Source organism: Carassius auratus, chromosome 5 (assembly GCF_003368295.1).
Source record: "Carassius auratus strain Wakin chromosome 5, ASM336829v1, whole genome shotgun sequence".
In the NCBI taxonomy this organism is placed as follows: domain Eukaryota; kingdom Metazoa; phylum Chordata; class Actinopteri; order Cypriniformes; family Cyprinidae; genus Carassius; species Carassius auratus.
In genome coordinates, this window is record NC_039247.1 from 17,401,471 (window position 1) to 17,462,816 (window position 61,346).

The following is a 61,346-nucleotide window of genomic DNA, read 5'->3' on the forward strand; positions in this document are numbered from 1 at the left end:
CCTCGTGTGGTTACATCATAAAACTACAGTTTTATCACACTTTTCCTTACACCAAAAAATCTACTAGTTACACAAACCTACACGTTAAACACTCTATTATAGGCTTTTCCCAGAAAATGCTTAAACAGTAAAAAGGAAATACAAAATAAATTAAAAAGAAACGTCCAAAAGAAACCATTTTGACCAACAAATATTAATTTCTTTTGAAACTTAGAAATGTATAAACATGGGAGATTAGTTTAATCATGAGAGATTCGTTTAGCCTTTTTGTTAAACAATCATTTCCCATATGTAATGCAAAAATATGGTCACATTGGAATAGTAGTCCTTCTAATTAAGAAGCTTTTGACGCTGAAAGTCAAGTAGGTATCGCTCTATGATTACGTGTGGGGTGGGCTTTAATATGATAAAACCAATCAGACACGGCCTCCCAAGTGTATGAACCAATCAGAAGCAGAAAAGTTTTTATTTCACGGGGAGTACATTTTCTGTCCAACAATTACTTAATTATTATTTTTTTTATTTAAAGTTCGAGTTACATTTTCATGTATCGCACTTGTTTTACAGAGCAAATAAAATGCATTGTTTAGCAAGCAACAACTCGCTTATGCAACCTAATGCAATGCATGGAGTCACTTTTTCAGTAGTAACAAAACTAAAAACTGTTCAAGTCGTCTCAGATAAATATGGGTGCTCACGGGCCGTGAATACAACACAGACAATCCTGTGAGTTTGTGGAAACGTGATCATTTTGGAGCTAGTGTCCCCAAACGCCCCAGCGGACAGGCGACGGTTCCAGCCATAGATGTCTGTAGTTCCAGCACCTTCGGTGCTCAGAAGCGAAAGTGTGCTTGAAAGGCCCGCCTCTAAACATACCACGAGGTGATCGATGTGTTCCCCAGCCAATCACACGACAGAGACGACTGTATTTCGTGCGCTCTCAACGAATCAGAAATGTCAAAACACTAAAAAACGCGAACTTCAACTTGTCAGCAAAACAGAGGGGGAGGGGACCAACATATGGCAGTCATATTTCTGAAGCTGAAATAATGTGCTAGACCTTTTATTGTGTTATTTACCTCGCAGAAGGTAATTGAGTTTAATACTCTTCGCTTGGACATTTATACAGATGTATATATGTCAGAGGGCAGCATTTTGTTTTAGCATGTTTGCTGATAAAATGTCGCGGGCTAGCATGCTAACATAACTGTACAGGCGGTTAGCGAGCTGCTGCTAAATTATAGGAGACGGGGGGGCTTTACCGCTTGCTTGATTTTTAACTTTGACAACGTAAATGCAGTAGGATAAACTGTTCCTCTTATAAAGCAAAACTGTTTGTAATGCTTGGAAAGTGATAGGATGTTATAAATGTGCATTAGTAGTGCGCTGTGGTGAAAAGGTCCCATAAAGTTTGAGATTTCAGGAAACAGTAATGGCGTGAGGAGACAGTCATGACAGCAGGTCGAGGAAGCCATGATCCGATCCGAGCAGCTCTCTCCTAATTACACCCCTGCGCCGAGCTATATGTGCATTTACTGATTCATTGCAATTATTCTATTTATTATTCTATTGCAATTATACTGGTGACGTTGACCACTCCTAATTATTGGTTGCTTTTTAAAGTTTTCATCATTCTTCTTTGGACAGTAAGCATAGGCCTGCCCGAGCGCATTTGTGCATTTCACAATGGATTAATTGTTTATTCCTAGTTTCTCCGTTTGGAGTTTTGTCTGAATTAACTTAAATCGATCATAGATATGAATAATTACTGTACTTTTTAATAGCGTGTGTAAGTAATTGTTAACATGCCTTCACATTATAAAAGCGTTCATCTTATTTATTTATTTATTTGTTTTTTACCCCTTACCATCATCGTTGGCGTCTTGTGATCATGCTGGTTTCCAGAAGCGCTGCTCTGGTGGGCGTGTCACAGATCAGCGCGGCTCATTGTTATGCAAATAACACTTGCGTGCATTTTAATCAACTCTATTTCAGGCCTCTCTGTTTCTTCTAGCAGGCGAGTGTCCTTCTTTTTCTAAATACCAGCAATACCTGCAACAATAATAAACTAATTTAACAATAAAGTAATGTTAGAAAACGAATGTAAGTTGTTTAATTATGTATGATTATGTGTGCGGGCGAGTTTATTATTATTATTATTGTAACCATCGTCATCAGTGATAACAATAATAAAGTAAAATCAAGATATAAATATAACTTATTAAAAAAAAAAAATCCTCTTGGTACTACTTCATAATAACTATAAGGGTTCCCACAGACGTGGAAAACATGCAGAATTCAGGAAACGTTAAAATGCTGTTTGCCAGGGCAGGATAAAGATGTTCATTACTGAAAGATGTGGTTCCTGAAATATCGTAATACAGGATATATTTCCTTATTATGATATAGAATTATTTTAGAACTTGGTTTAAGGTTATTTATATATAATCATGCAATAAGACACAAGACTGTTATGCACGGCCTCTCTTGGCTTACTGCTTTTTTATTATAAAAGATAAATGTAAATAGTTAGCCTAACTATAGCTTTAAAAAACAATGTTTCAGTTTGCCACATTATTATATAATTTAATTATTTATATAATATAGAAATATATATTAATATAATATACAAACCCAATTCCAAAAAAGTGGGGACACTTTACAAATTGTGAGTAAAAAAGGAATGGAATAATTTACAAATCTTATAAACTTATATTTTATTCACAACAGAATAAAGATAACATAACAAATGTTGAAAGTGAGACATTTAGATATCATGCCAAATATTGGCTCATTTTGGATTTCATTTTCATCAGAGCTACACATTGCAAAAAAGTTGGGACAGGTAGCAATAAGAGGCTGAAAAAGTTAAATGTACATATAAGGAACAGCTGGAGGACCAATTCGCAACTTATTAGGTCAATTGGCAACATGATTGGGTACAAAAAGAGCCTCCCAGAGTGGCAGTGTCTCTCAGAAGTCAGGATGGGCAGAGGATTTCCAATTCCCCCGGAATTCGCTGCGGCGAAAAATAGTGGAGCAATATCAGAAAGGAGTTTCTTAGAGAAAAATTGCAAAGAGTTTGAAGTTATCATCATCTACAGTGCATAATATCATCCAAAGATCCAGAGAATCTGGAACAATCTCTGTGCGTAAGGGTCAAGGGCAGAAAACCATACTGGATGCCTGTGATCTTCGGGCCCTTAGATGGCACCACATCACATGAATGCTACTGTAATGGAAATCACAACATGGGTTCTGGAATACTTCCAGAAAACATTGTTATTGAACACAATCCACTGTGCCATTTGCCGTTGCCGGCTTAAACTCTATAGTTCAAAAAAGAAGCCATATCTAAACATGATCCAGAAGCGCAGCCATTTTCTGTGGACCAAGGCTCATTTAAAATGGACTGTGGCAAAGTGTAAAACTGTTCTGTGGTCAGACAAATCAAAATTTGAAGTACTTTTTGGAAAACTGGGACGCCATGTCATTCAGACTAAAGAGGACAAAGATAACCCAAGTTGTTATCAGCGCTCAGTTCAGAAGCCCTCATCTCTGATGGTATGGGGTTGCATGAGTGCGTATGGCATGGGCAGCTTACACATCTGGAAAGGCACCATCAATGCTGAAAGATATATCCAAGTTCTAGAACAACATTTGCTCTCATCCAGACGTCGTCTCTTTCAGGGAAGACCTTGCATTATCCAACATGACAATACCAGACCACATACTGCATCAATTACAACATCATGGCTGCGTAGAAGAAGGATCCGGGTACTGAAATGGCCAGCCTTCAGTCCAGATCTTTCACCCATAGAAAACATTTTGCTCATCATAAAGAGGAAGATGCAACAAAGAAGACATAAGACAGTTGAGCAAATAGAAGCCTGTATTAGACAAGAATGAGACAACATTCCTATTCCTAAACTTGAGCAACAGACGTTTGCAGACTGTTATAAAAAGAAGAGGGGATGCCACACAGTGGTAAACATGGCCTTGTCCCAAGTTTTTTGATATGTGTTGATGCCATAAAATTTTAAATCAACATATTTTTTCCCCTTAAAATGATATGTTTTATCAGTCTATACATTTATGTCATCTATGTTGTATTCTGAATAAAATATTGACATTTGAAAGTTCCACATCATTACATTCTGATTTTATTCACAATTTTTACAGTGGCCAACATTTTTTGGAATCGGGTTTGTAATTTGTAGTGGCTTTTTCATAAAATATATCTGACTTTAGATATAATTAACTTTTATTATTTTGCTTTATATTTTATCTAGCAAATAGAAAACATAGTCGTTTGGGATGTCAAACAATGTTTGGTATTTTGCACAATAGTGAGACTCTTATCAGTAACAGTAGGTTGAAGCTTTTGTCCCTCCTTCCCACAGATTCTCAGTCGATAGATGTCCACCCCCAACGAACCACCGGTTGGGATACCCCATGCTGGTCCTTCACCAGGTGCTGGCCTGTCTCCGGGGCCCATCCTAGGGCCCAGCCCTGGACCCGGCCCATCTCCTGGCTCTGTACACAGCATGATGGGCCCCAGTCCAGGGCCCCCAAGTGTCCCACATGCTATGCAGGGACAAGGGGCTGCAGACTATTCACAGGACATGCACCCAATGCATAAGGTAGAGGATGGCTTTTGGGATTGATTATATTAAAATAGATAATAGTTGTCCAGTAGATGTGAACACTGAAAAAAAAATGCATATAAATAAATGAAAAAGCCCTGTTGAAGGTTCATTTTCAAACAGTTTGAAGTTGCAGTATGCTAAGAGCATATATGACTAATCTCCTGCCTCTGTTCAGCCTATGGAGGGAATGCATGAGAAGGGGATGGGAGATGATATGCACTATGGACAAATGAAGGGGGTGAGCATGAGATCCCTGCACAGTGGCATGGGTCCTCCACAGAGCCCTATGGATCAACACACTCAAGGTATAATTACATATAGGCTACAATATAATAACAAAGCACTCAGCGGTTATAATTTTAACAATAACTGAAGTTCAGTTCACCAAAAGAGGCTCTTGTTCTTCTTCCATTGAAGGAGGTAAGTCTACAATGGCCTCAGAGGTATGATAATGAAGGCGATTATCTCACAGTGTTTATTTATTTATTTATGTTTTGTGCACTTATCTTTGGGGCTGTCTTTATTACACTAATTATCCTCACATGCGAATAGCTAAGATAATTTGTACTCTACTCTCATCACTCAGCCTATTCTCTGATCTGTACCTTTTGCAGTCGTAAATGTATCTTTTAATGTTCATAATTAAAGGTTTGTGACAAAAGAGAAGAGAACCCGTTATAATCAGTGACGCTGTCTACACTGGATCTGGTGCGACACGGCAAATGCACAACAGTAAACTGATGTTCTACTTATCACTTACTTACACAAAGTACAAATTGTTTTGAAACGGTCGTGTCTAGTTTAGACAGCCTTAAACTGTTGACACAAGGCACAGCTTTCACATCCTGTGTAAAGATGAGGTCAATGGTTAATTAAATTTCAGCAAAATTAAGTGGGGAAAAAAGCAAAGAAACCATTGTCAATCACGTAGAGATGCATGAAGAATAGCTCACACAGAAGTGACTCTCAAACCAAGCAGCTTTCTGTTGATAGATGTGGTAAATGTGCATGGCCAACTTGAACCTGAGTGAAATCTTTTTCATCCTTACGCAGAACTCCCAAGCATGCGGATTCCTACTGAAACTGATTTATTCTACAAAAAGAAAAAAAAGACAAAAGACAGACAGAATAATAATAATAATGAATAACAATAGATAAATAAAATAATTCTCTGTGTGGCAGTGATCAATAAAGGAGTGCACTTTTAAAAGACACCTTTGACATCAGTGAACTTTATGAATCTTTTCTGCTTGTGCTTCGTAGGCTACATGTCCCCCCATCCCTCGCCGATAGGCCAGGTGCCAGAGCATGTGCCTAGCCCTATGTCAGGAGGAGGGCCGACCCCACCGCAGATGTCTCAGGGTCAGTCACCCATGATGCCCATGGATCCACAGGGGATGGGACAGCAAGCCAGGGGTCAGTCTGCCTTCAGCCCAGTTCAGCTACAGCAACTCAGGGCTCAGATCCTGGCGTACAAGATCCTGGGCCGGGGTCAGCCTCTGCCTGAGAATCTGCAGTTAGCAGTGCAGGGCAAGAGGAGCCTCCCCACCATGCAGCAGCAGCAGCCCGTCAACACTGGCCCCTACAACAGACCTCTAGGTGATTATAGTCATGGTCAAGTCCTTGTGCAGTCCAAGTTACAGTTATGCCATTTTCTCTTGTATTTGTATTTTTATGATGCTTTAAGGCTGATTGCAGCTGATAATATTCCATACAAAATCTGTCACCATGTAAGGAATATTTTATGGCCATTTTCTTAATTATTATTCAATCTTGTGCTGTTTCGCTAGGTATGCCAATGACTCACGGAGGGCCTGCTACGGGCCCGTGTCCCTCTCCAGCAATGCAGACTCATACCCAAAGCTCTGGGCCAAAACCATGGCCTGAAGGTGAGTGTGGGATGTTTTATTCTTAAGCAGTTGCATCTCTACATTCCACCTAATGGCACAGTGAAGCAAAATGCATATTATCTCATTCAACTGAATAATTGTAGAATTATTTATATACTATTTTAGTACTTGGGAATATATTGAATTAGGTTTTATTTCAATATAGTTTGTTTTAATAATTGAGTTGTGTTCTTTTGCTATTTTTAATAGTTTTTTTTTAAATATTAAGTTTTATTTTTATTTCAGATTTAGTTTCAGTAATTGAAGTACTTCAGCTTTTCTATTTTTGTACTTTCAGTTAGCTGCCAAGGCAACATTTCTAATTTTAGTTTAGTTTTTGTTTTTTTCGCCCTCTATCTATCTATTCTCCAAACCTATGCTCTGTAGGGCCATGGAGATGCTGGAGCCTATCCCAGCGTGGCAGGCCAAACTGTCAATTTTACATTTTCATCTAATATTTATATTTTATTTCAGATTTATTTTAATTAATGAAAATGGTTTATGTTTACAATAACAACACTGGTGATTGCTGAGGGGCCTGTTAACATGTGCTGACTCAACCAACACAAGACATATTTCGGGTCGACAGAAACAAAATTTCAAACAATGTCTTCCAGTCACAGAAGTTTTTGTGCAGTGTGTCATCAAATTCAAGGGTACATATTCTGGTACAAGTCTGAAAAAGACATTTACATGCTATGGGAATATTTCTGTAAATGTACAATACATGTACATTTATTATTTATGTCGACCAGAATGTCTGAAAATGAGACTTTTGCATTGCTTTTTATCCATCTGTATACTGTATCTGTATAAAATGAATTTATATGTTTGTTTGTAATGCAGTGTTGTTTTCTGTTCGCTCCAGATACTGCTGAAGTTTGAGCAAATTCATATTTATATATAACATTTTTGTGCACATAAACATGGTCAAAATCCTCCGTATGAGTTAAACTTTGAAAATGAGTTTTAAACAAATGCCAAGAGGCAACCTTACAGAGGTTAAATCCCCTCGCTAATAAATATTGTTTCAAAATGACAGTACATTTTTTCACTGATTGTTAGATCTGCTTGTAAAAGCCACTGAAGTTAAAATTAAAGATCATTGTTCATTTTTATTTTCAGGTTTGGTTTAATTCTGATGTGCTGCTTATTGGCTGTACTTGTGGAAGATAATAGTATGCACCACCTCAGGTCAATTTACATTTTCACTGCATTATTTTCTAGGGACATTGAATGCCCTCGTCATGGCAGGTCAACTGATTGATTGGATCCAGCCAGTAATGAACTTGAATTTTCTTCTGAACATGCTCTTGTATAATTTCTTGTGTTTATGTTCTCGTTTAAGGACTGCATGCCCTTTATGAAGTTTCTTTAAAGGCATTGAACTTGGCTTGAAGCAGGTCATATGAGTCCTTGTAAAGATTTTTCAGTTCAGAGGTGACCATCAGTTCACACTGTGCTTTGAACAGCAGGTTTTGAGTATGATCTAAAATCCTAAAGATAATGGGCTTCTGAAATATAAATGAGATTACTTTTGTTTCATAATGGCACATTATGTGGTGTAAGGGAAACAGGTCAATTTAGCTCAAAGGGAATCATTTAAGATTTTAAAGGGAATTTGAACAGAATCACTGTTTCACGGCTGTTCACGGAGACGCGCCTGCGGTTCAGTGAACGAGCCGTTTAACATCAAATCTGCGCTGGATACTAATATCCAAACTATAGTGAAACACTATCAATTAGCACAGTAACAAGATCGACAGTTTAAGACATTAACTTGTAAGCACAAAACACAAGATACTTCTCTTTTCAATATGAATAAGGCTTTATTAGATAAATCTAAGACATATAAACTAATCTAACACATAAACGCACGCACACACACATTCACACAAGTTGCAGGAAGGTCGAAAGTTAGGGAAAGATGAGTTTAAGAGAATGGAAATATGGAATCCCAAGTTTACAGCAATACGTTAAATTGCATAGACATGAACAACCATCAATCACGTAATTAGCCCTCGCATTGAGTTCCTCAGTGAGGTTAAAATTATATTAGATACACCAGTAAAGGTCACAGTCTGGAGGTAAAGTTACTTGCATCTCCTGTGAAGAAGGAGCCTCGGTGAAAGGGCTATCCCGAGGTCGTTGATTGGCTGGAAGTTCAGTCTCTGAAGTGACGTCTTGGGAAGCCCGTGGTTGTTGGGCGTTGGCTGAAAGTGCAGGGTCGTGTTCGCTGGTTGAAGTTGAATGGACGTTACAAAACTTAACTCAGAACACGAAACTCTCAAACGGAAAAGAAAAGAAATAAAGTTTGACGAGACTAGGTTGTGTTCCTTCTCATAGTAGCAGCAGGCAGGCACGCTGGAACCGCGCTCAAAGAACAATGATGACTACCGCATGGCTAGATGCTACAAGCTAAAGCTAGGTAGCAAAGCTACAAGCTACAAGCTAAGAGCAGGCATGACTGATAGCACGAGCAATGCTAGAACTAAAAGCCGACATGGCTAATAGCAGCAGGCAGACTAGAACTAAAAGCAGACTAAAAGCAAGGCATGACTAAAAAAAATTACATCGTGTCCAAAGTATTTAAAACTTCCTGTTGGCCACCCCTCAAATGTTGCCTTGACCAATCAGATATGTTCTTGAGTCTTGGGTATCATAAATCATTTGTTTATCTTACCAAGCATGTGGTTCTTGCCTCACAGGGTCTAATTTTGGACATGATTCCTATAACATGATTATGATATATTTTACAAATAAATGATTGTCAGGACAATATCAAGCAAGAAAATGCGATTATTTCAATACTAGACATGACTAGGTATCCTATAGTTATCAAAAGACATACACAATAAGTGATTATACATGATAGTCAAATGTGTGGGTTACACGTAAATGAATATGGAGTTAAACAATGGAATGATTCATTCATAAGTCTTTTTTTTGAGTTCATTCTGGTCCATATATAATGTATAAAAAGGGTTTCTTTGCCATTCTCTGGCAAAGGACTTTTCTGTGAAGACAAAGGTTTAAAGCCCTTCCCCCTTAGGAATTTCTGTCTGGTTTCACTGGCTGGGGGGGGGAAGTCAATGCAAGTATTTAACTTGATCTCCTGGGTTTACATGTGATGTCCAGCGTTGCATTCCAATCACGAACAATAAATTTGACAATCTCTTCTTCGAATTAAAATTGTTAATAATTGTTCTATTGGTGTTAATGTTGAAAGCTGTTGTGTGAACAAGTTGGTTGGTTGGTTATCTTGCTTGGTTCTTGTGGCACTAGAACTGATTTATGACTTCCTGAGGAAATCAGCTCATGTTTCAATGCACACAGCTCTGATAGACTCTTTGATTTGTCTGATTTGACTCATTTCTGCTACATATATCCCCCTTTCGATCGGCGAGGTGTTTAGGTGAAGACATCGTCGATCGCTGGAGAAACAGAGGCAGAAGAAGCAGACAAACAGCAAACAGCAAGACAACACCTCCATGACAGTTACTGTACTGGTGCAGGCATCAGGCTATTTAGGTACACGTGGTTAAGTTCAATTAGTCAATGTAGTTTAGCACATTGAGGATAGTTTAGATCGTCTTGGAAATTGTTTTTATTTTGATTCATCAATCAAATTTGTGGTTAACTTTGTTTGGTTCTTCTAGGTTGTCTTACTTTACATGTTTACCATTAGTTTTCTAGTAATTTCATTTTCAATTCAATGAATTGACCTATCATGCATGGAGCTCTCTGGCTTCCATTCAGTTTAGAGTGGCTGGCGGATATTAGGTGTTGCGAGTCAATCCTAATATCAGACCTTCGACCCTCGCAGGGTGTCTAGGCGTTTCACCTACTCAGGAAAGAGGGGAAGGAGAAGGATAGGTAAAAGAAGAACAAAACAAAACAAGGCTGCTGTGGGTTTTCCTAGCATGTGTTACAACTACTATTGAGCTAGGATGTCAGGTGCAGCTAGTGTGTCGTGAACCTTAACTTAGTGTCAGGTGTTCTACCCATTGTGAGGATGGCTGCACGTTTCTTCATGGTGGGTATGTGTAACTTTGTTACGCTAAAAGTTGGATATTCTACCTGTGGGAAGAATATGTTTGTTGACTGTGTTATCAGTAGATGTGTTTACCTCTGGGTGTAGGTAATGTTGTGTATTACTGGTGTAGTGCATGTGTGGTCAGATCTGTTCAAGTCTGTGTTGTCTCCCCCTTTTTCTAGCATGTCACTTAAGACTGGCTCTCAGCATCCTTGGCTTGGATGAGGGCGTGTCCATGGTCTAATGAGGGGTCAGTCCAGCAAGGCAGGAAGTTCTTTAGCAGACAGTCGGAGGCAGTTTGGCATGGCTGTGTGAAGCTGAGTTGCAAAACTTGTCTCCTGTGTTGCATTCTTCTTGTGATGCCTTCTGGCTGTAGCAGACTTTCTGACCTTCTGTGCTCTGGTGGTTGCTGTTGCACAGACAGGGAATTTGGAACTTGGAGTTGGAGTTCATTTGACAGTTTGTTAGTGACTGAGGTGATGTCCTTTAGTACCTCAGATTTTTCATCAACAGTTGGCCGTGAAAGACTTGTTCATTCTGGGTTGTTGTTGAACAGGTGCTTGTCATCTCTGATGTGGTGCACCAGGTGATCACCGGCCTTCCGTTCTGTCGCTGGTCACAGCGAGCATGACTCAACTTTGTGGTCATATGCATGTAAATTGTCTTGAAGGAACTCTCTTAGTTGTTCCATGACTTGTTCCGTGTCTTCTAATGGTAAGCGGTCATGTTCTTGTGCATACTCAGCACTGTGCATGTCTGAGTGGTGCTGAGGTGGGATTTGTTGTCGCTTACCCACACGAGTTGCTCTTGGATGAGTCAGGTGATTACCTGTGGATCTCTGGTTAGGTTTCCAGATGTTATCCTTTTGGTTTCTTGAGAAGCGTGGCTGGTCCCATGGATTTTTCCAGCAGTTGGGCTGAAAGCGGTCGTGGATATGGGCGTCACGTTCTCTGTGCTCTTGATGGAAGACTCTGGTGTTGTGATGCCACTGGGTGTCGTCCAGTGCAAGGCTTGAGTCTTTGTTGACAGAGTTCAAGAGTGTGGATGTTTTGTTACCTTTCTTTGAGGCCAACTTCTGCTTGTTATAGGCCTTCTGTGTTAGGTCACGCAACTGTTGGATGGTCATGGAGTTCGGACAGGCCATGACACCTAGATGGTGACTGACTCCAGGGTGCAGATTCTTTAGGAACAGGGTTTTGAAGTTCACATCCTCTTCAAGGTCAGAGTTGTTGTGTGCACCAAAGTAGGATTGTCGGAGTCGGTTGTAGTAAATTTGTGGAGTCTCTTGACGACCTTGTTTGGTTTCCAAGGCAGTTAACAGTCCATGTTCAGACTCTGGGTCTGTAAACTCTTTAATCAGGACCTCACGAAGTCGCTGGTAGTTTGACTTGGTTTGACTGGGCTGTCGATCTAGAAAGTTTCGTACCTCGGAACTGGACGTAGCTCTAAGGAGGTATAACCAGTCTCTGTCAGTCACATGAGGTCTCACTTCCAGGTGAAATTCGATATCTCGCAGGTAAGCTTGGATGTCGGGGCTCTCTGTGGAGTTCGGGTTGAACCTGCTGATGTTTTCAGACAGCTTGTTGAGGTCTTTGATTGTCATCCCGTGTGCAGCTTCAAGGCCTTGGACGGGAGGTTTTCTTTCGTTGGCAGGAAAGGGTTGTGTGGCGAAGGCAGGTGAGGTTTTGGGTTGTGGCCCTTCGCTCCTTTCGTCATATGCCAGTTCTTGGACGTGGGACTCTGCTCTGCTCAGCAGTGATGAGGCTAAGAGATGTTTCTCTTTTCTTGGCTCTAGTTTGTGCTTGTAAGCATTTTGGAGTTCTTTTCTGACCATGTAGAGCTCATCGTTGGTATCATCTAGTTGTTGGGTCAGATTGTCCATTTCAGTTCTGTACCTTTCAAGGTGGTCTTTCAAAGCACTGATTTCAGAGTTCTTGTTTCTGATGTCTATCTTGGCTTTCTCTAGTAGCTGTTCAGCATACTGGAGTCTGTTTACCAGGTCTTTCTGAGCAGACGTTGCATGTTGCTGGTCGAGCTGAGCTGCTGCCAGGGCTGCTAGGAGCTTCATAACTTGTTCTGTTGTATCCTGCTCCCTCTCGCTGGGTGCTTTGAGTTGATTTTGAACTTTCACTTCCAGCTTGTCTATGCGATGTTGAGCACGTGCCAGCTCCTCTTGAAGGTGGGTGATGTGCTTGTCGCTCAGTTTCAGCTGGGTTGTGAAGGCATAGCTTAGTGAGCTCGTGATCTTGACTAGCTCCTCGTGGTTGTTGTTCTGGCTTGAATCTTGTGTCAGGAATCTTCTCAGGATTAGGATTATTATTAAAAATAATAACAGTTCAAATGTCTTTGGAGTGAGGCTGTCTGTTATGCCTGTCAGCCAAATGTTCACATCTTCCCCATGGGAAATGGGGTCTGCAGTCTGCGGCATGTTGGCACGCTGGGAAGAAGAGAGACTGACACAGATCTGTGTGGAGTAAAAGCCTATGTGTGGTGGGACAACTAAGTGTTGTATCAGTGATTGTGAACCACTAGTGAAATGTGGTGATGACTGTGTTGGTCTCAGGGTGTCTAAGTAGACTAGAGATGCGAAGACTTTGTCACTCTAATGAGGAAGAGGAAAAGAGAGACAGAGGTGAAAAACAAATTCAAATGACAAGCAAAATTTCTGTTTTTCAAATGAGGAAAATTATTTTTTCCAATTAAATGTTATCAAAAACGTAAACAATATTATTATATTTCTTGCTTTGGACAAAAGAATACAATAATAATTCTGATATCTCTTTTCTTAGTCTGACAGGATTGACACCGTACACCTTTCAGTTGGACCGCTCACCAGGGAGTCAGCGAGGGCGACAGTTGCTCAACACGTATCTCTATTAAATTGATCTCAACGTTGGATGAGATGCTAAAACTTGGATTGCGTTTCCAAATGTAGGGAGGTTAGGAAGAACAAATGAGAGGATGATTACAATCAAATTCATAAGAATGATTCGTCGTCTTTGGCACGATTGTGTATTTACTTCACTTAGAATTGATTGATGGTTCTTACATGTCCTACAAATGTAAAAAGAGAAGAGGAAAGTAAAGGAGAGAGAGGACGGAGATGGTAAGTCTCAGTAGCGGTTACCTCAACTACAAGGAGAGCGTTGTGTTAGTTGCTGCACAACTAATCAAACAAAATAAACTTTAAGTGAAAGAGAGTTGTCTTTCTAATTTATTTGAACTCGTAGTGAGGGATAACAATGTCTCCTTTTAGGGCTCAGGTTTGTCGTTCCCAGGCTAGGATACACAAAAGAAATGGTAAGAAATAGGAAAATTAAAAAAATTAATAAATGGGCAAAATATGCAAAAATGAAATTAAAAAGAGGAAATCAATACGTAAAACAATAGTGGTTAAGTGTATAACCAAAACAGGAAGAGGGGTAAAACGCATTCAAATAAGTAAAGGTCTGAATAGCATATATTTCGATGGGTAATAAATAAATTAGGAAGAATAAGTTTACTTTAACTTCCAAAGTTCAAGGCTTATTCATTCCTAAAATAATTAGACCCAAAAGAGAATACTAGAAATAAAAGATCATATGAAATGATCTGAGAGGGAAATTTTAAATGATTCAAAATAAATTTAATGTTTCAATTAAATTTCAATTTGACAATTAATAATTGTGAGTCAGTATTTCCCTTTCTAGTAAAATGAAAATAAGTGGTCTAGTGAGAAAACAGAGCGATAAAAAGAAAGAGACTAACAAGTGTTAGTTAAGATGTTTAAAATGGTTAAATCACGTCAGCGTTGCCCAAACACACATTATTCTACCACTGGATGGTAATGCTAACGGCTAACCTTTGAGGCTAGTGGCTTTAGTATAGACTTCAATGTAAATGCAATGGTTTCGTTAGCTTAGCGACACCGCAGAGTTTGTGCGCTGCGCGTGCACAGTTCAGAGTTGCTCCGGAAGTACGTTAGTCTTCCTGGTCACGGTCGTCACTATGGCAACCAAAACACATTCTAGTGGATTAGCACATGAATCGTTGCATTGTTGCAAATACAGTTAAGCATGTTACATGAAATGTCGGCTCATTTCAACACTGTACAAATAACAACACCGCCTTTCAGTTGGTTTTGCGATGTGGCACTTAAACTCTCAGTTTGTATAGAGTTAAATTTATCTTAATTCAAATAGCAGCTTCCTGCTGTAGTTATTATATCAATCTCAGCAATTTGATTCTCCGTGCCAGTTTTTCTGGACACAAACATAAAAGTTTTCCTTCGCTGTTGGTACACAGTTAAAATTTACTTGATCAAGCTTTTAAAACACTCCCATTCAAATTACTCTCGGACACACGCAGTGTTACGCGAGATTGCATTCACTTTGTGAACGGATACAAATGGGCAAACATTGTTCTCTAATGTTTAACGTTAACTTAGGGGAGTCGAATATCAAATTTGATTCGGCAGTGGAACACGCACTGGCAATCAAACTATATGAAATATGAATACGGGGACTTTGATAAATAGATTGAGGAACCCGCTCAAAACTATTCTTTATTCACCGATTTATATCCCTTTTGAAACACTAACAGTTTAGCTCCGTTCAGCAAACAGTGACTGAGATAGCGTTTGAGACACTGGAACACGCAGTGAAATCAAATCAGCTATAAAACAAGGCATTACACAAATGAGGAACACGCTCAATTTCTACCTTATTGTACGATCTCAGATGTTTACTTTTAAGTTCACTTACTGCTGTTAACAAAGGGGAGACGGACTCGAGTTAAAGTCTCCTCTAGCTCCTTTCATTCAAGCGGGAGGGCGCGCGCTGCTTACGTCACGCAAACACACACACATACTCAGGTCTCGGAAGCTTTTCATCCGTCATTCCTTTAGCAAAATCAAAGATTAAATAACTTGGTTTATGCTCACAATTTAGGTTAAACTGCCCGCAATCATTCTCCACCATAATAAATGTAAGGGAAACAGGTCAATTTAGCTCAAAGGGAATCATTTAAGATTTTAAAGGGAATTTGAACAGAATCACTGTTTCACGGCTGTTCACGGAGACGCGCCTGCGGTTCAGTGAACGAGCCGTTTAACATCAAATCTGCGCTGGATACTAATATCCAAACTATAGTGAAACACTATCAATTAGCACAGTAACAAGATCGACAGTTTAAGACATTAACTTGTAAGCACAAAACACAAGATACTTCTCTTTTCAATATGAATAAGGCTTTATTAGATAAATCTAAGACATATAAACTAATCTAACACATAAACGCACGCACACACACATTCACACAAGTTGCAGGAAGGTCGAAAGTTAGGGAAAGATGAGTTTAAGAGAATGGAAATATGGAATCCCAAGTTTACAGCAATACGTTAAATTGCATAGACATGAACAACCATCAATCACGTAATTAGCCCTCGCATTGAGTTCCTCAGTGAGGTTAAAATTATATTAGATACACCAGTAAAGGTCACAGTCTGGAGGTAAAGTTACTTGCATCTCCTGTGAAGAAGGAGCCTCGGTGAAAGGGCTATCCCGAGGTCGTTGATTGGCTGGAAGTTCAGTCTCTGAAGTGACGTCTTGGGAAGCCCGTGGTTGTTGGGCGTTGGCTGAAAGTGCAGGGTCGTGTTCGCTGGTTGAAGTTGAATGGACGTTACAAAACTTAACTCAGAACACGAAACTCTCAAACGGAAAAGAAAAGAAATAAAGTTTGACGAGACTAGGTTGTGTTCCTTCTCATAGTAGCAGCAGGCAGGCACGCTGGAACCGCGCTCAAAGAACAATGATGACTACCGCATGGCTAGATGCTACAAGCTAAAGCTAGGTAGCAAAGCTACAAGCTACAAGCTAAGAGCAGGCATGACTGATAGCACGAGCAATGCTAGAACTAAAAGCCGACATGGCTAATAGCAGCAGGCAGACTAGAACTAAAAGCAGACTAAAAGCAAGGCATGACTAAAAAAAATTACATCGTGTCCAAAGTATTTAAAACTTCCTGTTGGCCACCCCTCAAATGTTGCCTTGACCAATCAGATATGTTCTTGAGTCTTGGGTATCATAAATCATTTGTTTATCTTACCAAGCATGTGGTTCTTGCCTCACAGGGTCTAATTTTGGACATGATTCCTATAACATGATTATGATATATTTTACAAATAAATGATTGTCAGGACAATATCAAGCAAGAAAATGCGATTATTTCAATACTAGACATGACTAGGTATCCTATAGTTATCAAAAGACATACACAATAAGTGATTATACATGATAGTCAAATGTGTGGGTTACACGTAAATGAATATGGAGTTAAACAATGGAATGATTCATTCATAAGTCTTTTTTTTGAGTTCATTCTGGTCCATATATAATGTATAAAAAGGGTTTCTTTGCCATTCTCTGGCAAAGGACTTTTCTGTGAAGACAAAGGTTTAAAGCCCTTCCCCCTTAGGAATTTCTGTCTGGTTTCACTGGCTGGGGGGGGGAAGTCAATGCAAGTATTTAACTTGATCTCCTGGGTTTACATGTGATGTCCAGCGTTGCATTCCAATCACGAACAATAAATTTGACAATCTCTTCTTCGAATTAAAATTGTTAATAATTGTTCTATTGGTGTTAATGTTGAAAGCTGTTGTGTGAACAAGTTGGTTGGTTGGTTATCTTGCTTGGTTCTTGTGGCACTAGAACTGATTTATGACTTCCTGAGGAAATCAGCTCATGTTTCAATGCACACAGCTCTGATAGACTCTTTGATTTGTCTGATTTGACTCATTTCTGCTACAGTGGATTGTATTGACAACAGCATTATGGATGACTGAAAGCTTAATGCGTTCTATTTTTGCATTCAGAGACATTTCTTTGACGGACATGACATTCTGATAAATCTCACAAAATGTTCACAAAGAGCATCTCCTTCATTTTCAGGTCAAGGCTCAGAGACCCCCAGTGCTCAACAGAAGTTGTCGGTCCCAGCTCCCAGCGGCAGACCCTCTCCAGCCCCCCCGCTGGCCCCCACTGGCACACAAGCTGTGCCCAGCACCTCCCTCACCTCCCAACCCCAACCTCAGCCCCCAGCAGGACCAGGCCAGCCCTCCCTCATCATCCAGCTTCAGCAGAAACAGAATCGCATCACTCCAATTCAGAAGCCTCAGGGTCTGGACCCTGTCGAACTCTTGCAAGAGAGGGAATACCGGTATGTAACGAATAATTGTATTCAACTGAATCTACACTAATAAATCTGCACTGTCCTGAAGGTCATGATTTTTTTTAATTATTTTTATTTGTAATGTTTCCCGAGGTGCACTTACAATTTGTTTGTCCCCTGACTTTAACTCTCCAATTAAAAGGGCAAGTCTTCAGACTTCAGTGTTTATACATTATACAAGAGGCCTTCCAAATGTGGATGCATACCAAGGGAACCTAACCCGAAAATTAACTGCTTATATTTACTTTGCTGGAATATTTTGCCTTTAGCTTTGTAGCTGAAATACAAATGTAATAAATTCTCAGTAATTAACTATGATATTCAAGCACTGTTTCTTGGCAGAGGTGATGGGGAAAGAAGTTATTGTGATACTCAAGATGTATAGTATGTTGCGAACTGTGGTTCAGAACAACATTACATTGTAAGGAATCAGACTAGCTTTTGGGTGGTGAGACATTCAAATTTGGGTATGGATTTAAACAAAACAACCTACCTTCCAGTGCTCTTCTGTCTCTAAAATATCAGCAGAACTATTGTTATTAATTGGGGAGGGGGGAGTGCTTGTGAGCTGTAATGAATGTTCATTAGAGGAGGATGAGGAGGTTTCTGAACGTTCCTCAGAACTTGGTTGATTGCACTGGCTTGCATTGTCTGAAACTCAAGAAGTTGATTGTTTGATGTACCCTGAGGTCACAAAGACATACTTTTATTACCGTCTGTTTTTTACCAAATGAAAGGTCAGATCTTGCAAGTGATTTATAGAGAATTCTGAAGTTATTCAAAATTGTTATTGCCTAAAAAGTTTACCATCTCTATTCCAGCAATAATCTTGTGATCTGTGCTTGATCGACAGTTTTTGCTTTAATTTTTAAAACGTACTTTCTTGTTCTTAAAAAAAATAATAATAATAAAAAAAAACAACACATGTATTTCTCAATTGTGTTTAAAGTCTTCAGGCCAGGATTGCTCACAGAATTCAGGAGCTGGAGAATCTGCCAGGGTCACTGCCACCTGATCTGCGGACTAAAGCTACTGTGGAGCTGAAGGCCTTAAGACTGCTCAACTTCCAGCGGCAGGTGGGGTTAAGACGTTGTATTTTCTATTTATGAAAAAAGTGAGTACACCTTTTCAGTGTTGGTCATGTTTTATAATTTCTGTATTAAAATTTTTATGAAAAATAATTGTTGAAAAGTAAACCTCAAGTAATATTTATTTAGACTGAACTTTAATCTTCTCCCCTGCTTATTAATGTCATGTGTTGCAACTCTTAATAATATTTATGAAATGATTTTTTATGTAATTTGTTAAAGAAATCTTTTTTTAAACTTATTTTAATTGTGTATTCAAGAAAATATGTTATTACTTTTTACTGATGGTTACACCACATGACATTTTTAGATTAACTGAATTGGAACGTTCCTTGAAAACGGTATACAAGTGTTTAAAACCATTGACACTTTTATGCATCATTTAACCAAAAAGAAATTAATAATGAATTATTTTCATGTTTACTGGTGTACATAATTTATAAAGTTTTCATAAAAGCATATTTCCAGTCATTTATTACAGTCATAAATTGAGAGACACTTCTATTGAAAATCACTCATTGCCATTGCTTTAAAATAAACGAAATCATTTACAATGAGCCAAGTAAAAATTGCACATGCTTATTTTTGATATGCAGGTTACATTGAGCGTTGTCTTATTCACATAATGTGCCTTGTTGTGCTGTCCAAAGTTGATATGAATGTTTTATTCACGCCAGGTTCACACACATACTCCGTCTGCAGTGCGTATGCAGTCCATGTGTGGTTCATATGCGCTGCAGAAGCAGCACGGACTCATTGTGCTTTCACACGGGCATTTGCAGTCCGCTACTCATCCGTGGCCACAAACACAGGATTTTTTCTTTTTGAAATCCAACGTTTATTCAAATCCTAACATTGTTGCTAAAATGGCTTTATCAGCTTTGTGATTGTCTTTTTACACACTGCAGTTATACGATCTTTGAACGTATTCACGTTTACACAATATACGTGACACATTATTCAGGTTTTTATTCAAGCAAATGACAAAATATTTAAATTACTTTTCTTACGGTATCACTAACATTCTAAATTAAAACGTACCACCGATAGAAACAGCTTTCTTGGCTTTTCTTTTGCATTTAATCTTTATAAGAATGCAATCCACGATTCATAAAGAACTTTGTTTTCCAACCTCCACGAGTGCCATCTATTATTGCCTTGGTTCTGTCTAAAAGTGCTATTTTCTTTGCTTTAAATCTAGCCATAAAGCCATAGGTGTTACCTGTGATGCACAGTACACTTTAATTATATGCATTTATGGTGTAATTACAACATTTTCTTGTCAATCCATGTTCAATTTTATAGTGAACAATGTGCTGTCACTTTAATTCAGCAAATATAGACTCGGTGCGGAACAATGGCCGCACTGCTGTAGATGCATGGCTCCTTGGACACACTCAGACTGCAACCACATGAAGTGTGAAAGCTGTAACCTTATGCACTGCCAAATGTGTGACCCTTGTGTTACGCTGTGCGGTGGAACTCACCATTAGAGGGAGCCCTTGTTGTATTCATAGCATACGGTCTCCTCACCATTCACAGCCTTGTTCTGCTGTATTTACCAACAGTTATAAACAAAATGTGTGTGAAATGCATCAGAATATGATTATCATTTGATGAAGCTCATTAGCGTAATGTATTTTGCTACAGATGACTATGATTGATTTTTTTCTTATTCAGCTGAGGCTAGATGTCGTTGCCTGCATGCGCCGAGACACAACTCTAGAGACGGCCCTGAACTCCAAAGCCTACAAGCGCAGCAAGAGACAGACGCTGAGAGAGGCACGCATGACCGAGAAACTAGAGAAGCAGCAGAAGATCGAGCAGGAAAGGAAGCGCAGACAGAAACACCAGGTGATCAATGAATGATCAGTGTACGAAGTTTAATGTAATTGAATTCTTATTTATTTTTATTTTCTATAATTCAATGGAATGAACAAACTCACTATGCCGACAAAAATACTAGACAAACACCCACAGCAAAAATGCTCATATACACAATTCATGTGCTGTTATATTGACTGACTGATGTAGATGCGTTTTTAAATAGGGTCTTATCAACATCTACAGAGACTAAAAGCACAGGAACGTGCTCTTCCTGACTGTGTGTGATACTGCAGCACATTGTTTATTTGTTTTATGAATCTATATATAAAGGCAGAGTTTGAAAAAAATTAAAAATAAATATATATATATTACAATATTATCTATTTTTTTTTTTATTAAATACTGTAAATACAGTCTTGGTAAGCATAAGAGACTTTATTTAAAAACATTCAATCTTACTGACCCCAAACTCTTGACTTTGCTCTTTGATTCATTCTGTGTTGTCTGTGTCTTGTTGTAGGAGTATCTCAACAGCATTCTGCAGCATGCTAAAGATTTCAAGGAATATCACAGGTCCATCTCTGGAAAAATCCAAAAGCTGTCTAAAGCCATCGCCACATGGCACACCAACACCGAGAGAGAGCAGAAGAAGGAGACGGAAAGAATCGAGAAAGAGAGGATGAGGAGACTGATGGTAAGATCATATATAAAACTTTTATATATTTACTGACTAAACATTTACATATGGAGGAGACAAAAGCAGAATCCTTTTAAAGCTCTTAGAGAAGAGATGTTCCTTAAAGATTCTCACAGCCTCTCCATCTGTTTTCCCAAGGCTGAGGATGAAGAAGGTTACAGGAAGCTAATTGATCAAAAGAAGGACAAGCGTCTGGCCTACCTTCTTCAACAGACAGATGAATACGTGGCCAACCTGACTGAGCTTGTGTATGAGCACAAGGCTGCTCAGGCTGCCAAGGAGAAAAAGAGGAAGAGAAAGAAGAAAAAGGTGTGAGGCGACAAGACTATGGAAAATAAACCATAACATCACTCATGCTCAAGTTTGATAGTAAACTATACATGTACTTTAGACATGCTTTATTTAGTTCAGTTGCTAACAGTTTATCTCACTATGGTTTGCATAAATCTCAAATTCAATCGGTGAAGTCTACAATCGTCAAACACTCAATGCTTACTTCTTTCTTTCATGTTTAACCCTTAGAAGGAAGCTGGGGATGCTGAAGGAATGGGAGCCATCGGGCCTGATGGAGAGGTAAGTAAATTGCTTTGAATATGAAAGCAGGAATGTTGATAACTGACCAATGTTTGTCCCTCTGGTAAACTCACTCTGTCCAACCTAATCTAACACAGTCTGTCACAGCAAGCTTGCATTCATGTTTATTTATTCGTGCAGCTCATAGATGAGACCAGTCAGATGAGTGAGCTGCCAGTCAAAGTCATTCAGACAGAGACGGGGAAAGTGCTACAGGGGACAGATGCCCCCAAGTCCAGTCAGTTAGAGGCATGGCTCGAGATGAACCCTGGGTAAGCTGTTTTTACATCGCATCCTCTGTGCGTCTGTAAATTGAAAACATTTCTTGGTTATCGCTCGCATTGAGCTGTGAAGCTGTGTGAGCCATGTGTTTACAGCAGTGAGTGATGAGAACTGAAATGCACTGAAGGAAAGGGATGCACTGAAATTTTGGTAACTGAATGAAGATGCTATTCTGCTACTCACCAAATAAAAAAATACCGGGACATAAAATATCATTTTAAAATTCAAAAAAATTCAAATTACATACTACAAAACTGTCAACCTAGCAAAAACATATTCACTACATTAATATTAATTGCAAAAGAAATAATTTTATATATATATATATATATATATATATATATATATATATATATATATATATATATATTAGGGGTGTAACGATACGCGTATTCGTATTGAACCGTTCGGTACGAGGCTTTCGGTTCGGTACGCGGTACGCATTATGTACCGAACGGTTCGTTGGACTAATTAATTATATTTGCAAAATAAATAAAAAATTGTGAAATATAATGATATGCGTTCAACAAGGTAGCTCAATAACCCAAACGACGTAACAGGCAACGCCCCTGACAACCCCGAAGAAAAAAAAACACCAACTTTATATGTTATATAGGCTACTCAGTCAGGCGCTCGCTCACTCAGTACGCGCTGAAGGCTCGTTGCAAAATGGCCAATGCGTTTAACAGACCAGAAATATAAGATCCTCCAATAACCAACAGGTGTGGTGTTTGGGTGCACTTTACCAATCGATCGGGGCATCCGAGCAAGCACGGAAATCAAAATGGACTAGTACTGTACTGTATCGGAATTTCCTGAGCAGTACGATACAATTAACAGGCCTGCATGTTATTAGATAGAAGAACTGTTATAAATAGAACGTATGCACGGGCAGTTTTGAAAACTCCACCTACTTTGCTCTTGGCATAGTGCAGCACAAATCGCGTTGTATCTGAAGGGCAACGCTGAGCCCAGGGTCCAGCGCCGCGCGTACTGAGTGAGCGAGCGCGCTCTGTAGTGGAAAACGCAGGTTTTAAGAATATGCTTAATGTAATTGAGCCCCGTTACAATATTCCTTCACGAGCTCATTTCAGCCAGACCGTAATTCCTGCTTTGAGCCAAAAAACAAAAGCCCTATAGAGAACCAATTGAGTAAAAACACACTCAATATAAAGAGTTATAGAGTTCCATATAAAAAGTTACATCTTTGTATTTGTTCATAACTACTACAACAATAATATAAAAATTTCATTTTTTTTTTATAAGGAGCTGTTTTTGTTTTATACAGTATGTTACTAAGAAAACACCATAGAAGATGGGTAAAGAATAGCTCCATCATTGTTCAATGTAAAAAAACATACTTTGTTAGTTTTAATAAATATATATTTTTTTAAATCAAGGAAATGTATCTGCCAATTTTTTTCTTTTTGCTGTATCTAAAACGTACCGAACCGTACCGAACCGAACCGAGACACCAGTGAATCGTATCGAACCGAACCGTGAATTTTGTGAACCGTTACACCCCTAATATATATATATATATATATATATATATATATATATATATGTCTTCTTGAAATGAAAATGACCTATCCAACAGAGACTACAGCTTTGTATCCTTTAAAATATCCTAGCATATTTTAATTTAACTATAGGGGCAAAAGCTCTGATAACAAGCATCTTTTTAAGCTTGTGTTGTCAATAAATCCTTCCGAGGCTTCGAGTGTTTACTAGTGCATTATGCCCTTTAAAACAGATATGAAGTTGCTCCACGGTCAGACAGTGAAGAGAGCGGCTCGGAATTTGAAGAGGAGGTGAGTGTCCTCTTATTTCTGCTCATTAAGCATCGACGGCTCCTTGTTGTGGAGTGAGTCATACAGAAGTACAGAAACTCACATTATTATCCTTTTCTCTGCATCCATAAAACATCTCCCAGAAGCCTTTCAGTATCTACCTTAGTAACTCCATTTTGTTTTAATGTATGATCTTATATTGTGTAAGTCGGGCAATCACTGTGCATTAAATGAGCATAATCCTCTTATACTCCCTTTTAGGATGATGAAGATGTGGTCTCCAGAGCTGAATCAGAAGAAAAGAAAGTCATTGATCCCAACAGTGATGAAGTATCTGAAACTGCAGCCAAGCACATCATAGAGTATGTTGCCTGTTCTTACTTCAAAGCAAAAAATGCCCTGTTGAGCTGGAGTGCAGGAAAAGTGAGAAAGCATGATTTGGGTGTTGATAGCTGTTTGGTGTTCTTCTTTTTTTCATACATCTGTCAGCATCTGCCTCTGCTGGAGTTTGCACTATGCTAGACAACAGTGGGGTTCAAAAGACCACTTGTGAAAATGCTTCTATTTTGCAATTTTATAGATTTTTATTTTCTTTGCACTTTTTTATTATCAGTTTAACAATTTCAGCGAAACATGAAAATACAGTATATATTTCAGTATTTGCTATGTCCCTCTTTTACTTTAATGACAGCAGCACTTAGACTGAATTTTTTTGAATAAGCTGAAGTTTTCCTCTAAAATGCCCTCAATGGGCACTTCGTTAGCTACACATTTACTCTTAGACCGTGAAGTGATTGTGGGTGCCAGATGGTGTTACAGTGTCTCGGGAACTGCTGATCTCCTGGGACTTTCACACACAACAGAGTTGTGTGAAAACTAAAAAGCACCCAGTGAGTGGACAGTTCAGTGGGAGAAAAGTACTTGTCATCGAGAGAGGTCGGAGGAGAATGGGCAGACTGGTTCAAGCTTTCAGGAAGATGAAGGAACTGAAATAGCCACCCATTACCACATTGCTGTGCAGGAGAGAATGTCTGAATGCACAACACGTTCAGCCTTGAACTGAATGGTGATAGCAACACAACAACACATCAGGTTTCACAACATAAATCCATAGTTTCCTTCTGCACTGTGTCATTGGATCAGGCTGATGGACATGTCTTAATACAAACTGAGCCTACTTGTGTATTGTTACCTGTCAGCACAGCCTCTGATCTCCTAGTCTGCATGTATTTTCTGCTTTGTTTTGGTGTTTTCTGTAGAACCACAAGGCATGTGTCATTTCAAGCTGGCCCATTGGTGGAGTTGTAGATCATGTCTCCATTGCCAGTAATCGCTATGGATTGTTTCCAGTTCAGTCCTTTACATGAATGAATTCAGGAAGCACTAGAAATCCAATATTAAATTGCATTCTATGCATTTTATCAGCATTTTATTCATCATTTATTTTTACATATTAGACAAAACATTTTAGCTAAATGTTCGGTTTTACCTCACTTGTTGCAAGTATAATAGACAAAAATAAATAATTTTCATAAAATTCGCAATTCAGCTGCCGCTCGCCCGTGTAGTAATACAGTAAGTTAAAGTGAAAGTACACCACTCATGTCGTTTTTCACTCATTAGATTTCCTTTTTTTATCTTCAGAACACAAATGCTATTTTAATATTCTTTAATAATTTTTGTTGATCCCTTTAAAGTCCACGCAACCAAAACTTTTTGATGCTTCAAATAGTTATGTTAGATGCACATCAAATATGGTGCTGTGCTGTGTGAATATTTTTGGTGCTTGAACTATTAATGGACGGGCAAAAATTATGAGTGGATATTAAACAGCTTCAGTTTTTTAAGAGTTTCTTTAGGGTTTAGAACATCATGAGGGTGAGTAAATTATGATAGACTCTTCATTTTTGGGTGAACTGTCCCATTTAATTTTGCACCCTGTGTTGTAGGTCTGCTAAACAGGATGTGGATGATGAGTACAGTGTTCAGGCAGGAGAGACCAGCTCCCAGTCTTACTATGGAGTGGCCCACGCGGTCATAGAGAGGGTGGAGAAACAGTCCACCCTACTGGTCAATGGGACTCTCAAACATTACCAGGTAAAGCAACAGTTAAACCAGACTCTGAATAGAGACCTCCTAAGATACATTATACTCTGAATCCATTTTCTCTGAAGAGAGCTGTGTAGGTTTAAATCACACAGAGGGGAAATATCAAAAATTGAGTGGTTTGTATTGAATCTGTTATCCCCTTTGGGCAGGAATGGATTTCAAGGGGAGAAAACAGGCCTCTTCTGATTTTCTTTTCTTCTGCGCCTGATTGCTGAGGTGTTTTAAAGAAAACTTCAGGGAGACTGTTTATCCTTTGAAAGAAATAAGTTGGCACTAGGATTCATGCTTTGATCTCACTCTGTGCCCGTGAAACACCAGTTGGTTCTTTTGTCCCATGTTGTTCAATGAACAGAATCTGTGTGTCATGCGTCTACTTGATTGTTTGTACCTGATGATTGTATATTATATATACACACTGTATAACGCAAGTCTTTTTGTTCAGATCCAGGGTCTGGAATGGATGGTGTCTTTGTACAACAACAACCTGAATGGTATTCTGGCCGATGAGATGGGACTGGGGAAGACCATTCAGACTATTGCACTTATCACTTATCTGATGGAGCTCAAGAGGCTCAACGGGCCGTACCTCATCATCGTACCCCTCTCGTAAGTCCAGCAAACAAGCTGTGAATAATGTGATAAGAGGTGTAATGGGGTGAGCTGCCTAAGAGGATTTGCAACACAATGGCTTCATTAATAAGCTAAACACTGTTACACACACTACAATTAGTCTCTAATGACTGAAAATGCCATACTGGTTCATGATAGTGATTCGTGATGTTGCGTATATGGCCATATGGAGACTAAACAGTCATCATATTGATCATGCATGGTTGATTGGTTGGAGATTGAATTAAGTGGATTTTCTTATAGTAGAACATGTGTATCATTATTTGTATAGATAGAGGTGTCTTATTTTCTCACTAGCATGCATTTAGGCTGCTTTAGCACTGATGTCCCAGAGACAGAGATGTCTCAAGCCGCGGTGAAAATGGCTGTCAGCATTATTTTAGCTTAAGTTATTGTGATTTATTTGTGCCAGATATGTCCTCAAACCACCTCAGATCCATCATTATGAGATATGACCTTATTTTAGCGGTAAAACATGTATTCCATATCAGTGGCCTCTAGTATAAAAAATGACAGTATTGATTTTCATTCCTCTTTTTTTTACAGGACTTTGTCTAACTGGGTTTATGAGTTGGACAAGTGGGCACCAAGTATTGTGAAAATTGCCTACAAGGTAGTCATTGATTTTTTATGATCACTGTTTTGTTAATGTGGACAATATAATTTGATGATGTAATAAAGCATAGAAGTAATATAATCAGATCCAGAGGTAATAATGGTTTTGTGTTAATCTTTCTAAGGGCACACCATCAATGCGGAGGTCTTTTGTGCCGCAGCTCCGCAGTGGGAAGTTTAATGTCCTTATAACCACCTACGAGTACATCATCAAAGACAAGCACATTCTCGCCAAGGTAAAACACACACGCTTGCTTTTATCTAAAGTAGTGCACTCTAAATCTAAAGTTATGTTCAGAAATTTGGGGTTGGTAAGATATTTTAATGTTGTTGAAAAAAGTCTTTTTATAATGCAATTTATTCCTGTGATGGCAAAGCTGAGTTTTCAGCATCCATTACTCCAGTCTTCAGTGTCACATATAAACATTCCACTATGCTGATTAGCTGCTAGATTTCTTGTGTTGAAACCCCTGTGTTTTCTGCTTAATATTGAAGAGGGGTCTGTGATGCTTTTTTCAGGATCCTTTTATGACTAGAAAGTTCAAAAGAACAGCATTTATCACAAATACAAATATTGTGTGCAGTCACTGTCCCTTTTGATCAGTTAAGTGCTTGTTAAAAGTAATGCTAAAAGTATTTATTTATTTCTAAAAATAATCTTACAGACCCCAAACTTTTAAATAATAGTGTATATTTTGGGAATTGATTCATTCCCTGGGACTTAAGTCCATGATCTGCCAATGCAAAGCACCTTTACAGAAAAATCAGCTCCTTTATGCTCTAATTGTTGATTCCTTCGTAATTCCCAGATTCGCTGGAAATATATGATTGTGGATGAGGGCCACCGCATGAAGAACCATCACTGCAAGCTCACACAGGTGTTGAACACCCACTACGTCGCTCCCAGGAGGCTGTTACTCACTGGAACCCCTCTGCAGAACAAACTACCCGAGCTCTGGGCCCTGCTCAACTTCCTGTTGCCCACCATCTTCAAAAGCTGCAGCACCTTTGAGCAGTGGTTCAATGCTCCATTTGCAATGACAGGAGAGAGGGTATATAATTATATTTCACCCTTGTGGATTTACAGTATGCCTACCTGGCTATTTCATATACGTTACACTGTGGCTTAATGAGGTTTCTCTCTGTTATGGATTGCATTGATGTTTGTTAGGTGGATCTGAATGAAGAAGAGACCATCCTTATCATTCGTCGCTTGCATAAGGTGTTACGTCCTTTCCTTCTGCGCAGACTGAAGAAAGAGGTGGAGTCTCAGTTACCTGAGAAGGTAAGTAGCCACTCTGTCACCTTCTTAAAACAGCTTTTATTAGCCTTTGTTTATGAAAACTAGATATACATTGTAGAGAGAATGTACTATATAGTCACTAATGAGGGCTAAACAGTAAGAATATTTTCTGATGGTAGTTAAAATCTTTACTGATGTAGTACTCCGTATTTTTATTTTAAGAAATACATTTTTGTATTCTCTATAAATTATTCTCATTAAATTCTTTACTTGTTTTTTTTGTATTTTTGTATTTTTTTTATTTTTTTTTACAAGAAATACTTAACCAAATTTGTCTTTATGTACAAAAAAATGAACAAAAAAAAATATATAAATAAAACAAGAAGAAAAAAAAAAACAAGAAGAAAAGAACAGAATTGTCCAATTCCTCTAAAATTGCAAACACATCTTCAAAACAATGTTTGAGTGAAGTCTCTATGTGATGTGGTTCAGTTAATGTTGATGGATTGTTTCACAGGTTGAGTATGTCATCAAATGTGACATGTCAGCCATCCAGAAGGTTCTGTACAGGCACATGCAGGGCAAAGGCATCCTGCTCACTGACGGCTCGGAGAAAGACAAGAAGGTATGAAGAGAGGCTGTTAACTCAACTTTTACACTGCTGTAGGGATTGGAGCAGAGCATCAGTAATTTATACCTTGACGTGTTTCATCCACAGGGTAAAGGAGGAGCCAAGACCTTAATGAACACCATAATGCAGCTGAAGAAGATCTGTAACCATCCCTACATGTTCCAGCACATTGAGGTATTGCAACAGTGTCTCAGTACACTAATACATGAGTTAAAATATATGACACTTAAGGGGGTCGCACACCGGACGAGAAGCGCAGCGTCGCGTCGCGCCGCGCCACATCTTTAAAATTCGAACACATTATTCTCAATGAGTGTACACACACCGGTGGCGCCATTCGGCGTCTGTCCCCGGCGCCCAGCTACGACTCAGAATGCTGTTCAAATTTCTGCTGCGCCACAGAGCGCCATCTGCATAGTTTTATATTAAAAAACCCAGATGTTATAAACTGAAACTGAAACTAAAATACAGTACATTTGTTTCATTGAAATAAAAAATTGCAAAGTGTTTGGTTACATTTTCAGTCAGGCTGCACAGTTGCCTAGACAACAGATACAACAAAACAATAACAGACTTATTATAACACAGATTCTTTTCATTAATTAACGTTCAAAACTCAGCTTTTATCAATTAAAATCATATATTTAAAATAATAATAATAGATGAAGTTAAATCTCTCCCATCTTGCTGCGAAATTGAGCTCGCGCATATAGAATATGCTCTTTCGGTGTGCGATACCTCGAGTTGTCCTACATGTGGCGCGACGCGATGCAGCGCTTCTCGTCCGGTGTGCGACCGCCTTAAGGCTATGTCCACATTAATCTGGATCAATTTTGTTTTGGCCTCAATCGTCCACACTGAGTTTTGTCCAGCAAAAGTCGAAGTGGATGTGTTTAAAACCACCATTTTTGCATTGTAGTGTGAATTGAATAAATGAAGGTATTTGAAAATTACAGTAATAGAATGGTTGTGCCAGGAGTGAAGTTAGAGAACTTTATTATATCTGGTCTCTTGGTATCATCTCAGTGAGCTTTTATGGCATTTTCTGAATTTGCAGCAATGTGATTGAGGCCTTGTCCACACATAGACGCGTTTCACTGTATATGCATACATTTTATATCTTATAGATGTTTCGTCCACACAGATCCGGCGTATCTGGACAGCGAATCCGTATATTTTCTGAAACGATAACATCATCACCCCACGTCTCGCCCCTAGTCAGACACCGCTATGTCATGTAATGGAAACAAAAACTTGAACAAACTGAACGATATACTTTTTATTAATTAACATTAACACAGATTAATAAATGTATTGTTCCATGTTCATTTGTATACCACTCTGGCTTCGTGTGGACATAGCCTTAGGCATTTTCAGATGTGTCAGTGAGGATGAGCTGAATGAGTTGAACTTTTCGAAAATGCTCAAAAACACTTGTGTGGACAGAGAGCCCTTCGAAATGAAAACGCTGTTGTCAGATATATCGGGATTTATGTGGACGTGGCCATAAAGGTTCACCCAAAAATAAAAGTTCTGTCATTGTATATCTCTATGATTCTATGGAACATCAATGAAGATATTTTAAAGTATCCAAAAAAAAAACTTGACCTCACTGAGTTTTTTTTGTATGGATACATTTTTGTATGAAAATATCTTCTTCAAGACCTTAAACTACTCTATAGTTATGGAGTTGGTCCTTAAAACATTTGTCAATAATCAAAATAAAGAAATTAACAGTACCATGGTATATTTCTACTTGTACGGCATCAGATGTACTGAACGTGTCTACTTTGCATCTGTTCAGGAATCTTTTGCTGAGCACTTGGGATATCCAAATGGCATTATCAACGGGTGAGTGTGGATCAAATTGATGATGTGTTGATTAAATTGATGATGTGTTAATTCAATTGATAATGTGTTAATTCATGTTAAATATGGGTCATTAAACACACAGCATGCCCCCTGCACTAGATGATCCAGGCAGTTTAGGTGCAACATGATGGAGGTGTTGACATTTTAGAGATGCTTTGTTTCTTGTGACCTAGCCCTGACCTGTACCGCGCCTCTGGCAAGTTTGAATTACTGGACCGCATCCTGCCCAAGCTGAAGGCCACCAATCACAGAGTGCTTCTGTTCTGTCAGATGACCACCCTCATGACCATCATGGAGGATTATTTTGCCTATCGTAACTTCCTCTATCTGCGTCTGGATGGTCAGTAATCAGCGCATGCCTTCTTTAATATTTTCCTGCCCTTTAGGAACTCAATTCCTAAAGAGATTTCCAATTGATAGCCCACCACTTTTTTAAATGAATGTGATCACACTAATAGACAGCCCTTTCTCTTTCATTAACACACGTTTGCTGCTGTCCCCCAGGATCTACGAAGTCTGAGGATCGTGCAATGCTTTTAAAGAAATTCAATGAAGAAGGCTCACAGTATTTCGTCTTCCTGCTGAGCACCAGGGCAGGAGGTCTTGGCCTCAACTTGCAAGCTGCAGACACCGTTGTGATCTTTGACAGCGACTGGAACCCCCACCAGGTTTGTGTGAATCACTGCTGAGACTAGAGAGGAACTAGACGGTCGTATGGCTTGTTAAAAGTTTGGCAGTGATCTGTCATCTCTAGATCAGACTTCTACACATATTATATTACTGTTTTTAATAGTTCTGGATGTTGGGAGAAAAAATAGTTTTTAAAAGTAGAAATATTACGTTTTCTCTCAGGTAATATGAGTCAAAAGCCACATGCAATATAATAAGCAAAAGGCTGTTAAAAATAGTTTTTCCAAAACAACACGGATAAGTATAGATTTTAAAGTAAAGTTTAAAATGTATGTATACATTGGTTATTATTTATTAATAAATAATATTATTTATTATGTTCCTGTGTCTCAGTGGTAGAACATTGTGTTAGCAGCGCATAAGGTTGTGGGTTCAATTCCCAGGGAACACACACACTGGAGGAAAAAAGAATGTATAGCTTGAATACACTGCAAGTTGCTTTGCATAAAAGCATCATGTAAATGTAAATTATTAATTTATATATTTTTTATATTTTGAGACTTTTCCCCAAGCATTTTCAGCAGAAAATGTTAAAATTACTCCTCCATCCGCCTCTACATAAAGCACAAGACAATTTGACACCAACAAGTCAGAAAGAGTGCACTGTGCCTTTTCCTAATAGCATTCACTCACTTTGATTATAATTGCTGTAACTGTTAATCACACACAACTCCGGTTTCATTCACCAGGACTTGCAGGCCCAGGATCGAGCCCATCGTATCGGCCAGCAGAACGAAGTACGCGTATTGCGTCTGTGTACTGTGAACAGTGTGGAGGAGAAGATTTTAGCGGCGGCCAAGTATAAACTGAACGTTGATCAGAAAGTCATTCAGGCAGGCATGTTTGATCAGAAGTCGTCCAGTCATGAGCGCAGAGCCTTCCTGCAGGCTATTCTGGAGCACGAGGAACAGAATGAGGTGAGTCACTTTAACAGGCACAGATGGCAGTAAAGTTTCCCTCAGAATGAATTAGACTAGCTAATTGTATCTAGTGATGCGCTGAGGTGAAAATCACTGGAAAAAGGGCCAAAAACAAAAGGTGCCTTTTTAACTGTTTTATTACCCAGAATGAAAGCATTAATATCCAGTTGGCATTGTGCATTCAAGTTACACTTTTCCAGATAAATTGGTTTTTGCAGAATGGATATAAATCCTATCTATTTCTACAAATATAAATATGCAAATAAAACAGTTCATTTACGAGATGATGCAAATACCAAGCAGTGATTGGAATGTTCTCATCAGCCCACATGCCAATTAGTGTTCGAGTTTCACAGTTTCTCCATCCGTGATTCTCACTCTTTCAAACTTCTGTACTCTGACGCCTCTTTGGGAGCAGTAAAATTTATGTATGTGGCTTGAACAACTAGATGCATTTCAACTTGGCCGAGTCTTGTCTTCTATGAAGGGGTTTTCATTGATCGAATTGCATGCAGCCTCAAAGTTTCTTCCCCTATTGAATTTTTATATATATATATATATATATATATATATATATATATATATATATATATATATATATATATATATATATATTTATTTTTTTATTTTTTTATTTTTTTATAAAAGATCTGTGTAGTATAATGATGAAAGGTTCTTATTTTTAAATAATGTGGAGATTGTAAGGTGTTACCAAACCTAAAAACTATTCAAAATGAAAAGAATCAAATGGATAGAAAATCCCAAAAATGTCTTTCATCCTCATGTTGAAGTATGTTTGGGTATCTTTTCAAAATGTATTTTACAAACCGCACAATACGGCTACACCGGGGATGTGAGAGGGGTTAGAAACGCGGCAAGCGTGGAGGCACACAAGCTAGGCTGCTAGACCAGTGATTCCATCACACATGCTCTCAAATATTCGCTCTCTGGAAAATAAACTGGAGTTAATTCCACTCAGTCGGTTTACACAGCGTGAGACAAGGGATTGTTGTGTGTTTTTTTTCTTCTTTGAAACATGGCTAAAAGGCAACATCCTGGAGCAGTGTAACAATGCTGTGGTATTGACAAAACACTGTATACATACACATATGTGTTTGTGTGTGTGTTAAATTCCAGACAAATATCACTGTCTCTTCTGACCGCCATAATCCTTATGCTTATGAAGAGTTCAGATGCAAAAGCAAAGTGCCCTCTGAACATTTCATTTAAAATTAGCATTTTTATCAGGCTCCTGTGTTAAGGTTCAGCAATTTTGCTTTAATGGTAATGTATAGGTCCTTTTCTATGCCAGTTATTTGTAAAATAACTGAACATTATTATAGGAGCCTGATAAAAATGCTCATTTTAGAATTTCATACGGCACTTAGAGGCTTTTGCATTTGAACTCTTCATATATATATATATATTATTTCCTCCTTTCACTGACAATATTTAAAAAAAACAAAAACATTCCTTGCTATTGTGACCTATATACCTCTGTGAACATTTACCCTGTTATACAGTAGTTTATTTAAAGCCAGAAATGTCAAAATGGTAGCTTTTTTTTTAATTCATATATCTGATTTCTTGTGTTCCCATAGAACCTGATGGAAGTGATGTGCAGGTCTTAAAACTATTTGAAAATGCTTTGAAAGTGGTATTATAAAGTTTTAAATTGGAAGAGGTGATACCTGCAGGTACCCTGTGATGATTTTTGTGATTCTGCCTCTATTTTATTGGTTTAAACTTTAAATGACAGTCTAAGCTATTAAAAACATCATATTATAGAAGGTTGCTATACATTTACCCACTACAACCACAAAACAAAAAAAAACCTTTATACCTATATACTGCTTCAAAAATTGTGACCATTGTTATATATAAGCATTACATATTGGTACACAATTGCAAAGAATAAAATGGTCGTTTGTAGTTTAATTGATTTTTTTCCTTGGCTCAGCACATCATTCATTGCCTGTCTTGTTATAATGTCACTGCAGTTTGTTCATCAAATTACAGTTTATCGCTGACATAAATTACGCATTGACCCATAAGAAAATGCAATTCAGCTGAGACCAAAGTCTGTTTCTCTATTGATTTTGATTGTGACAAAGGCTAAGGGAAAGGCATGCAATTTTGGGAGACTAGCAGTAAAATTGAGCTGAATTATTTAAGGAACAGAGCAAAGCATTTCTTAGGTGTCATGTTGTTCTTAGGTGTCATGTCGCAATTATGATACGAACAAGCAAAATGTCTAAGGCACCCATACAGGGTTAATTTAAAAATCCACTTTGCCATATATGAAAATGCTAGTTATCGGTACTTGCAAAATCCTAATTGTGTCCTAATTATTTTTGTTGGCATATGTTTGTGGTTCCAGGAGGAAGATGAAGTTCCAGATGATGAAACCCTCAATCAAATGATTGCTCGAAATGAGGACGAATTTGAGTTTTTCATGGTAAGACTGAAATTACACAAAATGTGTTACTTGCACAGATAGTCCCTTGTATGGTGAGTTACAGTAATTGTTGTCGTGCGTTTAAAATCCATTTACAGCTAGAAACAGGAAACGTAATCCATTACTTTCAAACTTACGTAATCCATTAATGGCTCTTTTAGCGCATGGATTTAGACCGTCGTCGAGAGGATGCACGCAACCCTAAGCGTAAACCGCGGCTAATGGAGGAGGATGAGTTGCCATCATGGATCCTGAAGGATGATGCTGAGGTGGAGCGGCTTACCTGTGAAGAGGAGGAGGAAAAGATTTTCGGCCGTGGATCCCGTCACCGCAGAGATGTCGACTACAGCGACACACTGACAGAAAAGCAGTGGCTGAGGGTATGCTGTTTGCGTTATATTTAGTTCATTATATTTTAGTCCATGACAAACATGTAGAATGACACATGACATACACATACTACCATCCACATGTTGAGAGCTCTTGTTACCGTAGCAACAGGTAGTCTTCCACTCTTTCTAATGGTCTTTTTTTAAGCTGAATGAAGATGCACAGTGATGACTGCTCATTATGAATATTTCCAAATTTTCACGTTCAATTTGTCAAGTGACTTCACTTCAGGTTTAGTGCTGCCCAGTTTTGTAGTTTTATTTATACACTATAATAGTGTCCATTTAATATTTTGAATTAGCTTGTTTTTTTTTTTTGTTTTTTTTTTTAGATTTGGTATATAATTTTAGTAATTCAACTTATTGAATTCTGTAAATTGCCAAAACAACATTTAAAATTTTCATTTTCATTTTTTTTCAAGTTTTTCATTTAATATTTAAGTAGTGAATAAAATTTTTAATCATTTTAGTTTTCACTAGTACTGATCGAACTTCAGAAAATTTAAGATGAAAAGTACTAACTTGATCTCAAGAAGCCATAATTCATGAAGTGTTCACAGTGATCATACAATTGTAGAGCCATTAATATCTAATTAATGTGAGTGTCATAAGCAGGGCTATGCAATATTTACATTGTCATTTCAGTAATCTGCTTAAAGCTCAGCAGATTTCCGCAGGATTGGAACAGCCATCATTTATAAAAATCTGAAAATCCCCTTTCCATTGCATTTTCATTTATTAAAAGTTTTGATTAATTTGATAACCCTCTCAGTTACCAATAGGAGTGATATTTTGCCTGGGCCTAGATATGTGTGTGTGTGTGTATATAGTGATCAGTTTCACAAGGGACTGGCTTCATTGTATGATTTGATCGTTTGAATATGAATCAAATTTCAGTTTACAGGTCTGTAAGAATCAGGGTGGAGTCAGTATGTGCTGACTGAGGTTACAGCTTCAGTCACAGTGTGTTGAGAATCATGGAGCGACCGGTTACAACACTTGATTATTAAAATCAAATAGGTTATTCTTGGAGGTTTGATATCACTGGAGAAAGAACCAGTCAAAATCAAATCACAAAAAGGAAATTGAGTTTTTGAAAAATTAACAAGTACATCTTATGAAACAAAAAAATATCACTACTTATAATGATTGAACACCACATAACAGCATTACACACGTTTCCTCTGCTAGTTTTTAATGAGCTGGCGTCTTGTTAGATTCTGTAATTCTAAAGTATCAAGTGGGTTGGAAATGGGTTGAAATGTTATTTCAAAACATATCTTCACCACAAATTGATTGATAAGACGACGTTAACAACACAACAGCCAAAACAAATACAGCTCTCTTCTCTGTGTGACAATTCAACTCAATCAATTGACCCAGCTGCATCACACTGAAACCCCCAAACCCAAATAGCTCATTTTCTAGTTTTCCATCCAGACACAAATTGACTGTCCTCCTCTCTAACAAGCTTTTTCCTCTGTCATTTTCTTACATAAACCGGTCTCTGCACAGTCCTCCTAAACAATTTCAAAGCTACCCAGTGGATTGTGCCGGTCTATAATGAGTGTTCCATAGGGCACTGCGGTTGTATTTCAGTGAGGGTCCGTCTGCTGTGGGGCTTGGCTGGAAGGTAACAACAGCAAAACTGTATTTGAGCACAGAGGCTGAAGGTGTAAAGCAGCAAGGGAGGTAATTATATGTGGAGCCAGTTCCTGGTAAACAGAGAGCCACTGAGGAGTAAAAGTGTACTGAAAGAGGAAGGAAGTTTGACACAAGGAAATCAGATCTTTCAGAGCAACAGTATGGGGTCTGTGAGTTTTTATGAGGTGGAAAAAGACCACTTTTTAATCTGATTAAAGCTCTCTGACCCACCCTGCTTTTATCACGGCTTGACAGGCGATTTGGACTTCGAAAGTAATCTTAGTTCGTGCCTCACTGGGTTTTTTTTTTTTTTTTTTTTTTTTTTAGTAAAATGCACCATGAAAGTGTGAGTGCATGATAGTCTCCATACACCTAAAATGGTTTCTTTTGTAACTTATGCTTGAAGTCATTCTCCAAAATTGCTCTTACACAGGAAATTATGACAGAGCATCTCCCCATCGACACAGCTCAATGACTCAACAAATTGATTTTGTAGCTTGACTGCACAGAGTTTGACAAACAGTCAGCTGTGTTGGGGAAATGAAGTCTGTTGTGAGGTGTGAGAGAATACGTGGCAGTCTAGGGGAAATAAATACTCAGGCCATTTTCCATCTGACTTCAACCTAAAATCTGTTCTTGCGTTGTGCAATATAACATCTAAATGGGGTTACATGTGTGTGTGTGTTTCAAGAGAGGTCGGTCTCCCATGTTGCTTCAGCTGCTGAAGAGAGATCATTCACACTGACAACCAAGTCATTCGTTTTCAGTGTGAATTGGCCACTTGAGGCAAGATTAAGACATCTTGTGGGCATCTCCAGTGACTCAACAAACTTTAGAAAAGATAACTTTGTGATAATAAACACTGTGGTGCAACTGCTAATGGGAATAAACAAATTGGAGCTCATGCAATCCTTCTCCTGTGGGACACTGTAACCAAGTGTGGGCAAGTCAAAGGAGAAGTGCATGTTGCTTCGGGCGATTTCACTGTTCTTTATGTCTTGTTCTTGCCCACATACAGGGAAAACATGAACCGTTATGCCTACCAAAAAACTTTAGAAACATTAAGCGTTTTGAGTGAGTTTGATGTGATGCATTGTGCAATATTCAGCTTCATATACAGTATATAAAGACTTCCCTGTCTAAAAAAAAACATTTAGCAGCAAGATTTGGAACAGTTCAGTTCAAAGTGGTCACGAAAACACGAGATAGATGGTCATACTTCCAGAACAGCAACCATTCGATAATCCAAGAAAAAAAAGATAGAAGAGAGAAAAGGAAGATGAGATCCATGTAAACCGCACAAGGCCTGGTGGACCCTTTTTATTAGTTACCCCAACCTCCTTTGACTTATACCTAAGTTGCCATATATATTTTTTTAAAGATTAATACTTTATTTAGCAAGAACACATTCAGTTGAACAAAAATGACAGTAAAGACTTTAAAAATGTTACTTTCTATTCATCAAGAATCCTGAAAAACTAAATGAATCGTAGTTTCAAAAATATTGAGCAGCACGATTGTTTTAAATATTGGTAATAATATGAAATGTTTCTTTAGCACTAAATCAGTATATCTAAATGATTTCTGAAGAATTGTGTGAAGGATCATGTGTTATGGCTGCTGAAATATGAATATTTATAATTTACATTAAATTATAATGCTTTTTCACATTAATATGGTTTTAGCTTATTTTTGATCTAATGGATTATTTCTCTGTATTGTTTTGATAAGCCATAGATCATAGCCGCACAGTGGATGACACTGAAGTCTTTCACAGGTGCTGCTGAGCTCTTTTTTCCCTCAGATTAGTTTGGTGCCCACAGGTGCGACCTCACCATGACAACGGTTGAGGCGATGGAATAGAGGTTCCCTTTCAGTCGGTCACTCTCGACGCCACGTCGGATGACCGACGAATATGGGATATCGCTTCGATAGACCAATCTACTTCGAGTGTAAACTAAACGAGCCAATGCACATTGGCATGCAATTATTGCATCCAGCTGCCGCTGATCACTGCGTGAGTATAAGAGGGCAGCAGGTGCAATGCATACCAGCTTTTCGCTTCGGAGCCGAGCGTTAGTATCGCTCTGCTCAACTGTGTCTGCTGTGAACTACGGGTTCAGCACGCTCTCGGAAGCTTCGTGTGTTGGCGAGACGGCGCTTCAGCGGCGGTCGTTCCTGTGTCGAGTGGATTTGCACACTTCAGGTTGCACTACCCCTGTCGTGTTGCAAGCGGCCATCCCCCCTGTGCGCCTCAGCACTGAAAGAGCATTTCCTAAAAGAGCAAATTCTCTCTAAAAGAGCTTCACGGGTGCGTCTTTGTAAAGACGACGGATCGTCCTTATAAGGATGCCGTTTCACCCGTGCGTTTCTGGGTGCGGTCGTTACCTGGCACCGGGTGATGGTCACGATCGCTGCCTCACGTGTCTGGGCGTCGAGCACGCTGAGGTGGCTTTCGTGGATGAGTCATGTTCTCACTGCGGGAATATGACCATCTCGGAGCTGCAAACCAGGCTCCGCTACCTTCAGGGGGGCGGAGTCCCGTTGCCGCGGCCGCGATCTGGGGCTCGTTCTGGCGGCCGACAGACGAGAACCACTTCCGGCAGTAGCGCGAGTGGTTTGAGGATCACAGTGGTGGCAAACCCCGCAGGGAACCAACCCTCTGGGGACCATCACTCCTCTAGCACCTCCGATCCAGTGGAGCAACCCACGGAACGCGCTGGGCCCTCTTCAAGGAGCGTACCAGCGGTATCCTGTGGGACTCCCCCCGACCAGATGTCGATCTCAGCATCGGAGGGAGAGCTGTCGGATCACGGTTCGGTTGCGCTACCGTCCTCTGGGATGGTGACAAAGCCTGATTCGGATCCCGAAGTGGCAGCTATGCTTTCCCGGGCCGCCGAGAGGGTAGGGCTCGAGTGGAATCCCCCACCGCGTCCCGAGCCCTCACGGCTGGATGATTGGTTTCTCGGGGTGGTGCGCGCTGGTTCTCAGCGCCCCACCCCAGTGCCTTTCTTTCCGGAAGTGCATGACGAGCTCACCAAGTCGTGGATGGCACCTTTTACTGCCAGAAACCAGCCGGTGGGCTCCTCCTCCCTCACCACCCTCGAGGGCGGTGCAGCGAAGGGGTATTCAGGAATCCCGTCGGTGGAGCGGGCGGTAGCGATGCAATTGTGTCCTAAGTCTGCCGCCTCCTGGCGTGGAGACCCGGTGCTCCCTTCCCGGGCCTGTAGGCACTCGTCTGGTCTGACCGGCAGTGCCTATGTGGCTTGCAGGGAAGCTGCTTCCGCCTTACACGCTATGGCGTTACTGCAGGTGCACAAGGCTAAGGCACTGAAAGACCTGCACGAGGGTGGTCACGATCCAGCGCTTCTGGAAGAGCTCCGAACTGCCACTGACCTTGCGCTTCGAGCGACGAAGGTCACCGCGAGTTCGTTGGGTCGTGCGATGTCCACATTAGTGGTCCAGGAGCGCCATCTGTGGCTGGGTCTGGCAGACATGAGGGACACCGACAAGGTCCGGTTTCTCAATGCCCCTGTGTCCCAGACCGGCCTCTTCGGCGACGCAGTCGAGATTTTGGCCCAGCAATTCTCGGCTGCCCAGAAGCAGACTGAGGCGATCCGACACATCCTGCCCCGGCGGGCAGCTGCTGCTATCTCCACCCACCCGCCGGCTGCAGTGCCCCAGCCTGCTCGTCGCCGAGGGCAGCCCCCTGCATCCGCCCCTGCTCACGCGTCGCATCTGCAGCAGCCTCCAAGTGGTGCCGTTGAGCTGGGCACAGGCAGGCTGCCCCTCCCGTCCTGGCCCCCGTCAAACCTGACGGTAAGCAGAAGAGCAAGAGGCCCTGGGATGGGTGACCCAGAGAGAGGTAGCTGCTTTCTGGGGGATGGTGTAGGCACCTCTCCCTCCCCTGGAGGAGGGCCAGGCGGAGAATTTGGAAATCTCGACAGGAGAGTAGTTTCCTCCCTCTCTGGGTCCCAGGAGGGCATGGAGAGTTGCGGACGGCCAAGCACCGGACCTCACTCATCCTCCTCCTTCGCCAGATGGCAGCTGCGGGCGGTTCGAGAGCGTCAACAAAGGCCCTACTCACGCACCCTCTGCCAACCCGTGGAACCAGGTGAGCCCTGCACCCCACACTCGCACCACACTCCGGCCTGCTCACAAGCCGCCCGAGTTGGGCCCCTGTGTTCCACCTCGCTGCCCCACTGCGGGTACGGCTGTGGTTCTGCTGGTCCCGCTTGTACGGTTCTTAGGCGCCTGGTCAGCGCTACCCAGCCCGTCTCGCTGGCTTCTGCGAACCATCAGCCTCGGCTATGCGATTCAGATCGCCCGGCTTCCCCCCAAGCTCTGCGGTGTCCGCTTCACTACAGTGGAAGCGTCCGATGCCCCTGTCTTGCGGAAAGAGATCGCAGTCCTACTGGCGAAGGCCGCGATAGAGCCGGTCCCTCCAGCCGATATGAGGAAGGGGCTTTACAGCCCGTACCTCATTGTACCCAAGAAAAGCGGTGGGTTACGACCGGTCTTGGATCTGCGAGTTTTGAATCGGGCCCTCTATCGGCTACAGTTCAAAATGTTGACACAGAAACGCATTTTCAGGTGCGTCCGTCCCCAAGATTGGTTTGCAGCGATCGACCTGAAGGACGTGTACTTTCATGTGTCCATACTTCCGCGCCACAGACCTTTTCTGCGGCTTGCGTTCGAAGGACTAGCATATCAGTACAAGGTCCTGCCCTTCCGGCTGTCCCAGTCTCCCTGTGTCTTCACGGAAGTCACGGAGGCAGCTCTCGTTCCTCTCAGAGAGCAGAGTGTTCGCATTCTCAATTGGCTGATACTAGCACAGTCTCGAGATCAGTTGTGCGAGCACAGGGATGTGGTGCTCCGGCACCTGAGCCTGTTGGGCCTTCAGGTCAGCTGGGAAAAGAGCAAACTCTCACCATTGCAGAGGATCTCTTTTCTCGGTATGGAGTTGGATTCGGTCGAACAGACAGCACGCCTCACAGAGGAACGTGCGCGGTCGGTGCTAGCCTGCTTGAATACGTCCAAGAGCAGGACGGCGGTCCCACTGAAACTCTTTCGGAGGCTCCTGGGGCATATGGTGGCCACAGCGGCACTTACACCGCTCGGCCTATCACATATGAGACCGCTCCGGCACTGACTTTATGGCCGAGTCCCGAGGTGGGCGTGGAAGCGCGGCACTCACCGGGTCCAAGTTACACCGGCCTGTCGCCAAACCCTCACTCCGTGGTCAGATCTGGCATTCCTATGGGCAGGGGTGCCCCTAGAGCAGATCTCCAGGCATGCTGTGGTTTACACGCATGCCTCCACTACCGCCGGGGGGGCCACGTACAACGGGCATGCAGTCTCAGGGGTTTGGACGGGCCCGCAGCTGCAGTGGCACATCAATTGCCTAGAGTTGTTAGCAACGCACCTTGCCTTGAACCGTCTCAAAGGTCTCTTACGAGGCAAGCCTGTGCTGGTCCGATTGGACAACACTGCGACTGTTGCGTACATCAACCACCAAGGTGGTCTGCGCTCTCGTCGCATCTTGCAACTCGCCCGCCACCTCCTCCTTTGGAGTCAGAAGGTTCTGAGGTCACTTCGTGCTGTTCACATTCCAGGCCTGCTCAGTCGTACAGCCGACGAGCTGTCTTGAGCAATGCTCCCGGGAGAATGGCGACTCCATCCCCTGACGGTCCAGCTGATTTGGAGGCGGTTCAGAGCCGCTCAGGTAGACCTGTTTGCTGCTCCAGAGACCTCTCACTGCCAGGCTTTCTACTCCCTGACCGAGGGAACTCTCGGCACGGACGCACTGGCACACAGCTGGCCGCGGGACCTACGCAAGTATGCGTTTCCCCCAGTGAGCCTTCTCGCACAGACGTTGTGCAAAGTCCAGGAGGACGAGGAGCAAGTCTTAATAGTAGCGCCATATGGGCCTACTCGGACCTGGTTCCCCGAACTAGTGCTCCTCTCGACAGCCCCTCCTTGGCTGGTTCCTCTGAGGAGGGATTTACTGACTCAGAGACGGGGCACCATTTGGCACCCGCGTCCAGACCTTTGGAAACTCCATGTTTGGTCCCTGGACGGGACGCGGAGGTTCTAGGTGACCTACCCCAAGAGGTAGTTAACACCATCACTTCGGCAAGAGCACAGTCTACGAAACACGCCTATGCCTTGAAGTGGAACCTGTTCGTTGAGTGGTGTTCTTTTCGCCGAGAAGACCCCCGAAGATGCCCGATTGCGGCCGTGCTATCCTTTTTGCAGCAAGGGTTGGAGCGAAGGCTGTCTCCCTCCACCCTCAAAGTCCAGGTTGCCGCTATTGCTGCGTACCATGACCCTGTGAATGGGAAGTCTTTGGGTAAGCATGACCTCATCATCAGGTTCCTTAGAGGGGCCAGGAGGTTAAATCCATCCCGGCCCCCCTGTATACCCTCTTGGGACCTGTCTCTAGTGCTTAAATCACTACAGCAGGGCCCATTCGAGCCTTTGCATTCAGTTGAGCTAAAGTTTCTTTCATTGAAAACTGTGCTCCTGCTTGCACTGGCCTCCATCAAGAGGGTAGGGGACCTGCATGCATTTTCGGTCAACGATTCGTGCCTAGAGTTCGGGCCGGCTGACTCCCAGGTAATCCTGAGGCCCCGGCCTGGCTACGTGCCCAAGGTTCCCACTACACCCTTCAAAGACCAAGTGGTGAACCTGCGAGCGCTGCCCCTGGAGGAGGCAGACCCAGCCCTGGCTTTGCTTTGTCCTGTTCGAGCATTAAGGTGCTACGTGGACCGGACGCAAAGCTTCAGGACCTCAGACCAGCTCTTTGTCTGTTACGGAGGCCGGCAGAAGGGGAATGCCGTCTCTAAGCAGAGGATGGCCCACTGGATTGTGGATGCCATAACCCTGGCTTATCAGGCTCAGGATGTGCCCTGCCCGTTCAGGCTTCGAGCTCACTCAACTAGAAGTGTTGCATCCTCCTGGGCGCTGGCTCGGGGCGCCTCGCTGACAGATATTTGTAGAGCTGCGGGCTGGGCGACCCCTAACACGTTCGCTAGGTTCTATAGCCTTCGTGTAGAGCCGGTATCCTCCTGTGTTCTCACCTCAAACGGGTAGTGGCACTGAGAGGCCCCGGTTAGTGTCGGCTTGCTAAAACTGCTCCAGAGTGTCCGAACTGTAGACCCTGTTGAGTTCCTCCATCACCCTAGGCAGCTGGACGCGGCGGAACGTCCGGCGCCAGGCCTTCATGATGAATCCGTGAGAACCATGGAAGGCTGGGCTCCATATTGAGACCTAAGCGGTACTCGTATGTGTATAGTCCACGGTATAGCCTTAGAGCCCGTGTTTCCCCGGCAGACTTCTGCCTTCCCAAGAGGGTTTTAATCACCTCAAATTTCTCCGTATACTCCTAAACGGATGCTATATGTGTATTTGCCTCCGAGACCTCCTTCGGGAAGGATGGGGCTTCCGCAGCGTCCCGGCTCCAAGCGGACCGGGTACGTTTTCCCAGTGTTATCCAATCTCACCCAGTGAGGTAGTGCTTTGACAATGGTGAGTGGAGCTACTTGTTCTGAGCCCTGGCCTACACCTAATAGGGGCGCAGGCGGCTCGCACAGGGCACTGGAAGGGGCAGCACCCATGGCGCTTTGATAGGGATCCCATATTCGTCGGTCATCCGACGTGGCGTCGAGAGTGACCGACTGAAAGGGAACGTCTCGGTTACGTATGGTAACCCTCGTTCCCTGAAGGAGGGAACGGAGACGCCACGTCCCGTCGCCATGGTTGCTGTACCGCCGCTGAGCTGCCGGGTTCCCGGCTCGGCTCCTCAGCGAAAAACTGGTATGCATTGCACCTGCTGCCCTCTTATACTCACGCAGTGATCAGCGGCAGCTGGATGCAATAATTGCATGCCAATGTGCATTGGCTCGTTTAGTTTACACTCGAAGTAGATTGGTCTATCGAAGCGATATCCCATATTCGTCGGTCATCCGACGTGGCGTCTCCGTTCCCTCCTTCAGGGAACGAGGGTTACCATACGTAACCGAGACGTTATCAATATTGGCTCAGTGTTACTAAAACCCAGCCAGAGGCGTCCCTGCAGACAGCCAACATTTGAACCCAGGATCTCAGCCACGGGATGCATCATTTGAGTTCTCTGGAAACAGCCTTTAAAAGGATGATGTGTACCCCCTGCTCTGACCTGATGATGGATAATGCACAAAATTGATGTGGTGCAAAAAAGCATACATAATGTTTTTTTTTTTTTTTTTTTTTTTTTTTATTTATTACATAAACGTGAACAGCATACATTTATGTACACTTCCACTCAGAAGTTTGAAGTAAGATTTTTTTAATGTTTAAATATAATCAGAACTGTTTTCTATACTAATATATTACAAAATGTTTAATATATTACAAAATATATTCCTTTTATGGCAATGCTGTCATTACGCCAGTCGTCAGTGTCACATGATCCTTTAGAAATCATTCTTATATGCTGATTTAATGCTCAAGAAACATTTCTTATTATTATAAATGTTGAAAACTGTTTTGTGTGTGTGGAAACCGCAATATTTTTTTCCCATGTTTCTATGAATAGAAAGTTCAAAAGAACAGCATTTATCTGAAATATACATCTTTTATAATGTTATAAATGTCTTTATTGTCACTTTCAGTCAATCAGATAAATACGTTTAGCTGAATAAAAGTATGAATTAAAACAAAATTATAATATAAAATAAAAACGTATAGACCACAACATTTTGAATGGTATGATACAATGGGTTAAATGTGAAGTAAACTTAAATGAGACCTTTTTTTTTTTTGTGCATTTAGTTAGGTTTCTGTCATGTCTGCCAGCTCAGAAAAGCTGAAAGAAAACATGCAGCCAGTTTGCCATGAGCTGTCTGAGTCTGAAACAGTCATCCAGCGAGCTGTGTCAATCTGCTGTCTGTTGCTATGTAGATAGCTAGCTAAGCTATTTGAATAAGACTACCTCTGAGCTATGGATATATGGATATTTTCACGTGTCTTGTGTTGACAAACCCCACGGAAGAGACTGTCGCGGTTGTCGACAAGATGAAAAGGCTGTTGTATCACTTTACAAATCAAGAATATTTACTAAAGTATGTTACAGACATTTCGTGAACACCCCAAAGCGTCATACCAACTTGTGGAAAATGACCATCACATGTCCCCTTAAATCTAACTGACTTGAAAGTGGATGAAGGCATATGCTTGTTAAAACGGGACATTAACTTTCTGAATTTTCTTGCAATGACAAATACAAACTCAAGATTAGTTTAGTTATTGATTTAATTTTGTGTTCTTTCAAAACATGCTATTTTGGGTAGGATATAGGCCTGGGCCCTCTTTCATAACATCTTGGTAGAGAATTAAAATCATAACTGCACCACTGAAACTCTCACATTAATGTGTTTTCATATATGAGTTTTGATTTCAAAAGCTGAAAGTCTGTTTGCTCATTGTTCATTTCTGGCTCTGTGCATTCGTATTATGCTCAAGTGAGGGCTCTGGCTCAGCTGCATAACAGGTGTGTTGATTGACTTTGCACTGAGGATCAAGCCTGCCGCTTTACGATAACCAACTTTTTTTAACCAACTTTTGAGCTTTTTCAGAAGAGAAAATCGTAAAAATCTTAGCCAAAAATAAAGATATGTGTATATGTGTTTTGCTCTGGAAGTTGTTGGATTCACTGCATAGTTCTTAGTTTCGATGAAGTCTCACTCATTTGGTAGTGAAATTACAAGTTTTTGTGCCTATTTTGAGGTTTTAAAATCCCACTGTGCAGACGAACCCAGCAGGATCACTTGTTTAGTTCTGCTTTACAATGGGGCAGGTGTTAGACCAAACCCGATAGCACAAATGCAATGAACCATACAGTACAGTGCATTCACTGAAGGCAAATGACTCATTCTGTGTAAATATTCATGCCAAATGTGTGTTCAGAGGAAACTGAAAGATGAGAGAATCCCTCTATATCCATCTGTGTAACAAAAGGAAGAGCAAGATGGAGAGGAGATGCCAGACAGATGGATTTAATTAAGATCAGTTACGTACAAATACTGATCTCAATCATATGAAAGTCCAAATGGCTCTATAATTTGGGCCCATAGTCAGTTTCTCTGTAGTCAGTAGTTTCTTTTACTTCTAGATGTAGTTTATGCTAATGAACATGGCTTTGATGGCTGGCTTCGGGGAGTTAGTCAAAATCAAATATTAACTGTTATACATAGTAGCATAATCAGTGAAATTTGCATTGGTGGAATCACACCAATGGAATTTTTCTATTTGGCATGTATTTGATTCAGCACTTGATTTAGAAGATTTAGATGAAAAGACTTCAGTCCCAAATGGCGTACATGCCTGGCCAAATTTTCTTTGGCAGATGAAATGTAGATTGTATCACCACGTAGATCTGAGTGCAAATTGCCAGTACACAGTGAATATAGTCTACCAATTAACAATTGTATCTTTGTACCTTTACCTTTCATGCCATAATTTCCCTTGAAAATGTATCTTCACATCATTAAATACCCATCATGACCCTTACTGTTGAACTTGACCTCTGGCAGGCTATAGAGGATGGCAACCTGGAGGAAATCGAAGAGGAAATACGGCTGAAGAGGCGCAAGCGTAGGAGACACGTGGACAAAGACCTGAGGCGTGAGGAAGGAGACAAGGCCAAGAAAAGAAGAGGACGTCCTCCGGCAGAGAAGCTTTCCCCAAACCCACCCAAACTGACGAAACAGATGAATGCCATCGTTGATACTGTCATCAATTACAGAGATGCGTAAGTGCTGTTAAACTTCCACAAATAGCTCATAGTGGCAGTCCATTCAATTTACAATAGATTAATTGTGAACATTACAAATGCAAAATGCGCATACAAAATATAAAAATAGGATATCAACTAAGCTATTTTTAAATGACAAATTTAGATAAATATACTTGAGAAAGTTGTGGTGTTTTTATGGTATGGTATTTATGGTATTTTAAGTTAACTTTTTTTGTATGTACCATAAGTCTCTTATGCTCACAAAGGCTGCATTTAATAAATCAAAATACAGTAAAAACAGTATTATGGCATATCAAATATGTATTATTTACAGTCTATTATATTAGAATTAATATAATTCAAAACAAATTCAAGACATTGTAAAAGAGCATAATAGGACCCCTTTAAAATTTTTGTGGAAACCGTGATACTTTTTGTGCAGGGTTTTTTTAAGAAATAAAAAGTTCAAGAACAGCATTTATTTGAAATCTAAATCTTTTGTAGTGCAATTATTTTATAGCTTTTTGTAGAACAAATTTTATATTTAATTTCAGTATTTAAAAAATATGCATGTGAAAATTTATTATTGTAGTAATAATGATAATACATGCCCCTTTTTATATGATTTTTAAGGGTGTGGGAATGGGGATAGAGTAAGGATAACCTTCAAATTACAACATAGTGTTTTATTTTAGCATACAGTACATAGTATTAGTTTACAATTACATTAGTCTCAGTATGTCATGTTCTCCCAGTTAGCATAGACATAATACATCTGACCCTGTCAGTGAAGCTGATGTATGGTCATTGGTCATTGTTGGACTTGATCACACTTTCACAGTATTTCCAACAATAAACATTGTTTACAGTGAAATTCCCTATGCCTGAGTACGTGGGTCCAGGTTTTTACAAGCCAAGGGTGTGTGAATAATTTCTGGTATGCCTGGGTGCGCACCTGTGTCAGGGATGTGACATGTTGGGCAATTTACTGTTGCAGCTCCAGCTAGTTCTCCCTCACTGCTCAGATGATTAACTGAACACATTTGCAATTTGAAAATGATTCATTGGCAATTAATAAGCTTAATTCAATTAAATGTTTGTGTTGATTAATCAGTGTTCTTATTTGTAGTTGGCGGAACATCACTCTCATAATGCATTGATTTTGGGTAATGATATGCTGTCTGTCATGCCCATCTGAGAATTTTTAATGGTTTGATTTTGGAGGATTTGGAATTGTATGAGCTTCTCTTGTCAGGAAAAAAAACTCATTGCTTGACGTGTCACCCAATTACGCTCCAATGCCTCAAATTTAAGTTAATTCATCAGATTGACATGCTGGGTGACTCTCTTGGTGGTCCTCATGACAACGTCCTGGTTAACAGCACATATCAGTTGTGGAATAATAATTTTGCTGTCTGAACATGGCAGTAATTTTACATGATAGACAAATCTCTCTAATCTAGCCCATATTTAAAACCAAGACATCTAGAAATGTCAGTTAGGTAGTGTTTAAACATCTCAGAAACAGACAGCCTCTGCTATTATTTCAAATTTATGACAATGTGGAACTTGATGAATCACATAATGTGAAAACTGAGCACTGCTGCATTTCTCTTTAAGTGACAAGAAACCCAGTCTCAGAGAGTACCACACTCTCATGACTAATCACAAATAAGAGAGGATAAAATGTTTTCAGCTGGAATTTTAGTTGAAGTTTAGTTGAAGTTGAAGTTAATTTATTAAGTAATTTCTGTCACTAGCGCAGCAATGACTGTTTTCAAACAGGTTTTCTGAACGGAGAGTTCAGGCCATTGGTCAGCAGATAGTACCCCTCAAACTTTAAAATATTTAAAGGAGATAGTTCACCCAAAAAGAAATATTTGCTGGAAATGTACTCAACATCAGGCCATCCAAAATGTAGATGAGTTTGTTTCTTAATTGGAACAGATTATAGATCCTCTGCAGTGAATGGGTGCCATTAGAATAGTCCAAACAGTTAATGAACTCCAGTGAATCCATCAATTAACGTCTTGTAAAGTGAAAAGCTGTGTGCTAGCAATTAACAAATCCATGAAGATCTTTTTTAACTTCAAATCATTAGAGCTGGGTTGAAAATATAGAAAAGGTATAGTTAAAATATCGATTCTTTCATTTTCATAAACCAATGTTGATCTACTCCGTTTTCAAGCTGATAGTAAAATGTATTGAAGCATAATTTGAAGCCTATTATTTATATTTTATGCATGATTGAATAAATCTGTCATGAAAAGAAGCTATGGCATCCACGGTTTAAATGTTTCGATTTAAAAAATAAACTGGAATAGAAACTTATCATTAGAAACAAATATGTCAATATGGTTTTGATGTGAGAGGACAGAGCATTGAGCGTTTTTATAATGAGAGAGTCATATTTTGGTCAGGAGTGAGAGTTTTAAGTTAAAATGCTTAATGATGGATATGTTTCTTGCAAACACACACCTTTTTAAGCTGTTACCTGTTGGATAGGAGTTGTAACTGGTGGATTATTGCAATGCTTTTATGAGCTGTTTGGACTCTCATGCTGACGGCACCCATTCACTGCACAGGATCCATTGGTGAGCAAGTCATGTAATGCTAAATTTCTTCAAATCCTTTCTTCATATCGACATCTTAAGTAAATTTTCATTTTAATACATATTGTTGGATTTTAATATTGGTGCATCCCACCCTACATATGTCTTGCTTGTAGTTCTCCTTGTGTATTAAGCCAAGATAGGAGAAGAAATATCATATTAAAAAACTATGCACCTTTTTTTAAATAGTCTTATAAGTAGATTGTTTTCCAATTAATTTAGCTAGTTTTGTTGTTGTTGCTTTATGTCGTCATAATAATGCCATAGCAGGCTGAGACGGCAGTTTTGAAATGTTATACTAAGCTAAATGCTATGAGTTCGCGCTTAGTTGAAATCTGTTTAACATTGTGCTGCAGTCAGTGTGAACCCTGAGACTTACACTAAATGTGCATCTGCAGCAAAAACTATAAATTGAGTTGAGTATGAAGGTCGACACACTATAATTGCACCAATTTGAGCCTTGATTTAATCACTGGATGTGTAATGAATCATCTGCGCTGTGTCATGAATACTTAGAGCATCTGTTACAGACAGATATGGGCCAGATGTCAGGATCCTGTGAGGTAAAAAAAAAAATACTTCGTCACCAGTATGTCTGAAGAAATATTGCTTCTCCAGGCCTTTATACCAATTCCTGTTGCCGTGGATTTAGACTTGTGTTGTCTCCGGTTGGCTTGGGGCGAGCTTGAGGGTCAATGGTCAGTAAAGCACCAATCTGAAGATAATGTAAAGCAGCTGGACATTATTCCACCAGAGTTTATCTCTCAGTGTGCAGTCAGAGGAAGTCAGGATAACGCTCAATCTCTGCTTGTGATCACAGATCAGGCCGTCAGCTCAGCGAAGTCTTTGTGCAGCTGCCCTCCAGGAAAGAGCTCCCTGAATACTATGAACTGATAAGGAAGCCAGTGGACTTCAAAAAGATCAAGGTAAGCGAGTTACTGTACATCTTTTATTTTAGTGTAACCCTTAAGCCAGCACACGTCTGAACATCACACATTATATGTTCTGCTGTGACATCATCGTACGAACAGAACTGGCACACTGGGTGATAATGGGATTACCCTGCATTACAGAGTTGTTTTTTTGATGCAAGATAAGATAAACTGATGTTTTTGTCCTTATAAAGGGTCGCTGTACTTGCCTTATGTGTTCATTTGATAATGTTTGTTTCTCTCATTATCTGAAGCATCTCTTAACTGGCATTTTCCTGAGTTGTTAAAGTTGACCCCTACAGGGGAAGGATGTTTCGGTGTTAGAAATGTTCTTGTTCTTGCAGGAGCGTGTGCGCAGCCACAAGTACAGGAGTGTGAGCGATCTGGAGAAAGACGTCATGCTTCTTTGTCACAACGCTCAGACTTATAATCTAGAGGGCTCTCAGGTGAGTGAATAAATGGATTGAACACTTTCCATTACTGTCTTATGTATGAATTGAATAGTAGCACTACACCATGATTTTGCAGTGATTATATGTTGCATGAATTCCATGAAGTCCCTGTCATATGAGCAGACAGTAGGCATGCCATTACTGTACAAAGACTTGAATAGACACTGATCACTTTGAACATCATGCACTATAATATTTGGATTTGTCTGAAGTGTATTACTGCCCATGCACACATGTAATTAATTTAAAGCTGTATAAGAAATGCACATTATATTTATATCTTTACATAATTTGCATGCCGATCTCTTCGTGCAGTACTTTCATGGTGGCTTTTGGATTGTGTATTTTTTAGAGGATTACTGGATTACTGACCAGATTTTGTCTGTGTGTTTGAAATCAATATTTCAGGTTTTCTGAAATGAGCATAATCTGTTGATTGAGTCCAGACCTCTGCAAAAATATAATACCATTTTTATCCTGTCGCTTTAAACAGTTCTTGGCAACACTTTTTATTTGAAAGCAGTGCTGCTCATAGGTTATGTGTTCATTAATATTTTCACTTCACCTTTCCAGCTTTTAAAAATTTTTTCCAGATATGTATTGACATGCAGATTACTGGCGTTGAAGATTTATGAATTTGTTCCTGTTTTATTTGTTTGTCATTGCTTTTAATTCACCGTCTGTTTTTTGTAGATCTATGAGGACTCCATTGTTCTTCAGTCAGTATTCAAGAGTGCAAGACAAAAGCTTGCTAGTGAGGAAAGCGATGATGACAGCAATGATGATGATGATGATGATGATGAAGATGACGACGAGGAATCGGAGGAAGAATGTACGATTTTTTTTATTAACAAAGGATAATGATTACTGATAACTAAGGCTCAACATATCTCTTAAATTGCTTGAGAAGTGCAGTTTCCTTTGTTTTGTTTGGGAGGCACAAAATATTAATAATTCAAATCCAAAAGCCTAAACCATTTTTTTTATAGTCATAAAGCCGCCTTTTCATTATCTCTGAAGTCAATAATTTCCGTTGAAAGGGCTGCAGAGTTCCAATCAGAACTTGAGCATTGAAATATTTAACCTTTTGCAACAAGAACAAAAGCGTCCACCAGACCAAATGTTATGCATTTTAATTTAAATCACTGAGGTGAGAATTATTAATGTTTTAAAACTTTCATCTTTAAACATTCTTTTTTGTAAAATAAGTGGTTATGAATATATGTTTGTTTTTGATTTTTTGGCGGTCATTTGTTTTGTGCAGATATAATTCTACATTAATTTTTCTTTAATTTTAACTTGAATAAGTGAGTGGCTTAATGGCCAATTTGAAGTTCCATGCAAGTGCCGCTAGGGGACAAAATGCGACAATTTTATGCAAATGTCAGAGATAGTAGAAAGGTGGCTGAAGGCATCACATACGGTAGGTGAACATGATTTTCTACTTGCTATTCAATCTCAGGTGGTATTGGTGGGAGGGACATTCTCAATCGACAGCATATGATTGGACAAAAATCAGTGCAGAATCAAAATAGAACTGTGGCGAGTGGGGCGGGGCACGTCTCTCGGCCCCGCCCCACTCACCACAAGAATATTACATTTGTATATCTAGTAAAAGTGAATTCTGTAATTTTTTTGATCGAGTACACTGGCATGTTGTTGACTTTAAGTCCACAAAACACTAAGGATTCAAATGAGGCCTTTAATGTTTAGTATTCAGTGTACATTTGATCAAGCAAACAGGTTAACAGCAAAGTATTTAGCGAATAAGAAGGAAGTGGGTGGTATTTGAAAGGATAGCCTTGTGCTAGATGTGAGTGGAATTTGAAACAATATGGGTTCTCATAGTGTTATTCTGTTAAAATGACTATTTCTATACGCTAATTTGTATTTATATCTCTTTTTCAGTGTAGAGTTGTTATTTTTATTTAAATTCTCATTTATTATGATTTTTTTTTTTTTTTTTTAAGCTAAGTCAGTGAAGGTGAAAATAAGGCTGAGTAAACGGGAAGAGAGAAGTCAGGACAAAGGCAAGAAGAGACCAAGTCGTGGAAAGGCCAAGCCCGTGGTCAGTGATGATGACAGCGAGGAAGATCAGGAGGAGAACGTAAGTCCACCATTCCTCTCATCACTTAGGCCTGTCATTGATACAGTCTGTTTAGCAGGTTGACATTTACCTTCATTAGATTATAGGAATCAAAACCTCAGGTGCATACATTGACATTTTGACTGAACATGCTTGAGGAGCATGTTATCACCATAAAACACAGACACACACAAACACACACACACACACACACACACACACACAAAAACAGGCTTTGCTTGAGTGCTTATGGGACGCCTAACTGCGAAGAGGTGCTGCCACTCAATGTAGCCCACAGACAGCCTCTAAAAACTCAACGGAGAGAATTATTGACGCTTCTAGGAGGTGTTCGAGATGTTATGCAGCTCCCAGAAGGAATCATTTAACAGAAAAAGGATAAACTGTGCTCTTAAACTGTTTTAATTCCACTCTCTTTATCCCATCTGCTGCAGTTCAAGAGGAAAATGTAAGTCTCTGTTTCTCTCACTTTCGCATACACTTTCTTTCCATTGTGTAATTGCTTCATGACTGAATATCAATCCTCATGTAAAGTCAGTGTGAATATGTCAGAGCTGTGTAAGCAAGGTCCATGAGTCAGTGTGAGATTGTCCCATTAACCAAATATAAGGAGGTGCATTCAGTAACCAGCTCAGTGCAGGAATAATGAGCCTCTGCAGACCATCAGTCAGTCCGGTGTGGTGTGTGCATGACGGAGGTCACTGAAGCTCTGCCGCGGGGCGCCCTGTGCTCTGCACGTGTGTGTAATACGGTTGTGTGTTTGTTTTCAGGAGCAGTCAGAGGGGAGCCACAGCGACGATGAGTGAGGAGGAGATGAGCTGATCATCAGCATTTGCTTCTTTTATTCTCTTCCCTCACCCAGCTCAATTATTCTGTGCTTTACTTAAGGCTTTCTAAAAGAATTATAGTTATTTTTCTCTCTCTTTCTTTTTGTTTTATTTTATTGTATGTTTAAACACTTTGTCCTGTGCATTTCTCCTCTCTTTTTTTGTTTGTTTGTGAGGATGTGAAACATCCTCACATTTTGCACCTTTAATAGCTTACAGTTATTCTGAAATTTCCCTTTGCGCAGTGGGGTATCTTAGAGATGATTTCTGTATGCTTGTAAATAATTTACATTTATGCAAGTGTTTAAAAAACAATATAAATTTGATTTGCATCAAAGAACATCATTTATAAGCTATTAAGACCTTTAAAAAAAATTACACCTTGATTAAACCATTTGTTTCAAATTTACAAAGCATATCAAAACGTTTTCAGGTGTTACTTAAAGTGTCATCACATGAGCATTTTGTATCATCTAGATTAGGTCATATGTTCTAGTGACTTCTGTATTGTATTGCATGCAGCACAAAAGCCAGCAGAGATTACAAATGAATTTGAGATCGGAGAGCCGATCAGTCCTGTACCATTTCAGTGGTATTTGAAATAAGAATTTGACAAGCTTTCTATCATATCCATAGATGTGGCAGTTTCTCTTTTTGCCTCTTTGGTGTCTTTCATTCACTGGTTTTATACTCCGTAGTCTGATTGCTGCTTGTTCAAAGGACAAATGCAGATTCTGTTGCAGTGTAATTTGCTTTACTTTCTTTAAAAGTAGAAAATATATATATATATTTACAGTGGAGTGTCTCAGTATTTCAATTTTTCAAAGCTCATGCCAATAAGAAAACCAGTATTTTCCAGCGTATTATGTCAGACTATAAACCAGCTCAGATTGGCTACCTTTTTTCGTCTATTGATATTTTTCTATTTGCATTTCAAAAACAACAACAGTGTTATTAAGAAATTGGATGGTTTTTAAAAAAAACGATTCTTTGCTCTTATACTGTATTGGTAGAAATATGTATTATTCTTTTTTTATTGATTGTTATTGCTTTAAAATGTACTCTGTTCATAATCTTGTCATAATATTTACTCTCCTTGCATACTCTCTTTGTGGTTGTAGCTCATTGCCAAAAGTAAACATCAACAATGATGAACCTTCGCTTGTTGTTCTGTTTCTTTTTATATTGTAATGGTATACTGATTGTCTTTATGAAATTATTGTGACTTGACTGATATACTGTATTTCCATGTTTGAAATGCTCCTCTACTAACAGACATGCAAATTAAATCCTTGTGTACCAGTCATGTTGTGGTACAGTAGGGACATCTGCAAAATTCCTGTATGATGTTTTAAGAGTATGGCTTCATACTCTGCTTTATTAAAATAGAAGCTTAATTTCCATAGGAGTCATTAGAGATGATTAATTTTCCACTTTGCAGGTGCTGTTTATGTAAATCCACTAAACTTACAGTAATTGCTGGGACAGTCCACAAGGGGAAATTACTGAGATTTAGTACCTTGCTCAAGGGCACAATAATAATGAGACCGGACTCTTCAAATACTCATACATGCAAGCAAACCTGTAACATTTAGGTCAGGCAATTTAAACAGCCATCAAGGAGGTGCTTGGCCGTCAGAGAAAAGAAAAAAAAAATCATAATTTATTCACTTTCAAGTAGTTCCAAAACTGAATGACCTTCTTTCAACAATTTCTAAAAGAGCTACCCTTTTAATGTCATCCTAAGATATTCATTAAATATATTTAACAATTTTAGACATTTACTTTACAGTTCAGAATGTGTCATCTATATTTCACACTTCATATTTTACTTGTACAGTAAAAATACCACTCAAAAGTTTGAGCTCAGTAATAATTTTTTAAGCATTACAGTTATCAAAAGAGAGTAAAGACATTTATAATGTTACAAACGATTTCTATTTCTCATAAATGCTGTTCTTTTAAAGTTTCATGCATTATAGAAGCATTAAAAAAGTATTTAGATTTCCACAAAAAAAAAAAAAACTTTTCAACAATAAGAAGGAAAAACATTAACAGACTTATCAAACATTTTTAATGATAGTGTATATAACTGCCTTTGCTTTATAGGAATGGGGCAGGGCCGGTGTCCAGGTAGAGTGCATTCCACTTAAAAGAACTCTCCACTTTTTTTAAAAATAGGTTTATTTTCCATCTCCCCTAGAGTTAAATAGTTAAATAGCTTAGCTTAGCATAGATCTGAATCTGATTAAACCGTTAGCATCTTGCTAAAAAATGAAGAGTTTCAATGTTTTTTCCTATTTTAAACTTGACTCTTCTGTAGTTACATTGTGTACAAGACCGACGGAAAATAAAAAGTTGCGTTTTTCTAGGCCGATATGGCTAGGTACTATATTCTCACTCTGGCGTAATAATCAAGGAACTTTGCTGCCTTACCCAGCTAGGTAACTTTCAATAAGCCTATTTTCAGGCGCTGTGTAATATCATTGCACTTGCTGCACCAATAGTACGGCAAAAAAGTTATTGATTATTATGCTGGATTATTAAGGTTCACTATTTTTATGCCCTTCACTTGCTAACTTCCCTCCATCTCGTTTACTAGGATTTACGTCATTGATTATGTTGCATGAGTACCCACTTCTGGTGGAACCCTTAGAATGGGCTGAATTGGAACATCCTAAGCTCTTGATCACTTAGAATCCACTACGGAGTTGTTTATTGTTTAAATTTTTTCCCTTTACAAATTTGTTTGGTTCAGTATTCCATATGTATAAAGGTATGCTTGGGCTGTTATGAGCTGGTCTTTATTTTCATGACTATGAAAATTGTAGATTCACACTGAAGGCATCAAAACTATGAATTAACACATGTGGAATTATATATGGAATTATATACATAACAAAAAAGTGTGAAACAACTGAAAATATGTCATATTGTAGGTTCTTCATAGTAGCCACCTTTTGCTTTGATTACTGCTTTGCACACTCTTGGCTTTTTCTCGATGAGCTTCAAGAGGTAGTCACCTGAAATGATCTCCCAACAGTCTTGAAGGAGTTCCCCGAGAGATGCTTAGCACTTGTTGGCCATTTTGCTTTCTGTCTGCGGTCCAGCTTACCCCTAAACCATCTGGATTGGGTTCAGGTCCGGTGACTGTGGAGGTATGTATGTATGTATGTATGTATATGTACATATATATATGTATACATACATACATACATAATATAATAATAATAATTACAATAATAATTACAACAACATCTTCAGCCAAAAAAAAAAAAAAAATTACCTTAGATAAAAAATAAAAAATAAAATAAAAAAAATCGTTTTGATCAAATAAATCCAGACTTGATGAGCATAACAGACTAATATGCAAAAATTTGTATTAAATTTTGTATAAATAAAAGGGTTCAGTAAATAAAAGTTTGATGAAATACTTGGCTGTTAGGATGCTATCACTCCAATTTTTCAGTTCATTTATATGTAATTTAGTGTTCCTGTAGCTCAGTTGGTAGAGCATTGTGTTATCAAGTGCAAGGTCGGGGGTTTCGATTCCGCGGGAACACATGATAGGTAAAGATTGCTTAGCCTGAAAGATAGCCTGAATGCACTGTAAGTTGCTTTGGATAAAAGCATTAATGCATTAATTTAATTTCAATTTAATTAAATTTTAATTTAATGTAATTGAGGATGTTGCACTTACTTCACAAACACACATCTAGTCAATTGTACATACTTCAGTTCACTCACACCAGAAATAACACACTCCACCTTTAAAGCATGCCCCATCTTAAGTGTGTTACCTCATATGAGAGGCAGAGGTCCTTTGTAGCTTTACCACTGTTTTTTTTTTTTTTCTGAGAGATCAAAAACACATTTTCTTTCAGCACCCCAACCATTTAAATGGAGTTCTGCTAAGCTGATTCTGTCCGAGAGTACACAGTCCATTTCTGCTCTGTTTGTCTTGCACTTTGAAGTGGCAAGCTGTTTAGATAGCAGTAAGCCTCAGAAGAAAGAGATAAATTGGACAGTAATCCTTTTCTCTGTACTAGAGATGTCAGCTGGAAATAGTCAGGTGCCAATGCAATCCCTGCTATTCCTCTGTAGCCTTTGTGAGCTCTTTTCCTATCATCCAAGTGCCCGATGTGGTGATAACCGAGGCCGTTTTTCAAACAATCTTGCGCAGAACTGCGTAAGAATTAGTCATATATGACTGAATAAAAGGACCAGGTGCTCCCTGTTATTAGAAGTTCTGCTGCTAATCACACTTTATATCACATTTAAGACCTCAAGCCTATGAATGCCCAAAATGCGTCACTTAAAAGGGCCCCGAGAGAATGCATTGATCCCTCTGGCATTCCAGAGTTCGTGATTGGTTAACTGCATGACTGAGAAAGCCTCCCCATCCCCTCCTGCTGAAATGAATGAAATTATTGTATATATATCAGCTTCACCATAACCTGACCGCTGGACTAGCATTTATGGAACTTAACTGAAGCATTGCCACCTCTGGTGAGCATGATCAAAACTGTAGTTAGCGAAATTTCCATCATACTTCCATGAAATGCAGCACTTGTACTGAATGAACTTTATCGACTTTTTAACCAGAGGCAGAGTAAAGCAAAGCCAAGATTACAAGGTGATCTATAGAGGAATCTGTAGTGTAATTTATTCCATGATTAGGCCTTATCTGGCTCTGGTGTCTCTAATTTGTTTAAATAATGATCTCTTAGATAGTTATAGCTCTGCTCAATAGCATCTCAAATAGAGAGAGTTAAAAGAAAAAAAGAAAAGCGTAAAGAAATCTCAAAATCATTCATGCAGGAACATTCACACATTTGAATGACATGAAACCACACTAGGGGACCTGACAAAATCTACTGCCTCTTTTACTCTCCCATGTGTCTGAAGCCAGGTGATTTATTCAGATGCCTCTGTATCAGAATAGAGGATGAAGATACTGGATAAACCATCACAGGCTGCCGTACAAAGAAACGCTTGAAGTGTCTTATTTGGAGCGCTTGTGAGAACCACATATCAACTATGAGCCATGCGTTCAGTCCTGCTCTGGAAAATAGCATGTTTCATCTCATGTGATTGTTAGGATGCAAGAGCTCTTAATTGTAATTTTTTTTCTTTTTTTAGGTCTACAAGGGTGTGTTCACATTTGTAGTTAAGTTCTCTTGGTTCTTTTGGTCCAATCCAAAAAAGAACATTTCACATTTAGGGCGTGCTTACACTTGGCAGGTTTGGTTCAATTACAACAAACCTGGTTCATCTGAATAAATGTGAAAGCTGTCATCTGAACCTGAAACTCTTGTGCAGATTGACTTAAATATAAAATATATCACTGTTTCCCTGTTAACAGCAGCTTTCACAGAGCAAAAAAAAAAAAATTACAATTAAGGTAAGGGATGACCTGCTAGCACTTCTAGAATCTCAGGATATATAAATGGCAAGAATAATATATCTACATTTATGCATTTAGCAGACAATTTATAATTGATTCATATGGATGTTAAGTAGTCTGATGTCAAGCTGCACCTTTTTAGGCATGAATGCTCTAGTCCATATTAAAAGCAAACAACATGCTATAATATATGTTCACGGTGTGCTGTAGTGTTTTCCAATAAATAAATAAATAAAAAGATCCTAACCTTTATCTCCATACCAAAATCTCAGTTGGCCAGACAGTAATGAATATTTTCTGACTTTTTAAAATAGTAGTGTAGTGTAGAGTTTTTAAAAGTTTAGCTTAAAGGTGTGCTATAAATGAGCGGTGGTTATAAACAGCTGCTGAGATTGTATTCACACTCTAAACAGTGTAGAGACTTGGACCCAGAAACAGTATTTGATACAACACAACTTAACAATCAGATACATTTGAACCTGTGGACTACCTAAGACAGAGATCCTCAAATCTGGCCCACAAGATCCACTTTACTGCAGAGCTTAGCTGTAACCCTAATCAAACACACCTGAACATGCGCATCAGTGTCTTCAGGATCACTACATATTCACAGCTAGGTGAGTTTGATCAGGGTTGAAGCTAAACTCTGGCCCTCCAGGACAAGATGTGAGGAACCTTGACTTATAAACATGTTCCACTAACATTTGACAAACAGAAAGTGTCCAAATAATGTTTCAATTTGAACACTTTCTTTTAAACCTATACCAAAGCTACCATGTTTTTCTTTAAAATTGAAAGTTTAATGTTTTGTTGTTTAATGCAGTACCAGTAGGACATTTACAAGCGTGCCTTAGGTGTACAGTATATATAGTAACTTCATTTAAGCTGAAATCAGTGTGGGTTTCTTTTTGGGGCAGATGTGCTGACATGGCTGATTGCAGACAGTCCTGGAAGTTCACGTTGGGTAATGTTGAAGTATGGCATGTGGAGGGGT

The 61,346-nt window shown here is 39.8% G+C and overlaps 1 protein-coding gene across 6 annotated transcripts; it reads left to right on the forward strand.

The window, feature by feature from the left end:
- The first annotated feature begins 981 nt into the window (after positions 1-981).
- Positions 982-56,105, forward strand: LOC113079070 (probable global transcription activator SNF2L2). 6 transcript variants are annotated; one of them, XM_026251266.1, is made up of 35 exons: positions 982-1,089; positions 4,404-4,643; positions 4,825-4,954; positions 5,913-6,248; positions 6,440-6,538; positions 17,501-17,768; positions 18,730-18,856; positions 20,549-20,722; positions 21,216-21,389; positions 21,531-21,701; positions 21,915-21,965; positions 22,107-22,237; positions 24,004-24,061; positions 24,302-24,402; positions 25,990-26,137; positions 26,592-26,755; positions 27,326-27,392; positions 27,520-27,630; positions 28,204-28,446; positions 28,566-28,679; positions 29,155-29,262; positions 29,356-29,442; positions 31,073-31,119; positions 31,314-31,480; positions 31,645-31,808; positions 32,520-32,747; positions 35,131-35,208; positions 35,370-35,588; positions 47,816-48,033; positions 51,451-51,556; positions 51,907-52,008; positions 52,708-52,846; positions 53,985-54,121; positions 54,553-54,566; positions 54,889-54,940. In XM_026251266.1, the coding sequence occupies exons 2-35, from the start codon at positions 4,419-4,421 to the stop codon at positions 54,938-54,940; spliced, it is 4,758 nt and encodes a 1,585-aa protein (XP_026107051.1). In that variant the 5' UTR covers positions 982-1,089; positions 4,404-4,418. The 6 variants fall into 6 exon arrangements, with proteins under 6 accessions (XP_026107051.1, XP_026107085.1, XP_026107072.1 ...); XM_026251280.1 differs by lacking the exon at positions 982-1,089 and adding an exon at positions 1,915-2,017; XM_026251300.1 differs by having other exon boundaries at positions 54,553-56,105.
- The last annotated feature ends 5,241 nt before the right edge of the window (positions 56,106-61,346 follow it).

Excerpts from the sequence above, each read along its gene's own strand:
- LOC113079070 (XM_026251266.1), top strand. The coding sequence starts at position 4,419 with ATGTCCACCCCCAACGAACCACCGGTTGGGATACCCCATGCTGGTCCT. Across the intron at positions 27,393-27,519 it reads TTGTGAAAATTGCCTACAAG|GGCACACCATCAATGCGGAG; the intron begins GTAGTCATTGAT and ends AATCTTTCTAAG. Across the intron at positions 31,481-31,644 it reads CCTCTATCTGCGTCTGGATG|GATCTACGAAGTCTGAGGAT; the intron begins GTCAGTAATCAG and ends GCTGTCCCCCAG.